This window comes from Pholis gunnellus, assembly GCF_910591455.1.
Source record: "Pholis gunnellus genome assembly, chromosome: 18".
In the NCBI taxonomy this organism is placed as follows: Eukaryota; Metazoa; Chordata; class Actinopteri; order Perciformes; family Pholidae; genus Pholis; species Pholis gunnellus.
Window position 1 is genome coordinate 21280961 of NC_136545.1, and position 72089 is coordinate 21353049.

Consider the following 72089-nt stretch of genomic DNA (forward strand, 5'->3'; position numbering starts at 1 on the left):
TGGTTCAGGTCTATAGTTAGGGCTGGTTCAGGTTTATAGTTAGGGCTGGCTCAATGTGAGTACAGAGATGTATTGAACTGGAGGCTGAGCTCTGAGTCCAGATTGAAGTAAACAGGAACTACAGAAGTAAAAAGTGTGATTCTTTGGTCGTTATTCATTAATGTTTAACACGGGACTGAATGTCGTCATCGTTTAGTTGTTGCTGCTTAAAAGAACAAAGAAACATTAACAATGAAAGTGTTAAACCGACAATATTAGAAGAAAAATAATTTCAATGTTTTATTTGTCTATGAAAGTTATTCTAAAGGAAACGGTAGAATTCAGATTTTGCCGGTAAAAACAATATTTATTGATCATCAGATGATTCAGAACATCAAATCATGAATCACCAAAACAAAACATTTGTATTCGTGAGTTACTTTGTTACCAAAACGTATTCTTTGAAATACAGGAAAGAAAACATTTACATCAAACGTTTCTAGCTGAAGAACTTCACTGCAAAATTAAACTATTATACAAAACTGCTGCTTGCATTGACGTTATCTGGAGCTCCTGAAGTGATCTTATGAAAATATATATTATTTATTTCTATCGTGAATGTATTCAACGTCCCACATTTTCACACAAAAGATAAAAACTTCGTCTTCACGACAGTTTCACTTCAGTAAAAGATGCTTTTTTCTTAGAATTGGATTCAGTTTGTACTCTAAAGATAGTGTGTTTATAATTAGAGTTCATAATTAGAGTTCATAATTAGAGTTCATAATTAGATTGTTAATAATTAGAGTTCATAATTAGAGTTCATAATTAGAGTTCATAATTAGAGTTCATAATTAGAGTTCATAATTAGAGTAATAATTAGAGTTCATAATTAGAGTTCATAATTAGAGTTCATAATTAGAGTTCATAATTAGAGTAATAATTAGTGTTAATAATATGAATTCTCTATGAGGTCAAATGATTCCATCGTCCCATAAACCAGAGTGAACCTGTCACAGTGTTGGATCCGAGTATTTAGTATTTCAGTTATTAATTAGTGTTAATAATTAGTATTCAGTTATTAATTAGTGTCACCACATCATTTTACCAAATCACATAAAAAAAGAAAAAGAAGCTCAAAATGAGCCGAAGGGACAGAAAATATCACGGTAAAATGATCGTACACAGAAAAATATAAAAAGAAAAGAAATTAGAATAATCACAGTGAAAAGAACAGAAACGCATTGATTACTGCTGATTGACTAAAACGGCTGCAGAGTGATCGTTAACAACCGACTGATGAAGACTCGTGTTCCTGCTTCACTTCATCATCTGTGTGACGACGACGGAGTAAAAGACGTTTTCTATCCACGAGAAATGAATCAATGTCAGTATTCTGCATGCAAGTGTTGCATATTATATATATTACAGTCTGAGTACGTGAGGATTTCAAACATCACTGTGCTGAAGTGCCGGACGTCCGAGTTTTGCGTCGACACCTAAACGCAACACGAGGATCAGAGAACGTGAAAAATGTCAAAACACCGATTTATATGAACAGGAAGCTCCTCAAAAGATGTTATTGATAAACAGTTATATATATATATATATATGTGTTATATATGTTAGTTTGTGGATGTAAACTCGTCTCATCACACAGATTTGTAAATTTAGTTTTAAATTTGTGGATCATAAAAACTACTGAGACTCTTTTCTCTCCGTTCTCCCTGAGCTTTCACTGACCTTCTTCATCCAGCAGGACACCTTCCTGTTCCTCCTATCACTTCCTGTCGTATCACATTTTACCATCGGAGGACGAACAGTTTGTAACAAGAGAAGAAGAAGAAGAAGAAGAAGAAGAAGAAGAAGATATTTGAGGCACAAGAAGGGTGAACTAGTAACTGAGTCTGAACATGTCGGTCGACACCAGCGGACAGGTTGTGGTAGATCAGCGTCCGTCTGCTGGTTTAAAGCTGATGCGCGGTCAGTTTACTGGAAGTGGTCGGTCCTGGATTAAAAGCAGCTCCTTCAGACCCTGATGAGGAAGTCGAGGCCGAGCGAGGCCGGGATGTGCATCGTCTCCAGGCGGAGAGCGGACGGCGTGTACGGGAACAGGACGGGGAACATGTGCTTGGTGTCCATCAGAAGCTGAGGAGGGTCGCTCGTCTGCTGAGGACGGTTCTGGACACACAGGCACACACGGAGGTTAGACAGGTGGAACGATGTCACTAAAGGCCTGTTCACACCTCGTGTGGACAATAGTACAGCTGTGGAACCTTCAGTAGAACACGAGGAGGTTTAACTGACGACTTCATGAAGAAAGAAAACACTGAGAGACGTTTGAACCTTTTCCTGTTTAATAATAAGATGAACTGATGACTTAATCTGATAAAGACATGAAACGAGAGCGAGTCCAGCGGATGTTATATCATATATATAGATATATAATTATATAGATATATAATTATATATCTATAGATATATATATATATATATATATATATATATATCTATAGATATATATATATATATATATCTATAGATATATATATATATATATATATATATATATATATATATATCTATAGATATATATAGATATATATAATTATATATATAGATATATAATTATATATCTATAGATATATAATCACTTTGGAACAATGAAGGCCGTTTGGGTCTCACCTGGATGCTCCTGATGAAGGACACACTGACTCTCTCTTCAAACTCGTTCAGAGGAGTGTAGAGGTTCAGGATCTTTACAATCTGCAACACACAGGACAGCAGTGATCAATACCGCTGTGTGTGTGTGTGTGTGTGTGTGTGTGTGTGTGGGGTCAGCTGACCTGCTGCGTGCTGAGGGCGGTGCAGAGCGAGCAGATGGCCTCGGCGTCCTGAGTCGTCTTCTTCTTCACCTGCAGCAGCTGCGCGGCCTGGATGAGCGGCTCCAGAGTGGCTGCAGCTTTGCTCTGGAACAAGTTGTTCCCTCTCAGCCACTCCTCCATCTGACTGGTGTTGTACCTGAACACACAAACAGCCCGCGAGTCAAAGCCAGCAGCACGACGGGACCTAGAGGACGGAGGTGGGAGGTAGGTGACCTAGGAACTAGGCGACGGTGAAGGCACCTAGGCGACCTAGGAACTAGGCGACAGCGATGGGACCTAGGCGACCTATGAACTAGGCGATGGTGATCGGGCGTAGGTGAAGGCACAAACAAACACAGAGCGTCCTCTGCACCGGGTTTCACTAAGGACCACAGGAAGTCAGCAGCTCGTACCTGAGCTGCATGCCGGTGCTCCAGGAGCACACGTCTTTGCGCAGCATCAGGTTGTTGAGGGTGATGTTGTTGATGCAGTGGAAGAGCTGTCGCACCACCTGACCCACGATCTCGGGGTCCAGACCGTGCTCCTGCATGGTGTCGTGAAACTGTCCCAGCTGCCTGATCAGGGCCTGCAGGGTGTAGCTGCTGGGGCCGCCGGCGTCCGTGTCCATGCTGGACGAACGGTTCCTGTAGCCCCCCATCGGTTTGACTCCCGCCAGGCTGGGGATGCTCTCGCTCTCCAACATGGCCGACACTGAACGCAAGCAAGCAGAGAGAGATCAGTCTATAGATGGTCTATATATACACACAGCAGGTACACAATACAACTACACACTATGTGATGTAGGCCTTTAATCCTCACCGATCATGGGCTGGATGAAGGCTTCTGCCACCTTGATGAGCTGCTGGTAGATCTGGATGGAGAGGTCGCTCAGCACCTGCCGGTACTCGGCCAGGTCGAAGTTCTTCAGACAGTGTTCGTTCTGTTTGCTCGTGTTCTGGGTCATAAACGCCTGAACAACAACAACAACAACACTTCTTACTCTGCTGCTCGCGTGCTGCTGAATACAATACTGACATCTAACAGAGAGTATTATGGTCTGTATGCGTCACCTCATCGCCGCTGTACTGCTTCAGACAGTGCAGCAGCCGGCTGGTGTTGGCCAGCCAGAAGGACGTCATCTCAAAGTCTTCGTTGTTCTTCTGCGGATGGAATGAACGTAGATGTCATTTAAAAAAGCAGAACATGGATCTCTAATCAACAGAGGACGAGGGAGGACGCTCACCTTCAGGACCTTCTTGATGGCGTTGATGGTGGAGGTGAGCAGAGACTCCACCTTCTGGTCGTCGTTGATGTAGTCGGCGTGACGGATGCACATGAAGAGAATATAAGCCGGGAGGCACGGAACCGTAGCCGACACCGTGTTAGGCCTCATGTCTGAAACACATTAACACATCAGTCAGTACTACTGCTGAGACCAGGTCTACTGAGACCAGGTCTGCTGAGACCAGGTCTGCTGAGACCAGGTCTACTGAGACCAGGTCTACTGAGTCCAGGTCTACTGAGGAGACTGACCTGAGACCAGGTCTACTGAGACCAGGTCTACTGAGTCCAGGTCTACTGAGGAGACTGACCTGAGACCAGGTCTACTGAGACCAGGTCTACTGAGGAGACTGACCTGAGACCAGGTCTACTGAGACCAGGTCTACTGAGGAGACTGACCTGAGATCAGGTCTACTGAGGAGACTGACCTGAGATCAGGTCTACTGAGACCAGGTCTACTGAGGAGACTGACCTGAGATCAGGTCTACTGAGGAGACTGACCTGAGATCAGGTCTACTGAGACCAGGTCTACTGAGGAGACTGACCTGAGATCAGGGCCTTAAACAGCAGGGCCTCGTCCTCCTTGTAGTACTCCAGCATCCCCTCAAAGTCCTTCTCTTTCCTCTGGACCGTGACCTGGCGCATCAGTTCTGGTCTGGATCTGCTGGTCTGAGCTGCAGCCTGAGACGCTACAGAGACAGACGGAGACACATTAGTCCCTGATCAGCTGATGGACTGTCCTCTGCAGGTGTGAACAGCTGCTGGTACCTTCTAACTCCTGGACTTTCTTCATGTAGATCCTGAGCTGCTTCTTCAGCTTCCTCTCGTTCTTCTCCAGCTTCTCCACCAGCTCCTTGAGGTCCTACAAACAACAACAACCCAGCAGATGAAAGCCAGACAGGAAGCGGTTGTGAATGGATCAGAACTGCTGTTTGTGTGTCTGGTCCTCACCAGGTTGTCGTTGGTGAGCCTGGTGATCTCCTGCTGGACGCTGTACTCCACCCGAGCCTCCGGAGACAGGGCCGCCGTGTAGGTCAGCATCTCCTGCTTCTTCTCGATGTCGTCTCTCAGCAGCTCGATCTGAGTGTGAAGAGCCTCCAGCTCGTCTTTGTGCTGCCGGGTCTGAGTCTGGAGCTGAGCCTCCAGCAGCCTGAGGAGGAGGATCACGCTGATCACACACAACATCTGAAGAACATCTCTTTATGGAACAGAGGAGTTCTGACCTTCACGTGTTTATCTCCAAACCAGAACAAACTCGTCTGATTCCTGGACTCACCCGACACATAAACACTCACTGGAGCACTAAACCAGATCAATCCGCCGCTGAAAATAGTCCCCAACAACAAAGCCCCAAAGTCCTGTTTGTTATTTAAATCTGTTTTACTGAGATCAGGTGAAGAGCAGCGACCAGCTAGTGCATCTACAAACACTATATATATATATATATATTATTAATTACATAATACTATATGATTCATATATTACATCATATTATTAACATAATTATATTAATATATTATTCTATAATATTAATGATATACTATATTATGATATTATTAATATCATAATATTGTATTATTTATATAACAATATAATGTTATTAATATCTATTAAAGGCTTCTTCATAAATAAAGACAGAGATAAAGTAATCAAGAACACTTACAGTCTACATTCACTTTCATACATGACGACATATGGAAATAAATTCATATATTGTGTTTTATATCGAGTATATGTTATATAAATTAAATATTATCATAAAGCTCTTTACTGATGTAACCGTTAAAGCTTCATTATGATTTAAAGTGAGCTGTATGTACTGTACTGTGATATTGTGTATTTGATGTACTGCATCACTTGTTCATCAGCTGTTCACACGTTCATAAAATGATGATGAACTCTGATGAGCACTTGGACCGACAGTCTCTGAGGAAAGAACTAGAAGAAGAAGAAGACAAACACAAAGTACAGAGCTGGTGTTAGAGGAAGAGGAGGAAGAGGAAGTAAACAAGCAGAAGAAGAAGAAGAAGAAGAAGAAGAAGAAGAAGAAGAAGAAGAAGAAGAAGAAGAAGAAGAAGAAGAAGAAGAAGAAGAAGAAGAAGAAGAAGAAGAAGAAGAAGAAGAAGAAGAAGAAGAAGAAGAAGAAGAAGAAGAAGAAGAAGAAGAAGAAGAAGAAGAAGAAGAAGAAGAAGAAGAAGAAGAAGAAGAAGAAGAAGAAGAAGAAGAAGAAGAAGAAGAAGAAGAAGAAGAAGAAGAAGAAGAAGAAGAAGAAGAAGAAGAAGAAGAAGAAGAAGAAGAAGAAGAAAGAGACCTGGCCACTTGTTTGAGGCCCTGGTAAGCCAAACCCAGCTCTCCATCTTCATTCAGATAACAGCAGATCTGCAGGGAGCTGGAGTCCAGAGGCAGAGGAAGAGGACGAGGAAGAGGAAGAGGAAGAGGAAGAGAAGCAGATTGTGAGGAAGACTGCAGAGGACAGAGACAGACACACTGAGCTGTTAGTCGACACACAGCTTTTCATGTCTACAGGTTTTTTCCCTCTTGTGGCCGATGAGCTGCTGCTTGATGCAGACTGAAGAGAAAGTTCTGACACTAACATCTGTGAAACATCTGTGAAACATCTGTGAAACATCTGTGAAACATCTGTGAAACATCTGTGAAACATCTGTGAAACATCTGCATCACACACGGAAAAGTGTACGACAACAACGAGGAGAACGTCCTCCGTCACAAGGAACACATTCAAAATGCTACTCAAGCTAACGTACAGAACACCCTGAACACACATATACATATATATATATATATATATATAAATACATATCAATATATATATCTTATTCATATATATTACATTTCTTAAGGAACTTGATTTTTGGCTGAATCCGTTTTAAAAACGAAACTTTCTGACGTTTAAGTCGAGTTTAAAGTTTTGTTGTGAGAGAATTCTGCTTCGTTAGTTTAGAGTAAAAGATGTTTGAAGGTTTTGAATCTTTATCTTTAAAGTTTGGTGCAACATGATTAAAAGTTAAACTGTGATTTAAATCAGGTTTAAGAGTCTCACAGAAAACTAAAGCTTCAACATTGTGGATGAAGAGTTGAGCTGAGAAACAAAGACTTCCTCTTCAGCTTTAGAGTCTTTAGCGTTGCTGCACTGCCACCTGCTGGACGGAGTCTCTCCTCTCAGTCACGGACTCATTCATGTTCCAGTGAGACACCTGCTGGTAAACTCAACATACCAGCCCACTAAATATACGTACTGTCTCTTTAAATGTTTGTTTCCAGGAGGAGATGATGTCACTTACTTTTTGGACTCACTCAGTCCGTGATAGGCTTTGAGAGCCTCCTCTTTATCCAGCGGCTCTTTGCTGCTGTTCACTTCAGGAGCTTTAGTGCTTTCCTGATGAAACAAAGGAAACAATGAACGTCATTGAACCTCGACCTGAAGAGGAATCCAGGAACAGCTGCATTGATAACCAGCGTGTGTGTTTACTGGGACAACATGTTGAAGACACACTGATCTGCTTCTTCTCTTCACATATATAACACAGTTAACGTGGACCCAAAGGTCCGCCTGTATGCAGATGATGCTGCTGTTTGCTGTTTACCTCCAAACCTTCTTCACAAAAACAAAACTACGAAGAGTAGAACACGTTTAACGTACTATTTGGTCGTTGTTCTCTCGAAGTTGAACGGCGCTGACGATCTGAGTCCTCAGAATAAGGACCTCCTCCTTGCGAGCGTCCAGCTCCTCATTGGCTGATTTGAGCTGACTCAGCAGCAGGTTGTAGCCGTCCTGCAGCTCATTGGACGAATCGTTTTTAGACGCACGCTCGGCGATGGTCTTCCTCATCTCGTTCAGGTCGTTCTTCAGCTTCTTGTTCTCCGACTCCAGTTCCTGTCTCTGCAGGAACACAGAGAGGAGATGATGTGAGGAGATGATGTGAGGAGATGATGTGAGGAGATGATGTGAGGAGATGATGTGAGGAGATGATGTGAGGAGATGATGTGAGGAGATGATGTGTGAGGAGATGATGTGTGAGGAGATGATGTGTGAGGAGATGATGTGAGGAGATGATGTGAGGAGATGATGTGAGGAGATGATGTGAGGAGATGATGTGTGAGGAGATGATGTGTGAGGAGATGATGTGAGGAGATGATGTGAGGAGATGATGTGAGGAGATGATGTGAGGAGATGATGTGTGAGGAGATGATGTGAGATGATGTGAGGAGATGATGTGTGGAGATGATGTGAGGAGATGATGTGAGATGATGTGAGGAGATGATGTGTGGAGATGATGTGAGGAGATGATGTGAGGAGATGATGTGAGGAGATGATGTGAGGAGATGATGTGAGGAGATGATGTGAGATGATGTGTGGAGATGATGTGTGGAGATGATGTGTGGAGATGATGTGAGGAGATGATGTGAGGAGATGATGTGAGGAGATGATGTGAGGAGATGATGTGTGAGGAGATGATGTGAGGAGATGATGTGAGGAGATGATGTGTGAGGAGATGAAGTGTGAGGAGATGATGTGAGGAGATGATGTGAGGAGATGATGTGTGAGGAGATGAAGTGTGAGGAGATGATGTGAGATGATGTGAGGAGATGATGTGAGGAGATGATGTGTGAGGAGATGATGTGTGAGGAGATGATGTGAGATGATGTGAGGAGATGATGTGAGGAGATGATGTGAGGAGATGATGTGTGAGGAGATGAAGTGTGAGGAGATGATGTGAGGAGATGATGTGTGAGGAGATGATGTGAGATGATGTGAGGAGATGATGTGAGGAGATGATGTGAGGAGATGATGTGAGGAGATGATGTGAGGAGATGATGTGAGGAGATGATGTGAGGAGATGATGTGAGGAGATGATGTGAGGAGATGATGTGGTTTTGTACCTTGAGGTTGTTGTAGGCCAGATCCGCCGTCTCCTGCTCGGAGACGGAACTCCTGGACTCAGAACCCTTTAATGAAGCAAACACAAACATTAAGGTGAGATCATCTCAGAGGATTCTCTTCTGCTGAGCAGGAACACATGAAACCAGACGGTCACCCTGCACTTGGCGAGCTCCTCCATCTTGTCCAGGTTGACCTGCAGCCTCTTCCTCTCCTGCTCCAGCTCTCTGACTCTCTTCTGCAGCTTCATGAACAGACTGATGTCCATCGCGGCCTTCTCCGCTCCCATCTCCTGCTCAGGTGAGGAGTCACAGAGAGGAGACAACGATGAGGTCGGTTCAAAATACTACTCAAGCTAACGTACAGGAAATCCTGTAAGAAATATATATATAAAAATATATATATATATTTTAGTGCTGAGCAAGTTAACGCGTTATTATCACGTTAACGCATTAATTAATTAACACCGACAATTATTTTATGGCTCGTTAACGCAGTTTTTTATTTATTATTAAGCGACATTTTAACACAAGAACCGTCAGCGAGCGGTGAACAGCTGTTTGTGTGGCGTCTCTTCCTGTTTCCTTCCCCTACAGTCCCCTGGGTCCTAAGTCCCTCCATGTACAGCTTCTCATCACCCTCTATGTACCAACGTACATTTATAACAAACACCACACATGTTACGCTAATCAGCGTAGCATAGCGTCTGACCAACATACCAACAAATAAATGATTCATTTAAATTATTATTTTAGAGTTTTAAAGTGTTTTGTATAAATATGTATAATAATAATAAATAATAAATTCATCTCTGACACACATGAAGATAAAGTTGTGAACACGCTGAATATCAATGATCAGAATCATTATAACTGTGTTATAACTGCTGCTGTGTGAAGAGAATCCTGCTGTTAACAAGAACCTGATGAGTTTAAAGTGTTTAAACCAAATGTTGTTGACCTTTAGTTCATAGAGCAGCACTTTAACATAGAAGAGCTCAACACACTACTTTAGATTCATTATGAACTTTAACATAACAATGAGATTAATCGCGATTAAAATTGTAATCGTTGCCCAGCACTAGTATATATATATATATATATCTATATCTATATCTATATATATATATAGATATAGATATTTATATATATATATATATATAAAACATAATAAATATCCCCGGCGGACCCCGCCTCCCGTTGGCGGACTCACCTCCACCAGCTGGATGGAGTCCTCGGTGTCTCCGACCTCCGAGGTGGAGATGGACGGGTAGTTCGAGTCCGACTCCAGGCTGCTCTGATTGGACGGGTTCCTCTGGTGGCCGGGCTGGAACTGGAGGACGATGGGAGGAAGAGATGTTACCTCATAATAATCATGTGATTCAAACCTCTCAGGTGAGAACACCTGGCCGTGATGAGGTCACCTTGCTCAGAGACAGCTCCTCCTTCAGGTTGTCGTATCTCTGCTCCAGTCTGGAGAACTCTTTGAGCTGATTCTGGTATCGCTGCCTCTCTGCGTCCAGCTCCTTCTGCAGAGACGTCTCCCTCTGAGACGCACCGCTAGTGTCCTCTGGACAGACAAGACATTTAATCATTCATCTGGACAGGATGACGACACTTGAAAAAGGATGAAGAGAATGAACTACAAGACACAGAGGAGGACCTTGGGTAGAATATAATGAGACAGACAGAGAGACAGAGAGACAGACAGGTGGTGTCTTCAGGTCTCACCTCCAGAGCTCTTAGATTGCTGAAGAATCCTCTGGTTCATCTCTTCTTTCTCACTCTTCAGCAGAGAGTTCTCTCTCTCCAGCTCCTCCACCCTCTGAGGACAAACACACATGAAGACACATGAAGACACATGAAGACAGGTGAAGACACATGAAGACACGTGAAGACACATGAAGACAGGTGAAGACAGGTGAAGACACATGAAGACAGGTGAAGACACATGAAGACACATGAAGACAGGTGAAGACAGGTGAAGACGACGTCGGTAACATTCGTCTCTCCGTTAGTAAAAAGGTTCAGACAGACAGACAGCGTCACACAACGATACCAACGAAGAAGAACAGCGTTCTCACCTTAACATTTAGTTTACACCTGAAGTCTAAAGAGTCACCTGTCCTCTCTCCTCACCTGTCCTCTCTCCTCACCTGTCCCCTGTCCTCTCTCCTCACCTGTCCCCTGTCCTCTCTCCTCACCTGTCCTCTCTCCTCACCTGTCCTCTCTCCTCACCTGTCCTCTCTCCTCACCTGTCCCCTGTCCTCTCTCCTCACCCGTCCTCTCTCCTCACCTGTCCTCTCTCCTCACCCGTCCTCTCTCCTCACCTGTCCTCTCTCCTCACCCGTCCTCTCTCCTCTCCTGTCCCCCGTCCTCACCTGTTGGAGCCCCATCTTCTCGTTGCCGTGCTCCTCCTCCATCCTCTTCCTCTGGGCCGACGCCTCCTGCAGCTCCTCCCTCAGCCTGTCCAGCTCCTCCTGCAGTGAGGAGACCTGAGCTCCTCCTACCTGCCGACTCTTCACCTGCTCCAGCTGTTTCTGCAGCTTGTTCACCTCCGAGCCCAAACCGCTGTTCACCTGCACGAGCTGCTCGTTCTGAGTCCGGAGGTCTTTGGACTGAAAGGAGACGCATCATCATCATCATCATCATCATCATCATCACCATCATCATCAGCATCAGCATCATCATCATCATCATCATCATCATCAGCATCAGCATCATCATCATCATCATCATCATCATCAGCATCAGCATCATCATCATCATCAGCATCAGCATCATCATCACCATCAGCATCAGCATCATTATTATTAGGTTTGTAATTATAATAATTAATTTTATTGTTATTAACATTATTATTAATACTATATTCTTCTTCTTATATTAATATGATCAATAATAATAATATTATTAAATATTAATTATATTATTATTATTATTATTATTATTGTCGTCATACTCGATCACCTGGTCGTCCATCTTCCTCTTATTGATACTATTAATATTAATATATTAATATGAATATATTAATATGAATATATTAATATATTAATATTAATATGTTAATATGTTAATATATTAATATATTAATATTAATATATCCATATTAATATATTAATATGAATATATTAATATATTCATATTAATATGAATATTGATATGAATATTGATATTACCATTAATATTGTTATGAATATTGATATTGATATGAATATGAATATTGTTATGAATATATGAATATTGATATTGATATGAATGTTGATATTTGGATCACCTGGTCGTCCATCTTCCTCTGCAGCTGGACGATCTTGTTCTCCATCCCCGTGTTGAGCTTCTTGAGGCGTTCGTTGGACCGAGCTTCGATCTTCAGCTCCTGAACGCGTCGTTTGGCTCGGACGCGTCTGAAGCCGCACTGGATGGTGACGGCGGCGTCGCGCGCTCGCCTGAACTTCCTCCTCTGCAGCCAGCCGCGCACCGTCTTCTGGATCACCATCGCCTTGTGGTGCAGCAGGAACTACAGGAGGGTTCAGAGACGCTGTGAGACACCGAGACGACACATTCCAGCTTCTAGTGGAGACGCTGTGCCTCCAATTTACACACACACACACACACACACACACACACACACACACACACACACACACACACACACACACACACACACACACACACACACACACACACACACACACACACACACACACACACACACACACACACACACACATCTCTGTTCACCTCTGAGAGGAAGGACACTATGTTACAGAGGACCACATGAGTACTCATGAGGACCCCATGAGGACCACATCAGGACCACATCAGGACCACATCAGGACCCCATGAGGACCACATGAGGACCACATCAGGACCTGTACCTCCTGGTAGATCCGGCGGGTGAACATCCCTCTGGTGAAGGCCTGCACGGTGACGACGGCCCGTCTCACCCTCAGATAGGCCCGTCTGTCTCTCACCATGCGGTACTGCTTCTGACAGATGAGGGCGGCTCGGGTCTGACGCAGGAAGTCAGCGAGTCTGAAGAAATAAAAGCATGAATAGATACTTTAAATACTGCTAAATACTACATTAAATACTACAATAAATACTGCTAAATACTACATTAAATACTACAATAAATACTGCTAAATACTACATTAAATACTACAATAAATACTGCTAAATACTACATTAAATACTACAATAAATACTGCTAAATACTACATTAAATACTACAATAAATACTGGTAAATACTACATTAAATACTACAATAAATACTGGTAAATACTACATTAAATACTACATTCATCAAACAGCTTTAGCTACATTTCAAACAAACAGAACATAAATGATCCGTTTCTACACATTAAAAACCCAAAATGTAAATGATGTAGTTAAAATGTAGTTAACTACATTTGATAAAGACCGAAGGAACCAGAAGGAACCAGAAGGAACCAGAAGGAACCAGAAGGGTTAAAATGTAGTTAACTACATTTTAACTACATTAAAGTACTACTGACATACTAATACATCCCATAATATTCTGCATTATGAGTGTACGTTTTGTTGCTCATACATGATACGATGACAGTTAAATATTTAAATGTTTCATTAAAGATTCGTCTGAATAACAGCAGAACGTTCATCAGACGATCTTTAGAGGAACTGAGAATAAAAAGCTTTGTGTTCAAACACATTCAGAGACTCCTCCGGTCGTTTACGTCCGTGCTCATCAAGAGGAAGAAGAAGAAGTTCCTCTGGAGGACCAGAGCTATAAAGACCGAAGGAACCAGAAGGAACCAGAAGGAACCAGAAGGAACCAGAAGGGTTCTGGTGGGACCACAGAGACCAGCATCAGACCTGCGGGCCAGGAATCCTCGGCCGTATCTCTGCAGAGTGACGGCCGACTTGCGGATCTTTCGGTATCGAACCCTCTGCAGCCAGCCGCGGACCGTCTTCTGGATCTTGATGCAGGCCGAGCGGAACCTGTCGGCCCGGAGCCTCTCCAGGTACGCCACCTGACCCGCCCGGAAGAAGATCTTCGTCTTCCCGAACTGGAACATGTCCGGCTCCTGAGACACGACGGGGGGGGATGATGTCACCAGTGATGTCACGATCAGAGGCGATGATGAGGATGTTACCTTCATCCCTCATATCATTAATTAACACGTTCCTGACCTTGATCAGAGTCTCCAGCAGGATCTTACAGACCAGCTTCTTGTCCGCTGACGTCATGTCGGACTTCTTCAGCAGAACTCGGTACCGGTTGAAGAAGTCCGGGTACGTCCACCTGGAGAACCACGAGAACCGGTTCTGTTATTACAATCTGTATTCAAACGATTCACAGAGAACCTTTACCTGATAGAACTCAAGGAGAGGAGGAGGAGGAGGAGGAGGAGGAGGAGGAGGAGGAGGAGGAGGAGGAGGAGGAGAAGAAGAAGAAGAAGAAGAAGAAGAAGAAGAAGAAGAAGAAGAAGAAGAAGAAGAAGAAGAAGAAGAAGAAATAATAACAACAACAACAAGAAGAAGAAGAAGAAGAAGAAGAAGAAGAAGAAGAAGAAGAAGAAGAAGAAGAAGAAGAAGAAGAAGAGGACTCACCTGGACGGGTACCCGGCTGCACTGATCCGGATCGTCTCCAGGACTCCACAAGCTCTGAGCTGCTGAACCGCTCGTATGGAATCAAACCTGCAGAGACAGAAAGTTCTTCACTTCATCTTCATCACTTCACTTCATCTTCATCACATTTTAAACATCGCTCTGACAGCGATCTCTTCCTCGTCTTCCTCGTCTTCCCATCATGCCATGGGGCGCCTGGCTCAGGAAGAGGTCACACCTGTTCCCTTAGATCCTGAATCACGTTTCTATTTGAGGAGCGGAGGAAAGGAGACGAGGACTCACGAGAAGGATTCCTTGAAGTCGTTGGGTTTGATGCAGCGGACGTAGTGAGGAGTCGTAGCGTTCAGGGTCTCCATGAGGAGCTGCAGAGAGCTGCGGAACTGGACCAAGACAAACATCATCAGTATCTGCTGTTAGTGGTGGAGTCCTGTAGAGACCAGTAGAGACCAGCACAGTCCAGCAGACCCTTAGAGACCCTTAGAGTCCAGCAGAGTGCTCACCTGGTGTCCCACGGTCTTCCTGTGCTCCTTGTTGGGGGCTTTGGGAGTCGACTTGGCGGCTCTGACGTTCACTCTGGAGGACTTCGGGGGGGCGACGTCGTTCTTGTCGTGAAACAGATCTGAGACGAGCTGAAACTGAAGGAACTCTGAACTCACAAACGATTCTGTGACAGAATCACATTTAAGGAGACGTTCACCAGCAGAGCGGTGCAGGAACCAGATCACATGACGTCGTCCGCTATGACCCGCCCTACTCTCCTCTGATTGGTTGTATCCTCCCAGGCCGTTGCTAAACGCTAACATTAGCCTAGCTATGATGCTAAATTGATGTCATAGCCAGGCTCTATAGTTCTGGTTCAGAGGTTCTGGTTCAGAGGTTCTGGTTCAGAGGTTCTGGTTCTTACCTGACTGGCCTTCAGGATGTTGATCTGCTCCTCGTACACGGTGTCTCTGTTCTTCTCCAGGAATCCTTCACACTGATATTCAACCTGTGGAGACGACGGAGCAGCGAGCTTAGAACAATAAGCAACGTTTCATATATTAATTAACACATTATAATTAACATATCATATATTAATTAACATATCATACATTAATTAACATATCATATATTAATTAACATATCATATATTAATTAACATATCATATATATTAATTAACATACCATATATATTAATTAACATATCATATATTAATTAACATATCATATATATTAATTAACATATCATATATTAATTAACATATGATATTAAACGGACAATACCGCCACGCTAGATATTGCGATGCTGTGCAGATTTATTCCCCTCTCTTATAAAACACGATGCTTTTATTCTGTAAGTCACTCAGACTTCCTGTTTGTTGCCCTGACAAACATGGAACCTGCAGACACGTTCTATAAAGGGCCTGGACCCGATCAAGAACCTGGACCCGATCAAGAACCTGGACCTGATCAAGAACCTGGACCCGATCAAGAACCTGGACCTGATCAAGAACCTGGACCCGATCAAGAACCTGGACCTGATCAAGAACCTGGACCCGATCAAGAACCTGGACCTGGTCCTTCTGCTCACCTTGTCAGCAAAGTGTATGATGATGAAGGAGACGTTGGACATACGAGGTTTCTGAAAGTGAGCGCTGCTCGAGTTCTGCTTGTAGAGCTTCTGGGCCCAGTTCTGGTCCGTCCCCTTCGGCACCTGAAACAGGAAGTGGATTATATAACAAGTAAACATCATCATCATCATCATCATCATCATCATCATCATCATCATCATCATCAATAAGAGTGCATGAATAAATCATCAGATTTCGTCTGAGAGGTCTAAGAGACAAACATCCAGAGAGCCGTGTTAGCTGCTAACGTGGCTAACAACATAACAACAATCTTGCAATTTTGTAAATCTCATTTTCGAAAATTTGCTCAATAAGGACATTAGAAAGGTTGAGACTGACTTTACACTCTTCGTCCAGCAGGTCCAGGATGCCGAGTCGAGCCTCGATCAGGTCGATGCAGGGCTGGTTATCATAGAAGTCGATCAGAGTCCAGGGGATCTGCTCCTTCATGTACTCCTCCTGCTCCAGCTTAAACACATGCTGAGGACACCAAGCAACGAGCAGCTCGTTAGACGTGAACACAGAAGAAGAAGAAGAATCACAAAGACAGAGGGAGGCTCACGGAGTTGAACTGCTGCTGAAGCTTCTCGTTGGCGTAGTTGATGCAGAACTGCTCAAAGCTGTTCACCTCGAACGTCTCAAAGCTGCAGACAGTCACACAAAAGGACTCATTGCTTTCCAAGTTATTCATCGACAGACACAACAATGCTCATTACATATGCATGAAAAGAAAAACATCTGAGAAGTTAAAATATAGAGATCCAATGATGACGGTGATTAAAAAGTGACTAAATGTAATGAACACAGCAATGTAGTGACTGTAAATGAGTAACGAGGAGTAATAAATATACTGTTTGTACACAGGAAGTATCAGTATATAAAGGTAGAGTGATGTCCTGTAGAACCAGCTGAGAGCTCTGATAGTTTGAGCGGACTCAGGGTCACAGTTCATCTCTAGCTTGTGTTCTTGACATAAAGACTGCCGGACTCACCCGTAGATGTCCAGGACCCCGATGAAGGAGTGCTGTTTGGAGGAGGTGTGCAGGGCCTTGTTGATGTGCTCCACGATCCAGTCGAACATGCGAGCGTAGATGTGTTTGGCGAGCGCGTCGCGGGCGTTCTCCGCCTGCTTGGTCGACATGTTCTTCACGAACGTCTCGGACGCCGTGACCAACTTCCTGTGACAGAGCCAGTGCTCCATCTGCTGCAGCTCCACCCCCAGCAGCCTGCAGAAGTGCTTCAGGTGGAGGTCGTCTCTCTGCAACGCACACACGCCATCACCCGTTAGGACCCTGACCAGCTGATCAGCAGCCTGAGCTGTGATCATGGAGACGTACCAGGACGTGACAGGACTCTCCGTCTCGATCCGAGCAGATCGCGATGTTTCCCAGATGAAGGATGGCGGCGACGACTTTGAAAATGCTGCTCTGACTGCCGTCCTTTATCCCTGAGAACCAGACAATTCAACACATGGAGACGTGTTAGAGACAGACACAGAGGACAACACCAGTGAATACACATGAAATACACGGGTTTGGGGGTTTAGTTACTCTGTAAATGTGACAGATAATGAACTAGATGTAAATGACCTGCAGAACGTTTTATTGTTGGTGCAGGAGGTGAAAATATTTCATTATTTCTATAAATGAACCTGGAGTCAGACTGAGACCTTGTTTAACATGAATGTACTCACGGTTTAATAAATACTATATACTATACAATATGAATTATTATTAATGTTTGGATCCGTCCTCACCCAGCAGTGTGAAGGCCTCCCTGGTCTTCTCCAAGTCTTCAGCATCGTTCACTCCCTCGATGAAGATGTTCTCTCCCATAGACGTGAAGGTGAAATCTTCTGCACTGGCTGAGTGACGAGAACGCATCAAAAACTCAAGTCAACAGGCAGATAACAGGCGAACTACAGGCGAACAACAGGTAAACAACAGGTGAACAACAGGTAAACAACAGGCGAACAACAGGTGAACAACAGGTAAACAACAGGCGAATAACAGGTAAACAACAGGTAAACAACAGGCGAACAACAGGCGAACTACAGGCGAACAACAGGCGAACAATAGGTGAACAACAGGTAAACAACAGGCGAATAACAGGTAAACAACAGGTAAACAACAGGTAAACAACAGGTAAATAACAGGCGAACAACAGGCGAACAACAGGCGAACAACAGGTGAATAACAGGTAAACAACAGGTAAACAACAGGTAAACAACAGGTAAATAACAGGCGAACAACAGGCGAACAACAGGTGAATAACGGGGGTTCAACAAGCGGACAGCAGGCGCACGTCGATGAAATAATAAAACGCATCACGAGTGAATCTCAAACCTGTGAAACAGTTTCCTCCTCAACAGAAAAACAACATCAGTCTTCTTCAACTTACTGATCTTCATACTCAGATGTACAGCAGCAGCTGTTCTCATTTGAATCCTCAACACAAACCTCTCAGCGCTCCTGTTTCTGAGGGACTTCCTGTTAAACTTGGAGCTCGTCTACATAAAGAACGGCAGAGACTCACTGAGGCCGAGGTCTTTGAACTCTGGGAAACTGGCGGAGGCACACAGCTGGTAGAAGATGTGATAGTTTCTCTCCTCTTCAGCCTGCAACACATTTGAAACACACAACAATAAAAGCAGCGACACACAGTGAAGCCGTCGCTCTGCGAGCCGGTTCAACAAACCTGAAACACCACGCGAGACTTCTCCAGCAGGTACGTCCTCATGTTGGCTCCGATGATGTGGTATTGTCTGCTGAAGCCGATCTGAATGTACTTCCCAAAGCGGCTGCTGTTGTCGTTTCGAGTGGTTTTAGCGTTTCCGATGGCCTGGTGAGCAGAGAGCAGACAGTCAGCATCAGGTGACACCTTGTAGCTCCACTGATTTCTTATGCGTCTTCAGTTTTAAACTTTCTAAAGCTGCTGCAGCTTCATGTTAACTGTCCAGACATGCGAGTGGTTTCTCTGACCCAAACACTGAAGCCCACTGACCTCCATGATGGGACTGGAGGCGAGCACTTTCTCCTCCACGTTGGTGTCGCTGGCTGAGCCGCCCACCGTGGCAAAGAACCGCATGGCGTACTTTGCAGAAACCGTCTTTCCTGCTCCGGATTCTCCGCTCACGATGATCGACTGATTCCTCTCGTCTCTGCAGAAACGTGCAGACACAAGAAGAGTCTCGTCAGTATTCAAATCTCTAAATATTAAGGACACAATAAAAGGCTCCTTGTGCTCTGACCTGGCCATCTGCTTGTAGGCCTCCTCAGCCACAGCGAATATGTGAGGGTCCATGTCGCCCATGTTCTGACCGCTGTAGGCCCGGATCACCTCCTCGCCATAGATGTGAAGCTGTGCGTACGGGTTGATGGCTACCAGCACGATCCCTGCACCAACAAACACACAACTCATTCATTAGTTCACTGTAGACATACATGGACACACACACACACACACACACACACACACACACACACACACACACACACACACACACACACACACACACACACACACACACACACACACACACACACACACACACACACACACACACACGTGTCCTTAGCTGAATGTGTATTATTTCTGTAGAGGTACATTAAGTCTTAAACTAAACTACAGCTCGTGTACTCATTAGTGTGTATAACATGCAATCAATAATGAATAAAAAAAGAATGAATGATATAGAAACATGGTTAGTGTTGTGATCAGTGAGGGATGTGCTGAGGGAGGCTGACTGACCGCAGTACGTGTAGATGTGGTTGGGCTCCAGGAAGCGGACCTTGAGGTTGTGCAGGACTGCAGGTTCATGAAGGTAACTGAGAGCCGTGAGGTCGTTCTCTCCCACCAGGATGTCGGGGTTACGGAGGAAAGGAAGAGGGTTACTCTGAGGACCCACGGGGTAGTCCAGAGGCTGGGCAGGAAGACACAATCAACACGCCATCAACACGCCATCACCACGCCATCACCACGCCATCAACACACAATCAACACGCCATCAACACGCAATCAACACGCCATCAACACGCCATCAACACGCCATCAACACGCCATCAACACACAATCAACACGCCATCAACACGCCACCAACACGCCACCAACACACAAACACAATCAACACGCCATCAACACGCCCTCAACACGCAATCAACACGCAATCAACACGCAATCAACACGCCATCAACACGCCATCAACACGCCATCGACACACCATCGACACGCAATCGACACGCCATCGACACGCCATCGACACGCCATCGACACGCCATCGACACACCATCAACACAATCAACACACCATCAACACGCCATCAACACGCCATCAACACGCCATCAACACGCCATCAACACGCAATCAACACGCAATCAACACACCATCAACACGCAATCAACACACAATCAACACGCCATCAACACGCTATCAACACACAATCAACACACAATCAACACAATCAACACGCAATCAACACACAATCAACACACAATCAACACGCCATCAACACGCCATCAACACGCCATCAACAGCAATGGGAGGTTCTGTACTTCCTCATTAAAGTCAGCTTTCATTCATTGTTCCACTGAGAGTGAATCTACGGTGTGTTGTTCTCTCTGAAAGTTAAATACCGTTTCATCCTCCAGTTTGAGGTGGAGCACTGGTTCTCCTTCTTTATAGTCTCTGATGATCTCTGCAGCTTTCCACACATCGTCAGGGTCGGGGATCCAGACCCGCGTGAACTGAAACACAACACAGCAGGGATTATACCAGACAAAGTACTGTGAAAAATACTCTGTTACTGCAGTAGAGGTCCTAGTACTACACTGTGTAAATACTCTGTTACTGCAGTAGAGGTCCTAGTACTACACTGTGTAAATACTCTGTTACTGCAGTAGAGGTCCTAGTACTACACTGTGTAAATACTCTGTCATGGAGACTCTGTTTCTCTGTTGTTGTGGTTTAATGTGGTTCACTGTGACTCATCAGACGTTTGGACTGCAGTCAGATTAGTCTCTGCAGAGGTAACCGGTCTGACTCAGATATGAGGAAGTTGTTCTTCAGGCTGGAACTTCCTTCTTCTAACGGACGGTTAACTCGTCTTCATCTTCATGATTCATGAGGAGAAAGTCTACCGACACGACGACATCAATGCAAATCTGCTGCTCTGACCAGAAGCTCATTTGAATAAAAACACAGTTTCCTGTCGGGAATCACCTGAGATCACATGACAGGAAACCCTGAAGCTAAACACCTGCTCTCACTCTTTATCTCACTCTTTATCTCACTCTTTATCTCACTCTTTATCTCACTCTCATTCATTCAGAAACAGAGAACCTTCAGTGGGCTGTTGAAAGAAATATTAAAGAGACAATATATTCCCTCTGTTCATTATATAGTATTCTCAAATAAATATAAATATATATATATATATATTTATACACACACACATGTAAATGAACTAATCATTGATGTTCAGACAGGAAGTGAAGTCGTCCATAAAGGAAGATCATTAAATCTTTAAAACACAGAAGTAATCAGACCAAACTTCTGCTCTGAGTCTAAACCAGTCTGGGATTTATATGTGATGTTTATGCATAGTTTATATGTTTATATAGTTTATATGTTTATATATAGTTTATATATAGTTAATACGTCTCATTATGAATCAGACAGTTCATTGTGACCTACTTTCACATGATGGACAGTTTGTTGTACGATGTAGAAGTTTATTAATGTGGAGATATGAAGACGTTCTGTGATTAACCGATGAATCAACAAAGTGACTGAGATCAAAGAGACGAGTCTGTAAACACAAACCAGCCAATCAGAGGAGACTTCAGTCTGCCGTCTGTTTATCTGGGACACCAGAGACCGACCAATAGCAGCGCAGCTTTGTCTGCATGGAGAACAACGCAGCAGGAGACAATGAGGACACACACACACACACACACACACACACACACACACACAGACACACACACACACACACACACACACACACACACACACACACACACACACACACACACACACACACACACACACACACACACACACACACACACAGAAGTTGTTTGATTTTCAGAATGCGATGAATGATGTCATTCAGCTGCATAACAGACTCACTAAAGCAGAACCAATCAGAGAGCAGCGTTTACTCACAACAACAACAACAACAACATCACAGCTGATCAGTGAACACAGCAGAGTCCTGATGGAGGTCTGTAGATCTGATCTAATGTTAATTAATAGATTTACTTGTTTTTGTCAAAACAGCTTCAATAACTAAATCAAATATTTGAAGAATGAATAAATATCCTGTGATTTCATGTGTTTGAGTAAATATTAATATTGAACTCAGACTGAACTCACAGGTTTCATCCTCTTTGTTTACGTCTCCATGCTTCCTCTGGTTACCTCGTGTTTAATGTCACTTTGCTATGAATTGTGGGTAATTAACTCAGGGAAAGTCTGCAGAAAATGCTGACTCATGGAAAGTTTTGATTCATAAAGTATCAAAATATCTGGGAGACTTAAACTCTGGATGATTGAACAGAAGGAGGAGGAGGAGGAGGAGGAGGAGGGTGAAGGAGGAAGAGGAGGAGGAGGGTGAAGGAGGAGGAGGAGGAAGAGGAGGAGGCTCTTCAGAGCAGCAGAAGTCGTTGGACAGGTTTCGTATAAAAGACGCTGAGATGAAGCAGTGAGACGGGTTGAAATCTGCCTCACTGCTCAGACTGAGCAGCTGGTATCAGGTTTCCTCACAGAGAGACATGTGAAGTCTCCGCCCACTGATGAGTCAGCACAGTGACATCACACACGGGGGGGGGGGCTGGTGCGTCCGACAGGAAGTCACAACATTACACCTGTTCACCTGAAGAACTGTGATCTGATGACATCAGCAGGTTTTACACAAAGAGAAGAAAACATGAAACATCAACATTCACTCTGATCTCCTCTGAGAGCGGAGTGAGACTCAGAGAGTGAGACAGAGAGTGAGACAGCATCAGAGAGTGAGACAGAGAGTGAGACAGCATCAGAGAGTGAGACAGAGAGTGAGACTCAGAGAGTGAGACAGCATCAGAGAGTGAGACAGCACCAGAGAGTGAGACAGAGAGTGAGACAGCACCAGAGAGTGAGACTCAGAGAGTGAGACAGCACCAGAGAGTGAGACAGAGAGTGAGACTCAGAGAGTGAGACAGCATCAGAGAGTGAGACAGCACCAGAGAGTGAGACTCAGAGAGTGAGACAGCATCAGAGAGTGAGACATGATCAGAGGTTTACAGCCTTTAAGAGTCCACTATTGGTCAACCAGACCACAGACCTTAGTCCTCATAAATGCGTCTCTCTCAACAATGTGCACATCAGTATGATTAAAGGTACTGAGCTGATCTACAAACAGATGTAGGGAGACATTAACCCCCCCCCCCCCCCCGTGGTGGTTCAGGATAATCCGGTTCTTCAAGACCCAGAAGCTTCATCATTCATCCTCAAACAACATCTCAGTTCAGTTCTCACAACAAACGAACACGAGATGAATCAGCTCTACTGACAGGAAGTTACATTATATCACTGATTTATGAAGCATCCCCAAACATGACTCAGCAGAGTCTCAGACCTGAACACAGACCAGATGGGTCTGCAGGATCTGGATTATGAAGTCTCACAGCGGGGGGGGGGGCTTTAAGTGGCTTAATGAGGACGTGGACTACAGAGTCCAGCAGGAGGATTACAGAGCCGTGTCTGGATCAGAGCTCTGATCACATTACTCCACAATATAAATATAAATATAAATATAAATGTAAAATAATATATAAAATGTATTAGAATGATCTGAAAGAAAAACAACTGTTTGATATCTGAGTGTTGTTGATTAAGACGAGCTGCAGCTAATAATTAATTAATCTAACTTTTATCTTCAGAAAGTCGACTTTGACACAATGTTGTGAAAATGGAGCCAAATAATTTATAAAACAATTTATAAAACACTGTAAAACTCACAATGTGTGATTAAATATAAAAATATAAGAGAAGGAAGAAGAGGAAGAAGTTTAGAGACGAAGGCGGTTTGAAGCATCAAGTTCAGCATTTTGGTCGACGCCATCTTGGTTTTTTTAAACCAAGATGTGACAAAGAGGGAGGAGCTAAGAACTACTCTGGTATAACTAAAGTTATAATTAACTTTCAGAAGAAGAGGAAGAAGAAGAAGAAGAAGAAGAAGAAGAAGAAGAAGAAGAAGAAGAAGAAGAAGAAGAAGAAGGAAACTTCACATCTAAGAATCTGTAACCAAATGTTCCAGATACTTAATTGATTAATAATCATAATAATAACTGATTGATATCATTTTAACGCTCTGTGACTGAATCTAATGACACATTAATAATCAGAGCAGAAACTGATTATATTTCATAAAGATCAAAGAGAACATAAAACATAAACAGCTCCTGAGCTGAAGATGCTTCACAGTTATATATGTTTGTAATGTTTGTTTTCAGAAATGGATTTAAAACTTCTCCAACAGATTCAAAGAAGAGATTCTTGTTGAGAAGGAATAATAATAAAAACATATTTCACTCGTTTTACACAACATGAGTTCATGTTTCACACATTAAACTCAAACTGTGACTTCATTCAGCTGAGACGTCGCGTCTCTGAGGGTCAAACTCCAAACACACACCGGAGCCTACGTTTCCCACAATGCACCCCCCCCACACACACACACACACACACACACACACACACTGTGACACAAGTTTAGCCTGATGACGTCACTGTGATGTCACAACCACCTGAACAACATGTTTTAAAAGCAGCTTTAAGTTTTAAATATGTGTTAATAAAGTTGTTAAATGTTGCTTTGTTGAGTTATTATGAACTGTAGTTTGATGAAGATGATGATGATGAAGGTGATTTTAATAAAACAGTCCGCTCTGATCAGAATCAGAGTTTATAAAGTTCAAACTACTTGAACATAATAAAGAATATTTAAATGTGACAACATGAAGTATTCTGACTTCATCCAGTAAATGAACTCAATAAATCACGTGTAGCATCATGAAGTGAGGCTCGTGCTGCAGAACTCCATTCATGAATAAGAACATTATTTAAATACTATCACTTATAGCGATGAGCTTCAGAAGAAGACTTGACACCATGACTCTCCACAGTCCTCCGCGTCACTCGGCTCATACGTAATAACCCTCTCACACGTCATTCTGACGATATTCACACATGTGTTCTCTGGTGGTGACGTCACAGAGCGGAGTGAACAGGTGCTCGCGGCGCTAAAGAGCCCACAAACAACATGGAGTCCGGTCCTGCTGAGCAGCAGGTTCACTGCAGCGAGTCTTCCTACAGGTGGACGCCTCGATGGAGCGGAGCAGCGGGGGGACAGCGCGCGCGCGCGGGCGGGCTCCACTGTGACGTCGTGTTCCACAGGTAGAGGGACTCACCTTTGTGAAAAGCTCGTTCACGGACATCGTCCCGGGCTCGTGAACCGACGACCGAACAAACTCACGCTCCCATCAACGAGACTCCTTCAGAGCCTTCAACCGGGAACGTTCTTCTTCGTCTGAAGCAGGAACGTTCTTCTTCGTCTGAAGCAGGTAGATCCAGGTAGACTCCAGGTAGACTCCGGGTGGACTCCAGTAGACTCCAGTAGACTCCAGGTAGACTCCAGGTAGACTCCAGGTAGACTCCGGGTGGACTCCAGTAGACTCCAGTAGACTCCAGTAGACTCCGGACTCTCGGACAGGTGTCCCGGGGTTTTGGGCAGGTGTCTCTGGCGGAGTTTCGGTCACTTTGTTCGGCGTCGCCTCGAACACGTCAGTGACGCCTCGCGTGTTTCCGGTGGCGGCAGGTGTTCCTCCGGTAATCACACGGCGGTTGTTTCGGTTGTTTTTTTGCACTTTAACGCGTTAAACACCCGGTAACGTTCCGGTAATGAAGTCTAACGAGCGGCTGCAGGACGGAGACTTCCGGAGAGAAGAGAGGCGATCTGATTGGCTGTTTGCTGTTCTCTACTGTACACACACACACACACACACACACACACACACTGGTTCTCAACGTGAGGGTCGCGACCCCACAAACGGCCCCTGATGGAGGCTCGCGGTCACATTCAGGATTCTTCTATTGATCAATAAAACATTTAAAATGTTTTAGATTTCACTCATTTATTCTGTTCTGGGAGGAATTAATGAAGTTATTCAGAATAATTACATTGAGTGAGAAGCTGCATCGTGATCTTTATGCAACTTTATTCACTATGTTGGTCAATGTTCCTTATATATATATATATATATATATATATATATATATATATATATATATATATATATATATATATATATATATATATATATATATATATATATATATATATACACAGCTTAGTTCATGTGTTCACCTTCTTGGTCAATAAAGCTGTTAAAGTCATTTGTCGACCACAAATATTAGTTTATAATTTAATTATTATTTATGAATTTATGAATGATTAATGATCCGATCGCCACAGCGTCACCTCTGCTGCTCTGACATCATCACTAGTCGACAGAATCTTTCTGTTGTTTGGTTCAAAACAATAAAGACAATAAATAAAGAACATAGATATAGAATAGAAACATCACAATAGTAATATATATTATTAAAATACTGTGACGACTGTATCATAAAATAGAGAGCTGCGTATTAAATATTAAATATATGACGACATGAAAACAGCAGAGAAGAAGAAGAAGAAGAAGAGTCACTCAGACAAAAGCTGAGATTTTAAAAGAAACATTTAAACATTTGAGTGAATGAAAACAAACTGTTTATAAGAATAAAACTTCTGCTGCTTCAATAAAGACATAATGTGTGTATATATATACAGTATATGTGTCTATAAATGATGTACTACTCACTGACATCGTGTATTACTACTGTGCTCTTTACTTTAGGAGTGAACACATTATTCTTCACTCATTCATAGATTTGTTGTCTCGTCTTCTTTCAGACTAAAGACAATAAAACATTCATGTGACCGTTTTGTTTCTTTACGTTACATAACGCCTCATTTACATATTTAAACATCACATTTCATACAACTTGTAAAACAATAAATAATCCTGTTAATGAAGTTTCATGTAGAGATCTATTCATGTGTTCACTCCATTCACCAGATTGTGATTCATTCACGTTATGAAGTGAAAGAACTGAATATCATTAATATGTGAACATGAACCTTTAACCAACGTTCACATCGATCATCTGGAAATGTATAAAAACAGCATATTTAATGAGAGAATGCCTCATTTGCATATCTACACATTGATTTTCATAAACCTTGTGATATAAAGTCATATTCTTGATGTCAGTGATCAGATTATTAATATTAATGCTGATAACGAGTTGACTACAGCGTCCTGGAGGACGAGCTTCTCGTGGTCGACCACGTCGATAACGTTGAACTTTAACAGAATAAAGAGCTTTACCTTGGAGTACGGGTAGTAATCACTCGTCATGCTGTCAGGTGATCAGTGGGTCTGTGGATCTATGGATCTGTGGATCTATAGACCTGTAGACAGTAGATCCTCAGCAGTCCCTCTGGGTAGAGACCAGCATGCTGTGAGTCATGTGACTGTCAGACCTGTCTGAGCACAACTCTTACAACAGGCAGGTCTCCTCCCCTCCCAGCCCTCCTCAGGTATGTCTACCTGCTCAGGTGTGTTTACCTGCTCAGGTGTGTTTACCTGCTGAGAGACCGAACAGATTTATATTCATATGTTATATCATTACTATTCTATTTATCCACTGTTATTATTACACTTCATTGATCTCACTAATAAAAGTAAACGTTGTGCTTTTGAGCTCGATGAATGAATTAAATGTATAACGATGACGTCATTCTGTCCTATAAACAGCTTCATCCTCAGGAGGAGCGACCGGGGATTCGAACCGTCGACCTCGTGGTTATTAAATGACAAACAAACACCTCTGTCCTCACCTCACGCACCTGTCCTGTAGTTTACAGGCCACGCCCCTCACCTGTCTGACGTCACATGACCTCACATGTACGTGCGAGCGGCTCATTGGCTGAGATGAAAAGTCACTAATCAGCTGTTTTACTGACGTTCTTCTTCTGACAGAAACAATAACATGAAACACTTTGATTATTGATCAGAACACGTCGAAGAGGTTTAAACTGTGATTAGATCAGCTGAGGTTAACTCTACACTAACCTGTTTCTGCTGTGATAAACTTCACTCCAGCTTGTTCTAGGATGCTTTTATTGTGAAACTCTTGAAACAGGAAGCTGTTCCTGTTTGAATCTCAGCTTCTTCTTCTGTTGCTTTATTCTCACTTGAACTCGTCAGTTTAACAACACGCTGTGATGTTTAAATTAAACTAGAACTCCTTTAAAGGTTCTTGATCAAACTAGAATCATATTTAATATATAAACGTGACTCACGTTGAGCTTCACGCTTCAGTAACACCCGTCACTCTGTTTCCTCTATAATTATAATTATTATAACTATAAACTAACATAACACACCCAGAACATAAAGAGCTTCTCTGGAGTCAGAGGAGGAAGAACTATTTACATACTTTACTAAAGAAAAGAAGTAAAAGTACACGAGCGATATGAGCAAAGTGCACTGTGAAGTAAAAGTACTCCTCAATCAGAGTATTATTGGATCAGAGCTCATTGAGTAAAATGTATATTTAAAAACATCTGGAAACATTTAATAAACCACATATTAGATCATTATTTCAGTTTAACTACTTTAAGTAAAGTTGAGCATCACAGGTTGTTTCTCTGACGCAGTAACATCACGTAGGTGGTGGAAATACTTCAGTAAAGTACCTCAAACTTTTACTTTAAAGTACTTTGGTTACTTCTCAACGTCTGTCAAGTCATGACTTCTGAAATGATTATTTCACAACTAAACACTTTATGCAACATGTTCCTCTTCCTCACCTTCAGCAAACACGCTGACTCATCAAGCTCCAGGACGACGGACTTTAAGGTACAAGTACTGAGTACTGTAGTTACTGTAGTACTGACTACTGAGTACTGAGTACTGAGTACTGAGTACTGTAGTACTGTAGTACTGCGTGCCTACGTATAACACCGTCATCAAGAGGAAGTACTTTGATCCATGAGAGCAACTCTATGGATGTTAATATCATTCATGTTCCCCTGAGGATGAATCATTGTTGATATCATTCATGTTCTCCTGAGGATGAATCATTGATGATATCATTCATGTTCTCCTGAGGATGAATCATTGATGAGATATCATTCATGTTCTCCTGAGGATGAATCATTGATGAGATATCATTCATGTTCTCCTGAGGATGAATCATTGATGAGATATTCATGCTCTCCTGAGGACTTTTAACTGGTATAGATATGTTAACTGGTCATGAAGAAGAAAGAGAACTTGTTGTATTTTAGTGTTTTAATATTTGCTTCATGAACTTTGATGTTTGAGTGAATGTTGAAATCATATCCTCGTGAGTCATGTGATCTATTTTTAGATCTCCTTGTGGATAAGATCACAGCGATGTGGTTCCATGTGGACTCTATGTGGGGCGGTGTCTGGAGGCAGACCTGGACCCCTCCCCTTGTCTGAAGGGATGGGGGCTGGTGGTCTGGGAGGCGGACCTGGACAGGATGTGGTCTCTCCTCTGGTCGTACAGCTGCTGCTGGATCAGACCCTGCTGGTGCTCCTTCTCCTCCTGAGACCTCTGCTCACACCGAAGCTGCTGCTGCTGCTTCATCTGAGCCTTCAGGTCGGCCCGGTGCGCCTCAGAGGTCTGCTTCAGACTGTGAGGACCAGCAGAGACCAGCAGAGACCAGTTCAGTCATGTGACCTCACAGAGGAGATAAAGATGGAGATGTTTGTCGACGTACCGTCTCTTCTCGTCCTCGTCCATCCGCCTCGTCTCCTCAGTCACCCTGTTCACCTCGTCTCGCTCTTTAGAGAGATCCACCTGTCTCTGTGTGTTCAGGTCCACTGGACACACACACACACACACACACACACAGTTTGTCATTGAATCTACTGGATGTGAATGTAGATATTGTAACAGCTGTTCAGACGTTTTCTTACGTTTGTGTTGGATCTGCAGGCTGCGAGCCTCCATCACCTCCTCCATCAGTCTGTTTCTGGCCTCTCTCTGCTGTCGGCTCTGCTGCTCTCTTTTAGTCCAGACCTCCTTCAGCATCTCCTCCATCAGCTGCTCCGTCTCCTCCTCCTCCCTCCTCTGCTTCTGCAGCTCCTCACACAGATGCTGCCGGTACCTCCGCTGCTCCTCACGCAGCTCGGCCTGAACGACAAGAGAGACGTTTAAAATACAATATAGATCACTGCTGATCACCGCCGATCACTACGGATCACCGCTGATCACCGCTGATCGGTACTGATCACTGCTGATCACTACTCAGCTGATCTATGATCACCACTGTTGGAGCAGCAGTCAGTCATCAGCTGAATGCTGTGTTGCAGCTCTCTGAGGCCCTCTACTGGTCACCATGAGTTACTACAGTAACTACAGGTACTACAGGTACTGACTCACATGGAAGTGAAGTTTTACTGGTTTTTATTGGAGTATTTCCAGTTTGTAGTTGTGAAACATAACAAAGTACATTCACTCAACAAGTACTTTGTAGTACATCTATAAAAAAACATCTTATTTTCATGTTTGTTTGGTAAAATATGAGAAGTAATCAGTAACTAAAGCTGTCAGATAAAAGTAGTGGTTAGTACTAAGTTAGAAAGTACCTCAACTAGTAGCCACAGTACTTGAGTACCTGTACTTTAGACACACACATTGTGTATTTATTTATATTTGTGAATTATTTATTCACATTTTTCTTTTTATATCATAAAATAAATTCGTATAAAAGTTCAAACTAAAGGTGGAATGTAACTAACTACTTTAACTCAGGTACTGTACATCACTTTTACAGTACTTGTACTTTACTCAAGTATTTAGATTTTATGCTACTTTGTCCTTCTGTAGTTTCTTTATAAGATTTTACAAACTAAAGATCTGATCATATTTATTAAATATAATTTAGAGTATTTTAGGTGGATTCCACCTTTAACTTTAAGGCTACTTTATTATTAAAGTATGTAGTATTAGTACACGTTAGTACACGTTTAAAAGTGGTTACTAATGACCTTTTTTATATTCATTACATGATTTATTATGATTCATAGTATCCTCCTTAGTGAGGACCTTCTATCATTATGTGTACTTTTACTCCTGATGCTGTATTTTCCCTTGTAACAGAGTATTTGTACAGTGTGGTATTACTACTTTTACTCCAGTACTATAATTGAAGCGTGTGCTCCTCTCTTTACCTTCCTCTGAGCCACTTCCTGTTTCTCGTCCACTTCCTGTCCCAGCAGCGTCTGCAGGATGTTGAGGTCCAGCTGCAGCTCGTCCTGCTGCTCTCTGGACAGACGCTTCATCTTCAGACGGAGACCCTGATCCAGATGCTTCCTCCGGGTCCGCTGGTCCTGAAGAGTCTGCTGCTGCTCACGCTGCTGCTGGAGGACCTGCATCTCCTGCTGCTGCAGCTGAGACCACCAGAGACCACCAGAGACCATTAAAGACCATTAGAGACCACCAGAGACCATCAGAGACCATTAAAGACCATTAGAGACCACCAGAGACCATCAGAGACCACCAGAGACCATCAAAGGCCATCAGAGACCACCAGAAACCATTAAAGACCATTAGAGACCACCAGAGACAATTATAGACCATTAGAGACCACCAGAGACCACCATAGATCATCAGAGACCATCAGAGACCATTATAGACCACCAGAGACAAGAGACAAGAGACCACCAGAGACCACCAGAGACCACCAGAGACCACCAGAGACTACCAGAGTCCATCAGAAACCACCAGAGATCAGAGATAAGAGACAAGAGACCAGAGACCACCAGAGACCACCAGAGACCACCAGAGACCACAAGAGACAAGAGACCAGTTCAGACCTCAGTTCGACAGGAAACACCTCAGAAGAGTCATGTGGCTCATATTCCCCCCCCCCCCCCCCACCCCACACACACACACACACACACACACACACACACACACACACACACACCACAAAGAAATGTATTTAAAGAGAAACAGAGCACTTCAGCTCATGATTTTCAAAATAAAATCATTCAGTTCTTGATAGGTTTCCATTAAAGATAATAATGAATGACCATCATACAGGTATAACATACAATAACATACAATAACATATAATAACATATAATAACATACAATAACATACAATAACATATAATAACATACAATAACATATAATAACATATAATAACATATAATAACATATAATAACATATAATAACATACAATAACATAATAATTTATCACACATCATGTCCAGACCATCATAAAGGTGTGAATGTGAGAATGGACCCACCATGAGCGTGGCCTCCTCCTCCCTCAGCTCTCGGTGCTTCTGTCTCTGAAGCTCCGCCTCCTCCATCTGACTCCTGATGACCTCCACCTGCTGCCGGTTCCTCTGCCGCCGGCTCTCCTCCCTCTGCGCCTCCTTCTCCTCTTTGGCTCTGCGGTCGGCCTCCCACAGCTCCTGGAACACCTCCTCCTCCTGCTGCTCCTGCTGCTGCCGCTGCTGCCGACTCCTCACCTGAGCGGCTCGCTCCGAACACACCTGCTGCTCTGTGCGTCGGCTCTGGACGCTCCGCAGCTCGTCACACTGGCTCCTGAGGGAGCAAGTACTAGTACAGTAAGAAGTACTATGTGTACCTCTGAGGTGTAGTACAGTAAGAAGTACTATGTGTACCTCTGAGATGTAGTACAGTAAGAAGTACTATGTGTACCTCTGAGATGTAGTACAGTAAGAAGTACTATGTGTACCTCTGAGGTGTAGTACAGTAAGAAGTACTATGTGTACCTCTGAGGTGTAGTACAGTAAGAAGTACTATGTGTACCTCTGAGGTGTAGTACAATAAGAAGTACTATGTGTACCTCTGAGGTGTAGTACAGTAAGAAGTACTATGTGTACCTCTGAGATGTAGTACAGTAAGAAGTACTATGTGTACCTCTGAGGTGTAGTACAGTAAGAAGTACTATGTGTACCTCTGAGGTGTATCGAAGGACAAGTAGAAAGTACTCAAGTAAAGTACAAGTACCTTGAATATATACTTGAGTAAATGTACTGACTAAACTCACTGGACCAACCGTTAATGGGCAGACTGAGAGGCTCTTAATGTGAAAGTGAGGCTCTTAATGTGAAAGTGTGCAGGAGGAAGTGCTCTAACAGCTGGGTTTACCTGAACAGCTGCTCCAGCTTGTCTGAGACCAGCTGCTGTCTGTCTGTCTCTCTCTTGTCTCTCAGGGTTTTGGCTCGTTCTCTCATCTTTGCTTGTTTCTCCACTGAAGTCTCCATCTTCTCCTCCACCTCCTGCAGGAGCTGCTGCTCCTCCGTCTCCAACAGGACACGCAGCCTGGGACAGGGGGAGACAGACAGGTGGAGAGACAGACAGGTGGAGACAGACAGGTGGAGACAGACAGGTGGAGACAGACAGGTACTCAGATCAGATCCACATCCACAGGTATGATCAGTCCACATGAGTCCAGAACTAGAGAATTGATGTAGTTGATAATAAGAGACATCATGAGACCAGAAGAGGAAAAGTCTGAACCTGTCTGTCCTCATGTTAACAGCGCCCCCCCACAGACCGACCTGTCTGTCCTCACGTTAACAGCGCCCCCCCACAGACCGACCTGTCTGTCCTCACGTTAACAGCGCCCCCCCACAGACCGACCTGTCTGTCCTCACGTTAACAGCGCCCCCCCACAGACCGACCTGTCTGTCCTCACGTTAACAGCGCCCCCCCACAGACCGACCTGTCTGTCCTCATGTTAACAGTGCCCCCCCACAGACCGACCTGTCTGTCCTCACGTTAACAGTGCCCCCCCACAGACCGACCTGTCTGTCCTCACGTTAACAGTGCCCCCCCACAGACCGACCTGTCTGTCCTCATGTTAACAGTGCCCCCCCACAGAACGACCTGTCTGTCCTCATGTTAACAGCGCCCCCCCACAGACCGACCTGTCTGTCCTCACGTTAACAGCGCCCCCCCACAGACCGACCTGTCTGTCCTCACGTTAACAGTGCCCCCCCACAGACCGACCTGTCTGTCCTCATGTTAACAGTGCCCCCCCACAGACCGACCTGTCTGTCCTCACGTTAACAGTGCCCCCCCACAGACCGACCTGTCTGTCCTCACGTTAACAGCGCCCCCCCACAGACCGACCTGTCTGTCCTCATGTTAACAGTGCCCCCCCACAGAACGACCTGTCTGTCCTCATGTTAACAGCGCCCCCCCCACAGACCGACCTGTCTGTCCTCACGTTAACAGCGCCCCCCCACAGACCGACCTGTCTGTCCTCACGTTAACAGTGCCCCCCCACAGACCGACCTGTCTGTCCTCACGTTAACAGCGCCCCCCCACAGACCGACCTGTCTGTCCTCACGTTAACAGCGCCCCCCCACAGACCGACCTGTCTGTCCTCACGTTAACAGTGCCCCCCCACAGAACGACCTGTCTGTCCTCATGTTAACAGCGCCCCCCCACAGACCGACCTGTCTGTCCTCACGTTAACAGTGCCCCCCCACAGAACGACCTGTCTGTCCTCATGTTAACAGCGCCCCCCCACAGAACGACCTGTCTGTCCTCACGTTAACAGCGCCCCCCCACAGACCGACCTGTCTGTCCTCATGTTAACAGCGCCCCCCCACAGAACGACCTGTCTGTCCTCACGTTAACAGTGCCCCCCCACAGACCGACCTGTCTGTCCTCATGTTAACAGCGCCCCCCACAGACCGACCTGTCTGTCCTCACGTTAACAGTGCCCCCCCACAGACCGACCTGTCTGTCCTCACGTTAACAGTGCCCCCCCACAGACCGACCTGTCTGTCCTCATGTTAACAGTGCCCCCCCACAGACCGACCTGTCTGTCCTCACGTTAACAGTGCCCCCCCACAGACCGACCTGTCTGTCCTCACGTTAACAGTGCCCCCCCACAGACCGACCTGTCTGTCCTCACGTTAACAGTGCCCCCCCACAGACCGACCTGTCTGTCCTCACGTTAACAGTGCCCCCCCACAGACCGACCTGTCTGTCCTCACGTTAACAGTGCCCCCCCACAGACCGACCTGTCTGTCCTCATGTTAACAGTGTCCCCCACAGACCGACCTGTCTGTCCTCATGTTAACAGTGTCCCCCACAGACCGACCTGTCTGTCCTCACGTTAACAGTGCCCCCCCACAGACCGACCTGTCTGTCCTCACGTTAACAGCGCCCCCCCACAGACCGACCTGTCTGTCCTCATGTTAACAGTGCCCCCCCACAGACCGACCTGTCTGTCCTCACGTTAACAGTGCCCCCCCACAGACCGACCTGTCTGTCCTCACGTTAACAGTGCCCCCCCACAGACCGACCTGTCTGTCCTCATGTTAACAGTGTCCCCCACAGACCGACCTGTCTGTCCTCACGTTAACAGTGTCCCCCACAGACCGACCTGTCTGTCCTCATGTTAACAGTGCCCCCCCACAGACCGACCTGTCTGTCCTCATGTTAACAGTGCCCCCCACAGACCGACCTGTCTGTCCTCATGTTAACAGTGCCCCCCACAGACCGACCTGTCTGTCCTCATGTTAACAGTGCCCCCCCACAGACCGACCTGTCTGTCCTCACGTTAACAGTGTCCCCCACAGACCGACCTGTCTGTCCTCATGTTAACAGTGCCCCCCCACAGACCGACCTGTCTGTCCTCATGTTAACAGTGCCCCCCACAGAACGACCTGTCTGTCCTCATGTTAACAGTGCCCCCCCACAGACCGACCTGTCTGTCCTCACGTTAACAGTGCCCCCCCACAGACCGACCTGTCTGTCCTCACGTTAACAGTGCCCCCCCACAGACCGACCTGTCTGTCCTCACGTTAACAGCGCCCCCCCACAGACCGACCTTTCTGTCCTCATGTTAACAGCGCCCCCCACAGACCGACCTGTCTGTCCTCACGTTAACAGCGCCCCCCCACAGACCGACCTGTCTGTCCTCACGTTAACAGCGCCCCCCCACAGACCGACCTGTCTGTCCTCACGTTAACAGCGCCCCCCCACAGACCGACCTGTCTGTCCTCACGTTAACAGTGCCCCCCCACAGACCGACCTGTCTGTCCTCACGTTAACAGCGCCCCCCCACAGACCGACCTGTCTGTCCTCACGTTAACAGTGCCCCCCCACAGACCGACCTGTCTGTCCTCACGTTAACAGCGCCCCCCCACAGACCGACCTGTCTGTCCTCACGTTAACAGCGCCCCCCCACAGACCGACCTGTCTGTCCTCACGTTAACAGCGCCCCCCCACAGACCGACCTGTCTGTCCTCACGTTAACAGTGCCCCCCCACAGACCGACCTGTCTGTCCTCATGTTAACAGTGCCCCCCCACAGACCGGCCTGTCTGTCCTCACGTTAACAGTGCCCCCCCACAGACCGACCTGTCTGTCCTCACGTTAACAGTGCCCCCCACAGACCGACCTGTCTGTCCTCACGTTAACAGCGCCCCCCCACAGACCGACCTGTCTGTCCTCACGTTAACAGCGCCCCCCCACAGACCGACCTGTCTGTCCTCACGTTAACAGCGCCCCCCCACAGACCGACCTGTCTGTCCTCACGTTAACAGCGCCCCCCCACAGACCGACCTGTCTGTCCTCACGTTAACAGCGCCCCCCCACAGACCGACCTGTCTGTCCTCACGTTAACAGTGCCCCCCCACAGACCGACCTGTCTGTCCTCACGTTAACAGCGCCCCCCCACAGACCGACCTGTCTGTCCTCATGTTAACAGTGCCCCCCCACAGACCGACCTGTCTGTCCTCACGTTAACAGTGCCCCCCCACAGACCGACCTGTCTGTCCTCACGTTAACAGTGCCCCCCCACAGACCGACCTGTCTGTCCTCATGTTAACAGTGCCCCCCCACAGACCGACCTGTCTGTCCTCACGTTAACAGTGCCCCCCCACAGACCGACCTGTCTGTCCTCATGTTAACAGTGCCCCCCCACAGACCGACCTGTCTGTCCTCATGTTAACAGTGTCCCCCACAGACCGACCTGTCTGTCCTCATGTTAACAGTGCCCCCCCACAGACCGACCTGTCTGTCCTCATGTTAACAGTGCCCCCCCACAGACCGACCTGTCTGTCCTCACGTTAACAGCGCCCCCCCACAGACCGACCTGTCTGTCCTCACGTTAACAGCGCCCCCCCACAGACCGACCTGTCTGTCCTCACGTTAACAGTGCCCCCCCACAGACCGACCTGTCTGTCCTCATGTTAACAGTGCCCCCCCACAGACCGACCTGTCTCTCCTCTCCTCCACGTGGACTTCCTGCTGGTTCAGAGCAGCGTGGACTCGTCTGTCGACGGTTCCTCTCAGGACACGACGGTCTGAACTCTTCAGCCATGAAGTCTTGATGTCACAGGACTGCTGGTCCTTAGTGAAGTCCAGGACCTGGTCTCTGATGGCGGTCTGCTTCTGTCTGTCCAGGATCAGCTGGTCTACAGGCCGCGAGGACGGGAACTTTGCTCTCTGTTTCACACAGAATTAAATAAAACATTTATTAATTACAGACTGACGTCAGCTTAGAGCCACATTCAACCTATTATGTGTTGATGTCTGGATTTATCAATATTTAAATGTGATAAACTCTTAATAAATGAACTGTTACACAAAAACACTATTTGACGTTTTCAGATCTTTAACTTTATTTTCCACGAGAGAAAGAATAAATATCAACAGACTTCAACATAAAACATAATAAAAGACACATATCATAGAACGTAAAACTAAATCAATCATCAGCTCACTCGAGATAATACTACTACTAAAGATAATAATAATAAAAGTCAAAATTAATAAATAAGTCAAAATTTAGTCCAAATATTATGAAAATAAGTTAGTTTTGAAAATATATCTGATTTAATTACGAGCATAAAGTCTCCAAATCCTGAATCATCATTTTGATTTTATTTGTTTTAATCCTACTTCAGATGTTGTTGTTGTTGTTGTTTGTTGTTGTTGTTGTTGTTGTTGTTGTGTTTCCATATCGATGTTCTCGTTGAATATGTGTTGTTTGTTTGTTTGGTGAATATTTGTGTGATTTATTAATATTATTATCATCAAACCGACCCGTTTAAAAAATATCCACATATGAAACTGATGTGTACTAAACAAGCTAGTTATGTAGCATTAGCTTAGCATGACAGCTAGCTAATGTAGCTAATGTAGCATTACCATTACATGACAGCTAATGTAGCTTTAGCATTACATGACAGCTAGCTAATGTAGCATTAGCATTACATGACAGCTAGCTAATGTAGCATTAGCATTACATAACAGCTAGCTAATGTAGCATTAGCATTACATGACAGCTAGCTAATGTAGCATTAGCATCACATGACAGTCAATGAGGGTCTCGTGTCTCACCACGGCCACAGAGTGAGGAGTCGGTCCCGTGAACTCCCGACATCTTGTTCTTCTTTGACTCAGCAGCATTCTAACAAACACGACTCCTCGATGAATGATCAGTTATGATGAATTATATCACAGTTATGATGAATTAAATCACAGTTATGATGAATATTCTTCAGTTTGAATGTTTCTCGGACACGAGCTGGTTTTAAAAACACACACAACGGGAGAGGCGTTCAGTTACCATGGTAACCACAAACACGAGGACGTCACGGAGGAGCTGTTGACGAGCACTACCCAGGAACCCGCAGACCCCAACCATGACCACGGGGGACACTTTACTAGGGGGGACAAGCCCTATTTACCCGAATCTGAATTTCCGTTTTAAACGTTTTCTTTGATAATGTTCTTCTACAAATATACTATATATATATATATATATATATATATATATATATATATATATATATATATATATATATATATATATATATAAACACGGAACTGTCCTGGATAATAAAATAACGATCATATAGGTTCTGAATATCAGTTTAACTTTAGACTTAGTTTATTATAAATCATGTTTTGTCCGTTATTTTTGGCTTCAGCTCAAAGTTAGCGAAACACACAACATAATGTAAAGCTCAGTGAAATGCACGCTGGGAGTTGTAGTTCTCTCCTAAGTATGTGAACACAGTTTAACTGTGTTGCTCTCATTGAACTTACCCATAAATATAATGTATGGAGTGAAATCCTCGAAGGAAAAGTTGATATGATTATTAATGAATTCATGAGACATTTTAACCCAGTTCATGAAAAGAAAACATCATTAGCAGGACTACAAATAACTAAACTAACTAGAAACAGAGTCCTCGTGATGAAATCAATGTTAAATCATCTTTTTTAATTAGAGAATAAACTCACATTCTGGATTCTTTCCTTCTGAAAAACAATTGTCAAGAAAGAAATAAGATGTGAAGACGAAAGGAAACAAAAGATGATGTCTTTAAAGTCCAACAATGATTTTATTGTTTGACCTGAGCTTTACTTGACTGATTCACGTCCAACATGTTTTTCAAAATTCGATTCATGTAAACCATTTCAAGATACAATCACAACAGCAGGTTCACTCAACGACTCTGTCAGACCACCAACCCACAAACAAGCAGTTCAAATATCGACGCAACTCACCAATGATGCTTCATAGTATTTCCCCCATCCATAGAAGTCCCACAAAAACACTCTTGTTACATTGACAAAGGTCCAGACGATCCAATCCAGTAAAATATTTAGTCCAAAACACATTATTACGTCCATAAATACCCACGGACTGCTGTTGCATCATTTCGAATTAGCCGGCAGATATGCTAACTAGCGATCATGTAAACATTGCCGGTCTCTGTATCTCTGCATTGTGACGTTTAGATGGACTCCTCATTTGACCTGTTAGGAGCTTCCATGTCCTGTCTACAGACTACAATAGCCAACGAGAGTCCGTATTCATCTCTTCTTTCATGTATTGAGATCAGAGTCAAATGCAATGATTTTCATCAGTTAAGCCTCATTTATTGAAGATGTCTTTTGTACGAGAGCTGATAACAATTACGTCTTTGATTATGGAGAGTAGGAACACGTCCATGCAGATGTTTTAAAATGAAACATCTGGTCTTGTTGACTCCACATGAAGTCAACCTTTAAGTTGTGTCTCTCTACAGAAATCATCAACAACAGGGTTGATCACATACTTCACGATACTTCATGAGACAGCAGTTATAATGGTGGTGTGTGTTTTCTGGTCTTGTCTGGTTTTCTGGTCTTGTCATTTCCTCCGGTGACACTCAAGTGGAGGTACGCATCGCTGCGTGCTTGGCTGACATCTCAAAGTGGATGACGACACATCACCTCAAGCTCAACCTGGACAAAACCGAGCTACTGTTCCTCTCGGTGAAGGGCTGCCCGCACCGAGACCGGTCCATCACCATTGATGATACCGTGGTGACGCCAACTCGGACTGCGAGGAACCTGGGTGTGACCCTGGACGACCAACTGTCGTTCTCAGCAAACATCTCATCGGTTACACGCTCCTGCAGATTCCTGCTCTACAACATCAGGAGGATTCTCCTCTTCCTCACTGAGGAGACGGTGCAGGTCCTCATCCAGGCTCTGGTCATCTCCCTCCTGGTCTACTGCAGCTCTCTACTTGTCGGAGCTCCGGCGTCGGCCATCAGACCTCTGGAGCTCGTCCAGAAAGCTGCAGCTCGTCTGGTGTTCAATCGCCCCAAGTTCTCCCACAACCTCCCTTCTCCGTGCTCTACACTGGCTCCCTGTAAGAGCTCTCATCCAGGTTCAGACTCTGGTGCTAGTCTACAGGTTCAGACTCTGGTGCTAGCCTACAGGTTCAGACTCTGGTGCTAGCCTACAGGTTCAGACTCTGGTGCTAGTCTACAGGTTCAGACTCTGGTGCTAGCCTACAGGTCCAGACTCTGGTGCTAGCCTACAGGTTCAGACTCTGGTGCTAGCCTACAGGTTCAGACTCTGGTGCTAGCCTACAGGTTCAGACTCTGGTGCTAGTCTACAGGTCCAGACTCTGGTGCTAGCCTACAGGTTCAGACTCTGGTGCTAGCCTACAGGTCCAGACTCTGGTGCTAGCCTACAGGTTCAGACTCTGGTGCTAGTCTACAGGTTCAGACTCTGGTGCTAGTCTACAGGTTCAGACTCTGGTGCTAGCCTACAGGTTCAGACTCTGGTGCTAGTCTACAGGTTCAGACTCTGGTGCTAGTCTACAGGTTCAGACTCTGGTGCTAGCCTACAGGTTCAGACTCTGGTGCTAGCCTACAGGTTCAGACTCTGGTGCTAGTCTACAGGTTCAGACTCTGGTGCTAGCCTACAGGTTCAGACTCTGGTGCTAGTCTACAGGTTCAGACTCTGGTGCTAGTCTACAGGTTCAGACTCTGGTGCTAGCCTACAGGTTCAGACTCTGGTGCTAGTCTACAGGTTCAGACTCTGGTGCTAGTCTACAGGTTCAGACTCTGGTGCTAGCCTACAGGTTCAGACTCTGGTGCTAGTCTACAGGTTCAGACTCTGGTGCTAGCCTACAGGTTCAGACTCTGGTGCTAGTCTACAGGTTCAGACTCTGGTGCTAGTCTACAGGTTCAGACTCTGGTGCTAGTCTACAGGTTCAGACTCTGGTGCTAGTCTACAGGTTCAGACTCTGGTGCTAGCCTACAGGTTCAGACTCTGGTGCTAGTCTACAGGTTCAGACTCTGGTGCTAGTCTACAGGTTCAGACTCTGGTGCTAGCCTACAGGTTCAGACTCTGGTGCTAGCCTACAGGTTCAAACTCTGGTGCTAGTCTACAGGTTCAGACTCTGGTGCTAGTCTACAGGGCAGTGAAAGGAACAGCTCCTTCCTGTCTCCAGACCATGGTCTAGCCCTCCACCCCCCCCGACCACTTGGCTCTGCTGCCTCGGGGCGATCGGTTCCCCGTCACTCAGAGGTCCCTGCGGCCGATGGACCCGGTCTCTGTTCTCTGTCCTGGCCCCACGATGGTGGAATGAACTCCCCACTGACGTCAGGACAGCAGAGTCGCTGCCCATCTTCCATCAGGCTGAAGACTCACCTCTTCATGAAGCTCTACCCTGAGCCTTCCTCTCAGCACTGGTTGTGTTCATGTTAGCTCGTTGCACTTATTGTATGTGTGTGTTTCTGTACGTCTGCTCTGGTTTCTGCTCTTAGATGTTTTAAAGGAGATGCACTGATGACTTCTGGTGACGAGTAGTTCTCTTGAACACTATGTTGAACACACTGATTGTAAGTCGCTTTGGATGAAAGCGTCTGCTAAATGACTGTAATGTGATGTAATGTTTTCAGCTCAGCATGAACTCAAACTGTTTCAGGAACAAAGAGAAACAAACTGATTTCATCAACAAGAGATTTTATTAAAGATTCACAGAGAGCTTCATCAGTCAGGAGTCATGTGGAACAAGAGAATCACTAAAGATACATGAAGGGATCAACATGTTTCCACGTGTGTCATCTGAACTATTCTCACTCATTATAAGCATGAAGACACCAGAGTTTATACAATATGATCATATATATTGTTCATAAATCATTGAAAGTACATTAGACTTCATGACTGGAAGTTGAAATCAGAATGTTTCTGCTGTTCAGTTCCGTAACGTCCTCTGTACGAAGTGATTCACATGAGAAGAAAACCTCACGTTGAACAGATTTATATGTTTATATGATGTTTATATGTGTTTATATGATGGTTATATGTGGTTATATGTGGTTATATGATGGTTATATGATGTTTATATGATGGTTATATGTGGTTATATGTGGTTATATGATGGTTATATGATGGTTATATGTGGTTATATGTGGTTATATGATGGTTATATGATGGTTATATGTTTATATGATGGTTATATGTGTTTATATGATGGTTATATGATGGTTATATGATGGTTATATGTGGTTATATGTGGTTATATGATGGTTATATGATGGTTATATGTTTATATGATGGTTATATGTGTTTATATGATGGTTATATGATGGTTATATGATGGTTATATGTGGTTATATGTGGTTATATGTGGTTATATGTGGTTATATGATGGTTATATGATGGTTATATGTTTATATGATGGTTATATGTGTTTATATGATGGTTATATGTGGTTATATGTGGTTATATGTGGTTATATGTGGTTATATGTGGTTATATGTGGTTATATGTTTATATGATGGTTATATGTGTTTATATGATGGTTATATGATGGTTATATGATGGTTATATGTGGTTATATGTGGTTATATGTGGTTATATGTGGTTATATGATGGTTATATGATGGTTATATGTTTATATGATGGTTATATGTGTTTATATGATGGTTATATGATGGTTATATGATGGTTATATGTGGTTATATGATGGTTATATGTGGTTATATGTGGTTATATGATGGTTATATGATGGTTATATGTTTATATGATGGTTATATGTGTTTATATGATGGTTATATGTGGTTATATGTGGTTATATGTGGTTATATGTGGTTATATGTGGTTATATGTGGTTATATGTTTATATGTGTTTCAGTGTTTCTGTCCCTCCACCAGTTCACTGCTGTCAACATCAGAACACGTCACAGCCTCGTGTTGACTGAAGATCACGTCAGAAAAACATCAAACTAACACAGAAAGTAAAGAAGTAACCGTTGATAATCAAACATGAAACTATGAGAACAGTCGATACAAACCACAGAGGCTGATGTTCACACAAAGATGATTACATTTGAAGTGATTAAATGAGCGTCACACTTATAGAACTAGAATGAAATATATCTTATGAACAGTGTAGACGTTGTTTTCTGCTCACATAGATTCTGTTCGTCTACTTCACTGATTCTTTACTGCTCTACTAGCTGCTGCTAGTTTACCACGTATGTATGGCAGCGCTGGTTTGGTTCCTTTGTCTTCGTCCATTCGACCTTTAATCTCCTTCAGCTTCTGGACCTTCTCTGTGTGTCCTCTCTTCTTCATCTTCTCCAGCAGGAAGTCCACGTGGTCATAAGTGGACAGTGGGTTGACGTTCAGGGCGATCTGGTCCAGTTTGACAACAAGCTGAAAGAACTCCTCCAACAGACGATCTTTTTCTCTCTGAAGTTCTTCCATTTCTCTTTTTAGGTTTTCCAAAAGGCTTCTGGACTTCTCACCGTCTGCTTTACCTTTCTCATACTTCTCTTTCATTTCTTCTACGATCAGTGTAACTCTCCTCATCTTGGTAACATAGATCCACTCCTCTTTCACATGATCTGATGCAGGACACTTCCTGCTACATGAAGTACAGCGGTCATCTGCCATGACCTCACAGCTTTCTGCAGACCAGGCCAGTGTGCATGGATAGTGACAGTTCTCCTCGCAGACCTTACAGGTGACAGCTCCTCCATAATTCATCCATAGCGCCCACCATCTACCCTCACTGACAGCTTCTTTAACTTTGTAGGGCTCCTCTACCACTAGAGTGAACTTCTCATTCTTCTTCATCGCTTCTTCTTGTTTCTTCAGAGCTTCCTGAGTCTGTTGGATTTTTCTCTCTTTCAGTTCAGTCACCCTGATTCTATCTTGCAGGTTTTGGACGCAGGCGGTTATTGTAATGTGTAAATTCATGACTTCAGGACTTGTTTTCAGGTACTGAGGTGCAGCTTTCTTCAGGAAATCAACAAATTCACCCATTTGGTCCATTGTTAAGTCCCATGCACTTTTTAAAGCGGACTCATCTTTTGTTGTTTTCTCTTTGGTCTGGTGGTTATTGAACATGAAGTGAAGAGGCTTGTTGTCTTTATCTCTGGCACATTTGATGTTTGCATCCTCGAGGGCTTGTAGAACATCTTCAGGTGTCACACCGTCTGAGCGTGTGATGAGGGTGACAATGTTCTTCTCCAGGTCTTTTCCAAACAGAGACACCGCTGAATTAAAGACGTACATCAGTCGCCCACTCAGTTGATTCTCGCTCGCTCTCATCACCAGACATGCTGCATTGATGTCATGAATTCCATTCTTTGAGCGGAACAAGTCCAGCAATCTTTGACTGACTATTTCATCGTGTTCAGTCCCTCCGGTGTCTCCGTATCCAGGAGTGTCGATGATGGTCAGAGAGTACGGCAGAGTTTGATCTTCAAATCCAAAGATCTCGTACACGATCACATCTGACGTCTGAGTCTCTGATTGGTCTTTCTTCTTGTCCTCTACGATCTTAAACCAGACATCGTCCTCCCACTTCACTCCCATGGTGAAGTTGACCAGAGCGTTGATCAGAGTAGATTTTCCGGCTCCTGTTTCACCAACGAGCAGGATGGTTTTGTTTTTCTTGTTTGGATTCTTTTCACCAAGAGTCATTCTTGTCAGAGATTCAATGTTCTCTTTCTTTGGACTCAGCTGGTAGACATTAGGAGATCCTTCACGGATCAGTTCACTTTGTAAGATGAAGTCCTTATATTTTGATGAGGCGTTAGTGATCCTGTAGAAAAAGAAGAACTTTATTTAAATTCAATTTGCACACTTAAATATTACATATGTAATTTACCCTTCCTCCTTGTACCTCAAATGCATTATTTGTTAAAAAGCAGAATCAAATACATTAAAACTAAACTACATTTTCTAATTACTTGTCTGAACTAAATGTTGCAGCGAGTCTTGTGAAAGCATTGAAATCAGTTCACATGGTTCTGAAGGTTAGGCTAGTCTGTTTGTACAAGACAAACAGGTCTCAGGGGAGAGCCCAGACTAAGAGCGGTTCAAAAGAACCCTGATGATAAGCAGCCCACGGACTTCAGCCACCTCGCCCGGACCAGGGAAACCGGGGCACCCTCCCGGAGCCAGACCCAGGAGGGGAGCTCGTCGGCGAGCGTCTGGTGGCCGGGCCTTCGCCCACGGGGCCCGGTCGGGCTCAGCCCGAAGAAACAACATGGAGCAGCCACCCTGTGGACCCACCACCCGCAGGGACAAGCATCGGGGTCGGGTGCAATGCAGACCGGGCGGCGGGTCAGGCCGGAGGCCTGGGCGAGCCGATCGCCGGCAGCATAGACGAGCTCTAGGGACGTGGAACGTCACCTCGCTAGCGGGGAAAGAGCCGGAGCTGGTGCAGGAGGTGGAGCGATACCAGCTAGATGTAGCTGGACTCACCTCCACACACAGCACTGGCTCTGGAACCAAGCTCCTGGAGAGGGGTTGGACTTTGTCCTTTTCTGGAGTTGCCCAAGGTGAGAGGCGCCGGGCGGGAGTGGGGATACTCACGAGCCCCCGGCTGAGCGCCGCTGTGTTGGAGTTCTCCCCGGAGAACGAGAGGGTCGCCTCCTTGTGCCTACGGGTTGCAGGGAGCAAGGCTCTGACTGTGGTTTGTGCTTATGCACCAAGCAGCAGTTCAGAGTATCCGGCCTTCTTGGAGTCGGTGGGAGGGATCCTGGAAAGGGCGCCGCCTGCCGACTCCATAGTTCTCCTGGGGGACTTCAACGCTCACGTGGGCAATGACGGAGAAACCTGGCGGGGGGTGATTGGGAGGAACGGCTTGCCCGATCTGAACCCGAGTGGTGTTTCGTTATTGGACTTCTGTGCTAGCCACGGTTTGGCCATAACGAACACCATGTTCGAACATAAGGTGGCTCATAAGTGTACCTGGTACCAGAACACCTTAGGCTGGAGATCAATGATCGACTTTGTCATCGTATCATCTGATCTGCGGCCGTATGTCTTGGACACTCGGGTGAAGAGAGGAGCAGAGCTGTCAACTGATCACCTGGTGGTGAGTTGGATCAGATGGCAGGGGAACCGGTTGGAAAGACCCGGCAAGCCCAAACATATAGTGAGGGTGAACTGGGAACGTCTGGCGGAGGACCCTGTCCAGGAGGTCTTTAACTCCCACCTCCGGAAGAACTTCTCACACATCCCGAGGGAGGCTGGGAACATGGAATCCGAATGGACCGTGTTCAAAGCCTCTATTGTGGACGAGGCCGCTAGGAGCTGTGGCCGGAAGGTCATCGGTGCCTGTCGTGGCGGCAACCTGAGAACCCGGTGGTGGACACCGGAGGTGAGGGAAGCCGTCAAGCTGAAGAAGGAGGCCTTCAGAGCCTGTCTGGCCCAGGGGTCTCCTGAAGCAGCTGAGAGGTACCGGCAGGCCAGAAGGACTGCAGCTGTGGTGGTCACAGGTGCTAAAACTCTGAGATGTTCCTCTCCGCCTGCTTGAAGGTGGATGATAAAGGACACTACTTCCTGACTTTGTACTGAGCCCGGAGGACTGTGAATGCACTTTGTTGTCCCTCGCAGGAACACCAGAACTCCAAAACCACAACGGACGTATTACTGTTCACCCCGCCTCGGCACAGTAGAGTTTAGAGTCATCAAACCGTAATGAACTGAAGAGTAGTGTTTGTGTGAGCTGGTGCTAATTATCCTGCAATAAATATCTAAACTGCATTTAAAGTCAATATTTCTGAGATTTCTTTCACCAAGTAGTACAGAGTACTGGCTGTAAACCTATTACTGTGCATTATAATGTGAATGTTATCCTAGTTCTTAGTCCACTAAACAATCCTTAAATCTCATCAGAGGAGAACCCATCAGAGGAGAACCCATCAGAGGAGAACCCATCAGAGGAGAACCCATCAGAGGAGAACCCATCAGAGGAGATCCCATCAGAGGAGAACCTATCAGAGGAGAACCCATCAGAGGAGAACCCATCAGAGGAGATCCCATCAGAGGAGAACCCATCAGAGGAGAACCCATCAGAGGAGAACCCATCAGAGGTCAGAGGAGAACCCATCAGAGGAGAACCCATCAGAGGAGAGCCCATCAGAGGAGAACCTATCAGAGGAGATCCCATCAGAGGAGAACCCATCAGAGGAGATCCCATCAGAGGAGAACCTATCAGAGGAGAACCCATCAGAGGAGAACCCATCAGAGGAGATCCCATCAGAGGAGAACCTATCAGAGGAGAACCCATCAGAGGAGAACCCATCAGAGGAGAACCCATCAGAGGTCGGAGGAGAACCCATCAGAGGAGAACCCATCAGAGGAGAACCCATCAGAGGAAAGCCTATCAGAGGAGAACCCATCAGAGGAGAACCCATCAGAGGAGAACCCATACCTGCCTCCTGCTGTGATATCTTGATGGACTGATATATATTCATATATTCATATATTCATATATTGTTTGTACACATGGTGTTGTTACTCACCTTGTTGCCATGGTGATGTCTGGTAGTGAGGCTGCACACAGTGAGGATGAAACAGATGTTGTGTCTGGATGAACAAACAGAAGAACATGAAGATGAACTTCCTGTTCATACAGGAGAACAGTAACACATGTGATGTCATTCAGTCTCCTACAGGTCTTCATGTTGATCTGCATCAATGAATACATGTTGTAGGAAACATCTCGCTCATGTTTCTCTGCATGATGCTGCTGAACGTAACGTATCCTCTGCACACACACGCAGCATACGCAACACATCTTATTCTCACAATATGTAATAACTAAAGACGCATATCTAATAACGTCTCATATTTGTACACATTATAAGTTTCCTTTATTACTGAGAACACAAACATCACCGTGAGGACACGCTGACTGTGTTTGTGTCACGTTGTTGGGACCATGTGATGAAACACAGAGATGTGACGGAGGCTGCTGGTTCATCAACAGGTCTGATCTCTGAGAGGTTTAGAGCAACACGTCATCACCACTGGAGCCCATCGGACGAGTAGCAGACACCAGGACCCCCTGTGGCTCCGCCCTGTTTCCACACAACTCTTTCACCCTCAACTCGTTTCCGGTCCGTGCGATTCAATTCACGAGTGAGGAGGCGAGGACACACTGCTGCTAGAGCAGGGGTGGCCAACCAGTCAGAGACCAAGAGCCACATTTTTTACTGTGTTACCGCAAAGAGCCACATCATACACATGGGCACACATGAACATCACCCTATCCCTTCCTCACACACACACATACCTTTGCTCAGCCAGATTTATTGTAAATGTCACACACCAACATGATAATGACAGAAATTGACTCCTAAGACCACAGGCCAGTCATTTTCAACAATGAACATTGTGTGCACTGTCTCACACAGACAAACTCTCAGTTCAACCAAGTCCACAAACAAAAATATAATAATTTACAATAGTGTTTTTCTTTTACTATGCATGTTACTTAGTGGGACTTCTGGCATTCCTTGCCTTGAACAATCCTCTTCAAATCTGGCTTGTATTCCGTTGTTGCCACTCGAAGCAATTCTTTCACATGTCAGTCAGAACAGATCGATGCTTTGATTTCACGTGTTTCACGGTAGAAAACACAGACTCGCAGACGTATGTTGACCCAAACATTGACAGTATCTTAAGCGCAGCCCGTTTGACATTGGGGTATTTTTTCATTGGCACACTTTTCCAGAACTCAATGGTCCCGTCCCTTAAAGCAGGTTTGAGTTGGTCCTCCTCACAAAGATCGATCATCTCTAACTCAGCCGCATCCTCATCTGTGACTAGCGGGGCTTTCAAACAGTCCGTCTCGGCGTTAAATGGGTCGACGAGGAACGTAATCTGTGGCCGCACATGCGCGTTTGACGAAAATACCGTATTTAACTCAAGCGAAGCGAACACGAACATTAAAAAAACACAAATACAAACTTCGATATGAACATAAGAGCCGCATGAAACCGGGCAAAGAGCCGCATGCGGCTCGGGAGCCGCGGGTTGGCCACCCCTGTTCTAGAGGAACCCTGCGTCTTCAGCCTGAGGTCCGCTGGACCAACACAGACTGTTTGTTCTGGTTCCTTAGAGGAGAACAGTGTGTCTGCAGAAGTGAAGAAGAGGATTCTCCAGAGCAAGAGGACACATTCTCTTTCTAATCAAAGCAGAAGACGTTCTCCGCCACCGAGAGAACTTCCCGCGCAGCGCGAGCTCACGATGCTCTGAGTTCAACCGAGGGAGCGGAAGCAGCGTCGCTACAATCTCACCAGTTTATCATCTTTAAGTGCTGCTGAAGTTACTGTATCGTTACAATGTGACGTCACTGAAGAGAACACAACCGGGTTCTGTGTGACGTGTTCACAGCCACACACACACACACACACACACACACACAAGTGCGGTCTCACTGCCACACCTGTGTGTGTGTGTGTGTGTGTGTGTGTGTGTGAAAGATACTATTTTCTCGGGAACCTTCGTTTTTCGCTGGAAAACTCCGCCCACTCTTACTACACAAAGCACACCGTGACGACATGTCACACACACACACACACACACACAGGTGTGGTCTCACTGCCACACCTGTGTGTGTGAGAAAGACACTATTTTCTCAGGAACCTTGGTTTCTGGTAAACTGCGCCCACTCTTGGCAGCAGAAAGCAGCAGAAACATAGGAGAGCTGGGAGTCCTTCCAACATCACACTCTGCAGATTCATGCAACACAGCAGCTACTGGAGGACAACATGAGCAACAGAACCTAGAGGAGGACAGCCCTGGAGGCTCTGGAGCACCAGGATGTGTCTGAACATGAAGACCATCTTCAGGTCAATTCAGATTATAATGGAGCTGATTGTGAACCATCAGATGAGGAAACTGATAAACCTGATCCTCCAAGAGACACAATCTGTCAAAATATTGTGAAATACAGTGTTGATCCTCACCCAACACACGTACACCCACAATATTACAAAGACAGAGGCAACATGTATTTACACACAGCACACCGTGACGACATGTCACACACACACACACACACACACACACTAACACACACACACACACACACACACTAACACACACTAACACACACACACACACTAACACACACACACACACACTAACACACACACACCTCGTTCATTGTGCTCGTCTCTAGTTAATTTGTAAATGTGTTTCTTAACACTATAAGTGAACTTGAGTAAAGTTTACTTTCAATATAAATGCTTCTGACTCATTCAGCCTGATTCTGAGTGAGCGGGTCAGTGTGACCTGAGCAGCAGAGGTGTCTCATCTCCATTTATCTACATCACCACATGACAACAATAAAGTTTCAAAATGTAAAAATAATTTAGAGAAAAATACATGTTATGGTAGACTAATGCAATTTACATCTAGGTTTTTCAAATGTACCTAAAAAATAGTTTGAACATGTATTTTGTTTTGAGTTACCCTCATTGAACTCTGGTCTATGGAGGGGTGAATTACTTCATTCCACTAAACACTGATTGAATTGTTAGTCATGGTGTTGGTGATGAGCTACAAACTATATTTATTAGGATTCTTTGGTTTCTGACAACTTTTGGATGATTAAACCTGCACGAACATCATGGCTGTACTGTAGGGTTAAGTTGATCAATAGTATACTATTACATACATGTATATAATATTACATATATGTATTTATTATTACATATATGTATTTATTATTACATATATGTATTTAATATTACATACATGTATTTAATATTACATACATGTATGTAATATTACATACATGTATATAATATTACATATATGTATATAATATTACATATATGTATTTAATATTACATATATGTATTTAACATTACATACATGTATTTAATATTACATATATGTATTTAATATTACATACATGTATTTAATATTACATATATGTATTTAATATTACATACATGTATGTAATATTACATATATGTATATAATATTACATATATGTATTTAACATTACATACATGTATTTAATATTACATATATGTATTTAATATTACATATATGTATTTAATATTACATATATGTAAAGTTTTACTTCCAATCTAAAGACTTTTCTTCACCTTCTTCTAACATTTAGTTGTGCATCAAATGAACACGTTTAGATTAATACGTCATCTTATTTATTTAGTCATTTAGTCGTTTCACATTCCTCCTCGTCACAATAAACGTCTTCATTTCATCTGTTTTCTTTCACAACAAGATTATATTTCATTGACTTTGTGATGAACGTGCTCATTAATATTCTTTAAACCACGAGAGTTACTTCATACAGTGAGAGTATTTCATCATTGGTGTGTCAGAGTGTTCTTACCTGAGCTGTTGGTCTCTGATGAAGAGGAGGAGGAAGAAGAGCAGAGGGTTTATATAACAGAGAGGCTGGACGCTCTGAGGTCACATGATTTCACTGGAACAGTCTCATTCTCTGAAGTCACGTGACTTTGAATAAAAGCTGATTCTCCAGAAAAAGTCTCCAGTGTGAACACGTCTAACCTCTGCAGATTAACTTCAATTCAATTCAATTTATTTTATTTTGTACGGCTGTTAGAAAAATGTTACTCGACATCAAGTGTAAAATCAAGTAGAAAATGGCTTCTTCTGCCCGAAGACGTCGCCATATGTAGCTACACGCCGATGTTACCGGTAGAGTCGTTGAGGTTCGATCGAGACGTCGCTTCTCTCTTTTCTGCATTTTATATTCATACTCTTGACTCTTGTGTCATGGTGTGTGTACATCCCACTGGAATCAGGAAACTTGTCAGAATACCCATATTTGATTGGCTGCATCAGGTGTATCTTGTCAGAATACCCAGCATACCCATATTTCTTTTTTTCACGCCAAAATCCCATTCAAGTCTATGGGGCGATTTTGCTCAGTTTTTGGGGATTTTCGTGAAAACCGCTGGGCGAATCTCTGAGAAGAGTCATAGCACACCATTCCCAATCGGGACGCACGTTTGGAAGTATTTTATGAGCCTCTGTTGGCAACGCTGTGTGAGGAGAAGCAAATAAAAATTGGGGGTGGAAGATGGAGAATAAGAACTAGAAAATGCATTTCCTGCTGAAAATGCGTTGGAAAGCTGAAATTAATTGCAAAAACATTGCTGAAAATACAGAAATGGGAGACGACCTGTCTGAAAAATGTTGAAGCCTGAAAGCATTTAAACTGCTGAAAACTAGTTCTAGTTGAAATGTTGAACTATGGCGTCTGTAGCTGAACGTATGAGGAAGAAGAAGGCACTAACACACACACACACACACACACACACACACACACACACACACACACACACTAACACACACACACACACACTAACGCACACACACACACACACACACACACACACACACACTAACACACACACTAACGCACTAACACACACACACACACACTCACGCACTAACACACACACACTAACACACACACACACACTAACACACACACAGACACTAACGCACACACACACACACACACACACACACACACACACAAGTGCGGTCTCACTGCCACACCTGTGTGTGTGTGTGTGTGTGTGTGTGTGTGTGAAAGGTACTATTTTCTCGGGAACCTTCGTTTTTCGCTGGAAAACTCCGCCCACTCTTACTACACAAAGCACACCGTGACGACATGTCACACACACACACACACACACACACACACAGGTGTGGTCTCACTGCCACACCTGTGTGTGTGAGAAAGACACTATTTTCTCAGGAACCTTGGTTTCTGGTAAACTGCGCCCACTCTTGGCAGCAGAAAGCAGCAGAAACATAGGAGGGCTGGGAGTCCTTCCAACATCACACTCTGCAGATTCATGCAACACAGCAGCTACTGGAGGACAACATGAGCAACAGAACCTAGAGGAGGACAGCCCTGGAGGCTCTGGAGCACCAGGATGTGTCTGAAGGCTTTGAAAGTTGAAGAAGTTTAACAGGATTTGAAGATTTTCTCCATAGAGATCTAAATCAAAAAAGATTGCAAAAAGCTGAATAATTCAAAAAGTTTAAAGATTACAAATATGAAAAGTCATATCACTCCTCTCCTGAAAGAGCTGAACATTTTAATATTTGAACGGTTTCTGTAACCTAAAAAATGTCAGCAGTAGTGATATTTGCTGTAGTAATAGTAGAAGTTGTAGTTGTAGTAGAAGTATTATAAGTAGTAGAAGTATTAGTAGCATTCCAACAATAATAGTCCCGCAGGATTACAGTCAGTGTGCTTTGGCACAGGCAGTTTAATGCCTGTGCCAAAGCACACTGACTGAGCCTTCATCCCATGGAGAACTATTCCTTTAATATTTGGAGTCCTGTAGCTGTATTGTCTATATTTTCACTTTTTGGTTGTTATTGATATAAAGCGTGTTGTGTTGTTGTTCTTCCAGGTTATCTTTGCTCCAGACGAATGGTTCGCTCCTGCTGCCAACCTGCTGAAGGAACAACTTCAGGTTTGACTTCAGCGGCACATATTAAAGCCACAGTGAGGCTCCTTCACCACAACACTAACGCAGGAGAACCATCTTCTCCTCCAAGATCATGAATGAAGACACGAGGTGGAAGAGCAGGTTGTTTTATTTCACGAGCACTTCAGTTCGATCAACTGAACTCTACACTCTAAACAATTTCACCGTAAAAAAACAGTAACTTACTGGCAGCAGGGACGCCAGCAATATACTGCTTTTTTACGGTGAAGCTGCCGTAATGTACTTTTATGGTATCTTACCGTATACTGGATTACGTTACGTGATAGAAGGATAACTGGGTTTTACAGTGATTTTACGGTATATGCCAGAATGTTACCGTTTATTTACAACAGGGTAATACAACCCAATACTGTTTGGATGTTCCGTAGTAGGTACCTATCCCTGGAGTGGTATGTGTTGTTCAGTGGTAGTACCTATCCCTGGAATGGGAGGCTGCTGTGGTTCAGTGGGATGTACCTAACCCTAAAATAGTACGCCAGTACTTTTCCAACGGCACACTGTTTGCTGAAGGCAACATGCAAGAGAAATCATAACACACCAGATCAGTTACAGCTTCCTTGAAAACATTCAAACCCACGAACTTTGGCTCAGGTTTACAAAAAGCAGCTTCAAATGAGGGAAATCTGTTAGAAAAGCATTAAAACCCTCAAACAGCGGCTGACGCACGGCGATGGCCATGTGCAAAAGGCTCCCAGTTGTCTCGGTGCAGCAGTGTCCCACAGTCTGGACTCTACCTGAACACATCAGGAGTGTTCATGGAGAACCACAGGCTACACCTGCTGGCCTCATCTATGCAGAGCTGAAGATGTGAGCGGCATTTCAAGGCTCTGACTACAGTCTGAAAACAGTTTGAGTTGTCACACGTCACACGTCTTCGTACCAGAATTCACCTAGAAACCAGGAAGTAGTTAGACCCCAGACCACATGAGCTGCCTGTGACTATGCCTGGGTTCATATGTCCTGTTGTTTTGGGTGGCGGGTTAAATCAGTCATTGGCTACTCACCCGTCCCTGGTGGCTACACAATTATTAAGCTTGAAAGAAAAAGTTATTTTATTTTGTCTTTGTCTCTCAGCTCCAAGCCCACAGTTGCTGCTGTAGAGAGTATTTGTGGCAGCAGGACGGTGAATGTGTGACTGATACCAAACAGAGATCATCAGCATCAGTGACGTTGTGCTGGTTAGTTCTGTGAATATTCATGTGATGACTGTGTGTTCGTCCAGAGAGAGCCGGATGGGAGACGAGGAGGAAGAGGACGACGGGTTAGTATCACGACTCAGTTTGGGGTTTACATTTCAGTTTGGACAGTTATGTTCAAAACTTTATGATGCTCAGTTTATATATTCTTTAAAATAAACATATATTTACATGAATCTCTCTTTAATAATGAACAAAAACCTTAAAATTATTCAAGTTTTATGAAAACAATGAAAAATGCCTAAAAATGCAAAGAAATGGGAGTATTACTGCATCGCCCCCTAGTGGTTGTATGGAATAATAATTTGAGGGTATGTTACAGGACACAATGTGAACATATGCTACAGATGTCGTGATGATAAGCCACATGGTTTTGAAGTTATATATATTGCTGTAGAAGGCCAACTCCTCATGAAATCCATTGGTCCATATATTCTTAATGCAATAAGATATCAAGAAACTTTTCATAACTGTTGATGATAGATATCCAATAATGATTCACAGCAAATGTTGTACCAATCAGACCCAGGGTCTAGGAGTAGTGATTTTCTTCTTTTTTTTTTTGACAAAATTCAAATTGGTGGAAAATTGTGGGAGGCGGAGCTTAGGGTCCCAAGAGGATTTTTTGTCGAACTCATTCAGTTGCTCATGTCTGTAAAATTGTAAGTCATTTGGACATACGGGCTGTCGGGTAGCTGAAAGTATGAGGAAGAAGAAGGCTTTGAAAGTTGAAGAAGTTTAACAGGATTTGAAGATTTTCTCCATAGTGATGGCTTCCATGGAGATAAGCCACGCCCCCTCTCCGGTGCGTCTAGCACGAATGAGACGAATAACCACAAATGATTCTCGTCACGTTACACTTGGGGTGAACCTTCGTCAAGTCCGACCCTACAAGGGTTTATGACCCAACTCTTCGGGTCTTACAAACATCTACTGTACATTCCTGAGGAACACAGAGACACGTTCAGTTGTGAATAACGACTGAAGGAAACTGAGTCTTGTTGCAAAATAACATGAACCTGAATTGATGTGTTAGCCCTTGTGTGAGCCGAGACATCTCCACCGGCTGAGAGGACATGCAGCCAACCTGAGGACCGAGACCCTGAAGAAGTGCCTTCCTTCACCTGCTTTCTAAAATACACAGAGATGATGGATAACCGTGAATCCTGCACCAGATCTCTCCCTGGCGGCTCTGTCCTGTGTCGTCCAGAGTGATGTGCAGCTCTGACCTGCGATGCACCGACGTGCTGAAGATTTATTCCAGCAACTATTGAGAGAAAGAGACCTTAAAACCTGTTACCACTCCGACGACCCGCCCGCGTCGGAGTGTCAGACCACCAACCCACAAACAAGCAGTTCAAATATCGACGCAACTCACCAATGATGCTTCATAGTATTTCCCCCATCCATAGAAGTCCCACAAAAACGCTCTTGTTACATTGACAAAGGTCCAGACGATCCAATCCAGTAAAATATTTAGTCCAAAACACATTATTACGTCCATAAATACCCACGGACTGCTGTTGCATCATTTCGAATTAGCTGGCAGATATGCTAACTAGCGATCATGTAAACATTGCCGGTCTCTGTATCTCTGCATTGTGACGTTTAGATGGACTCCTCATTTGACCTGTTAGGAGCTTCCATGTCCTGTCTACAGACTACAATAGCCAACGAGAGTCCGTATTCATCTCTTCTTTCATGTATTGAGATCAGAGTCAAATGCAATGATTTTCATCAGTTAAGCCTCATTTATTGAAGATGTCTTTTGTACGAGAGCTGATAACAATTACGTCTTTGATTATGGAGAGTAGGAACACGTCCATGCAGATGTTTTAAAATGAAACATCTGGTCTTGTTGACTCCACATGAAGTCAACCTTTAAAACAAGTAAATGATAAAAGTGTATATTAATAGAGAAACGGACGAGCACGAGAGCAGAGAGGAAAGAACTCAGCCTTGGGGGAACCGGTGCTGATGGTCGTGGAGGTAAATGTCTTACCTGCAGATTAATGCTGAGTGTTTCTCTGGTTGTATAACTTTCAGGAAACAAGAACTCATGAAACCTGTTGAACATGAACTAGATGAACATCAACACTCGGCTCGTTGTCATCACTCCCTGAGAAACGCAGCCGTGTAGCTCGTGACTGTGACCACTAGAGGGCAGTGAAGGCGCGAGACTTCACCCAATAACGAGTCAACACACATTAACAATAAACAGATCAACAATAGACAAACAGACATTCTCTACTTAGTATGTATTCTATTAGAATGACTCACATTTAAAGGACTTCATGTTGTTAATAAAATGACTTTAATGGTCCAGATATCATTTGACATTTATTTAAACAAGATTCAACGTGTTTAACAGAAGAAACAAAGACAAACAAAAGGTGATAGAATTACAGAGGAATATGATTTTAAAGGATAAATTAAATAGAGGAAAACACGAGTTATTAAATGAATAATTGTAATTGAAGAAGTGAAAAACAGAAACGTTTAAAGTTTGGATTTAAAAGAGTTAAAAAGCGGAAGTAGTTTTATTTTTCATCACTGTAATGGTCATGTTTTACGTAGTATATATATTTCTACTCAGTATTTTGTATTCATGCAGAAGTCATTTTGTTCTGAACTTTGTTGAGCTTCACGGTGTCTCTGTTGTGCAGAAGAAGACTTCTCTCTGTGCACAAAGAGAACTAGCTGTGTTGGAGGAGAACGTTCCAGCACCGAGGCCTTTGGGCCGCTGGTTTGCTGACCGTTTGAGTTCATTGTTGTTCAGATCAGTCTGAGAACAAAAGTCTGAGACTGAAATGTCTGTAACATCGGCCATCGGCCCACCGCTGCTCATTCTGTGTAAAGAAAGCTTGTTCATCTTGTTCTGGGTTCTTCCTCACTGACTGAACGCATTCTGTTGTGATGATTGAATCTTCTCTGAGCAGAGAATAAATACTTAAAAGACATCCTGGTTTTTGGTTTTATGTATTTCAGCATTAAAGGACTCACGTAAAGCGGGTTTAGGAATAATTTCCACAACAATCACGTCCTCATTGATCCTCTTTACTGATCACACATCACTTCCTGTGTGTCTTTCACTGTAAAACTAAATAAGTGGTAATAAGTGGTATGCTTTTATTTTGAAACAGCCACCGGAAGAGGAGCTAACAAACATTTGAATCTTTTGTGTTTTTCCGGTTGTGAAGATAGTGAATGAAATACTGTTTTAATATTACAAGTACTCTAACCGAGTACAACCCAGCGTCTACAGGACCTTTAGTAGAGACCAGAACCAGGACTAGTCTGATCCTTTAGCAGCAACACTACAACATGAAATACTATGTAAATGCTGTGCTGCATTGAAAATACCACTTCACATAAGTTTGGTTAAAGCAGTGTAGAAAGTGTTCAGCTCCGTTACTGGAGTCAGAGCACTAGCACCACACTGTGAACGTGTTTAAATGTAAATGAAGATCTCCTGACACTCGTCTCCCGACACAGATTCAAGTCATTTAAACGTTGATTCATTGTGAGAATGCAATGATCCTCCATAACTCATCTATCAGCTGATATCAACAGAATGACTCATTATGGGTTCAGAGTTAAATCCCAGCAGCTTGTAAATACCTGAACTGTCTTTGAGCAGGAACGTGTTCTTAGACGGATGATTCAGTTTGTTACTCAGCAAACATCTGTCCTCTCAGCTCCTCTTCAGGATCCTCACCTCACTAAAGACACTCTTGTAGTTCTGCTTCCATCTAGCGGCTACAAGCTGGATCTCACAGAATAGCACATTTCCTTCATGAGGCTCATTTAAATGTGAGTTCTAGTGTTTAAATCTGTATCTGCATTGAGTCTCTAGCTGCTAAAGAAACTCTTTATTGTAACAAATCAACGTGTTTGTTGAAGAACGTTTGGTAGAAAGAAGAACAACTGAAGACTCTTGAAGATACTTTAATGAAGCAGAGATTTCATGATTCACAGAAGATGGTTTCATGTGGAGATGACTCATGTTATCTCAGTTACAAGTTTAAATCATAAAGTCACGTTTCATTTGACTCATAAAACGGACATCAAACCAGACAAAGACGCACTGATGTACAATACACACCAAACACATGAACAACAGAATGAAAGAATAATGAACGTTTCTGCAGATTGTTGATGACTGCACTGTTTGATCAAACACACTTTAAACTGATCACCAGCACTACTCACACCTGGTGACTACAAGACATCATGTTCACACAATCCTTCAGAAATACAGACCATATAGTTTAATATCTGAGTTTTATAAACTAAAGATTAACGACACACAGCAGCAGCTGATCACATTGATATTTATAGTAAAGTAACACACAGATCTCTCTGACCTCCAGTAGTTTAACTTCTCATTACTGCAGTGATGTGCAGCTGAATCCAGATCACCTGACATGCTCTCATGACCACGCCCCTTTTAGGAGGAAACAGCATAAACAGGAAGTTGAAACAAGTCTTCAAACTTCTACTTTAAACAAACCGAGTACATTCTTAACGCTATGAGGCACATGCAATACGTGAATATAATATATAATGAACATCCTGTCAGTGTGTAATCACTGAATGATGTTGTGACTGTGACTACTTAGCTTAGCTTAGCTTAGCGTAGCTAGCTTGAGTTGGAGGCTGCTGCAGTACAGTCATACAGCATCGCAGCATCCAACTGTTGGTTATCTACAGACTCTTATCTTCACCACACCTGGTGATTCAATCAAAGGAAGTCTTGATGAGAGATATTTAGTCTCTGTGTTGGACGGAGGAGACTGAGGCTGTGAGGAGATCAACCTTCATCCATTAAAGTATCACGAACGCTCAGGTTCAGCAGAGTCACAATAATGATCAGACAGGAGAATAAAACAAACTTTTGTTTAACGAGAGATAAATGCAAATTAACTTCAAACTTACAAACACACTTTAAATGTCATTGGCATCTAAAGGATCATCTAAAGAACCAGTGTGTGCCGGTCTGATGCATCGTCAGTCCAGACCTCAGTGACTCTCGTCAGTTTACTTTATTTTGAATAATGCACGATACAAGTACTTAACTCCTCCCAGAAATCCTTCATCTTTCTGACTTCTTTTCATCTCTTCCAGCTTCTGGACCCTCCTGGTGTCCTTTTTCTTCTCCATCTCTTCAATCAGGAAGTCCAGATGGACGTAAGTGGACACTGAAACAACATTTAAGGCGATCTTCTCCAGTGTGATGACGTGCTCGTAGGCCTCATCCAACCAATGTGTTTTCTCTGCTTCTTGGTTTTCCATCTCTTTCTGAAGTCTTTTCAGAAGGCTCATCATCTCCTCAGTCTCTCCTTCATTCTTTTCATATTTGTCTTTTACATCTTGAAGAGTTTTCTGAACTTTCCTTGTCTTGGTCACAAACCTCCAGCCTTCTTTAACGTGGTCTGATGGAGGGCACTTGTTGGTACACACAGTGCAGCGGCCTTTACTCATGACCTCACACCATGAGGGATCGCGGGCCACTGTGCATCCAGGATAGTGACAGGTCTCCTCACAGACTTTGCAGCAGACAGCTCTTTCAAAATACGTGAGCCACCATCCACTTTCTATAGGTTCTTTAACTTTGTAGGGCTCATCAACTTCTACAGTGAACTCTTTATTCTTCTTCATCTCTTGTTCATGTTTCTTCAGACCTTCCTTAATCTGCTGGATTTCATTCTGTTTGAGTTTAATGTATTCAACTCTCTCTTGCAGGTTTTGGATGCAGGCTGCCAGTCTAATCCGTTCATTCAGAACTTTCACAGTTGTCTCCATCTTTTGAGGTGCAGCTTTTTGCAGAAAGTCTGTGAACTGAGTCATTCCTCTCGTAGTTTTTTTATATGAATATTCAAGGTCTTCTACGTCTTTTGTCCTGGGTTTGTTTTGGCAGTTATTAAACAGGAAGTGAACAGGCTCGTTCTCTTCATTTCTGGCACATTTGATGTTTGCAGCCTCGAGGGCTTTCAGAGCATTTTCAGTTGTCCCTACAGCTGAGTGTGTGATGAGGGCGACGATGTTCTTCTCCATGTCTTTTCCAAACAGAGACATCACTGAACTAAAGATGTACGACAGTCGGTCACTCAGTCGATTGTCACCTGCTTTCATCACCAGACCCACCACATCGATCTCATGAACTCCATCATCTGAGCGGAACAAGTCAAATAGTCTTTGACTGACTATTTTATCTTTTTCAATCCCTTTGGTGTCTCCGTATCCAGGAGTGTCGATGATGGTCAGAGAGTACGGCAGAGTTTGATCTTCAAATCCAAAGATCTCGTACACGATCACATCTGACGTCTGACTCTCTGATTGGTCTTTCTCCTCTTCTGATTGGTCTTTCTTCTCTTCCTCTACGATCTTAAACCAGACATCGTCCTCCCACTTCACTCCCATGGTGAAGTTGACCAGAGCGTTGATCAGAGTAGATTTTCCGCTTCCTGTTTCACCAACGAGCAGGATGGTTTTGTTTATCTTGTTTGGATTCTTTTCACCAAGAGTCATTCTTGTCAGAGTTCCAATGTTCTGTTTCTTTGGTCTCAGCTGGTAGACATTAGGAGATCCTTCATGGATCATCATACTTTTAGAGATGAAGTCCTTATATGTCGATGAGGCGTTAGTGATCCTGTAGAAAAAGAAGAACTTTATTTAAATTCAATTTGCACACTTAAATGTTACATATGTAATTTACCCTTCCTCCTTGTACCTCAGATGCATTATTTGTTAAAAAGCAGAATCAAATACATTAAAACTAAACTACATTTTCTAATTACTTGTCTGAACTAAATGTTGCAGCGAGTCTTGTGAAAGCATTGAAATCAGTTCACATGGTTCTGAAGTCTGTTTGTTGGCATGTTTTTATACACACAGTTCAAAGAGATTAACTTAATGCATTAAAACAATGAAAATGAATGAAACACTTCAAACACTGAAACCCAGACACCATTTGAAAAGGATCAGTACGAGTCAGAACGTTCTTCCTGAAGGGATGAGGTCACGATGAGGCTTTGCCTTCTGTCTCCTGTGTGTCTTTGTGGAGCTCCACACCTTCCTCACGCTACAGTCAGTCACTCCCTCCTCATCAGCTCCCCTCACCTGTTCTACTTTATAAACCTCTGCCTCTCAGCCACTCACTGCCAGGTCATCTTCATGTGTTCTCGCCCGTTTTGCTCGTCCTGGTCCTGGTTCCCTCGTCTTGTCTTGTGCTTGGACTCCCTGTTGTGTTCTGGTAACGATTCCTATTTACTGAGTTCAGGGGGTCAGTGAAGGTCTCATGACTGTTAAACCTGTCAATCATCCAGCTACCTATGGGGATGGGTGGCCCACGTGAGGCTACCTGAGAGTGAGGGGGGGTGCTTTGTTGTTTCCCTGCTAGCCTGTGTGAGTCTATGGCTGCGTCTCAATTCAGGGTCTGCATCCTTCGGAGGCTGCATTCGTAGAGCGGTTGCGTCACAGCTCGGTGACTAGGCTGTCCCAACTCGCATGTTTGTTGAAGACTCCTTCGAATGCAGCCGACGAATGCGGCCTTCAGACCCCAGATCTGGAGGACACATCTCATGGATCCTTCGCGGCCCAGCTTATCCCAAGATGCATTGCGTGCCAGTGAAGATTTTATTTGAACAAACATGGCGGCGACTGATGCGAGAGCTGGAGAAGCGGCAGCATTCACTCTTAAATGTAAGTGTTGGGTTTCAACTCACTCGAATGTCACCGATACTAATGTTGAAGCAGAATAAGAGATCGTATAACATCACACGTGTGTTAAAATGTTCCGTTAAGTTACGTGACGTTGGTAACTGACAAGCTAACTGACGTTAGCCGCTGCGCTATTACCGGCAGCCTGCATCCGACCGTAGTTAAGCCTAAAAGCAACTTTTAATAACTTCACTTTCAAACCTCAGAGATTGAATAATTACTGATGTTATGATTTTACAGATGATTCATACTTCATATCATGAACATAAACGGACCAACGTGAGCTCAGGTAGATAGGTAGTGAACCTGAAATATCACTTTAAGTCCGATAATGTTGAGATTAATTACACGAATACACTGACTTTGAGTATTTAGTTAACCAGGGACCAGGGAAACCGGGGCACCCTCCCGGAGCCAGACCCAGGAGGGGAGCTCGTCGGCGAGCGTCTGGTGGCTGGGCCTTCGCCCACGGGGCCCGGTCGGGCTCAGCCCGAAGAAACAACATGGAGCAGCCACCCTGTGGACCCACCACCCGCAGGGACAAGCATCGGGGTCGGGTGCAATGCAGACCGGGCGGCGGGTCAGGCCGGAGGCCTGGGCGAGCCGATCGCCGGCAGCATAGACGAGCTCTAGGGACGTGGAACGTCACCTCGCTAGCGGGGAAAGAGCCGGAGCTGGTGCAGGAGGTGGAGCGATACCAGCTAGATATAGCTGGACTCACCTCCACACACAGTACTGGCTCTGGAACCAAGCTCCTGGAGAAGGGTTGGACTTTGTCCTTTTCTGGAGTTGCCCAAGGTGAGAGGCGCCGGGCGGGAGTGGGGATACTCACGAGCCCCCGGCTGAGCGCCGCTGTGTTGGAGTTCTCCCCGGAGAACGAGAGGGTCGCCTCCTTGTGCCTACGGGTTGCAGGGAGCAAGGCTCTGACTGTGGTCTGTGCTTATGCACCAAACAGCAGTTCAGAGTATCCGGCCTTCTTGGAGTCGGTGGGAGGGGTCCTGGAAAGGGCGCCGCCTGCCGACTCCACAGTTCTCCTGGGGGACTTCAACGCTCACGTGGGCAATGACGGAGAAACCTGGCGGGGGGTGATTGGGAGGAACGGCTTGCCCGATCTGAACCCGAGTGGTGTCTCGTTATTGGACTTCTGTGCTAGCCACGGTTTTGCCATAAAGAACACCATGTTTAAACATAAGGTGGTTCATAAGTGTACCTGGTACCAGAACACCTTAGGCCGGAGATCAATGATCGACTTTGTAATCGTATCATCCGATCTGCGGCCGTATGTCTTGGACACTCGGGTGAAGAGAGGAGCAGAGCTGTCAACTGATCACCTGGTGGTGAGTTGGATCAGATGGAAGGGGAACCGGTTGGAAAGACCCGGCAAGCCCAAACGTATAGTGAGGGTGAACTGGGAACGTCTGGCGGAGGACCCTGTCCGGGAGGTCTTTAACTCCCACCTCCGGAAGAACTTCTCACACATTCCGAGGGAGGTTGGGGACATGGAATCCGAATGGACCATGTTCAAAGCCTCTATTGTGGACGCGGCCGCTAGGAGCTGTGGCCGGAAGGTCATCGGTGCCTGTCGTGGCGGCAACCCGAGAACCCGGTGGTGGACACCAGAGGTGAGGGAAGCCGTCAAGCTGAAGAAGGAGGCCTTCAGGGCCTCTCTGGCCCAGGGGTCTCCTGAAGCAGCTGAGAGGTACCGGCAGGCCAGAAGGACTGCAGCTGCGGTGGTCGCGGGTGCTAAAACTCGGGCATGGGAGGAGTTCGGGGAGGCCATGGAGAAGGACTTTCGGTTGGCCTCAAGGATGTTCTGGCAAACCATCCGACGGCTCAGGAAGGGAAAGCAGGGCCTACCCCAGGCTGTTCTCAGCGGGGGGGGGAACTGTTGACCCGGACGGGGGACATCGTCGGGCGGTGGAAAGAGCACTTTGAGGAACTCCTAAACCCGACCAACATGTCCTCTGCAGAGGAGGCAGCGCCTGAAGACCTGGGGGGCTCACCCATATCCCTGGCAGAGGTCGCTAAGGTAGTCAAAAAGCTCCTTGGTGGCAAGGCGCCGGGGGTGGATGAGATCCGCCCTGAGATGCTGAAGGCGCTGGACACTGTTGGGCTGTCTTGGCTGACACGCCTCTTCAGTGTCGCATGGGGGTCGGGATCAGTGCCCATGGACTGGCAGACCGGGGTGGTGGTTCCCTTCCTCAAAAAGGGGGACCGGAGAGTGTGCTCGAATTGTCGGGGTATCACACTACTCTGCCTCCGGGGAAAGCTTATGTCAGAGTGCTGGAAAGGAGGCTCCGACCGTTTGTCGAACCTCGGATTCAAGAGGAGCAGTGGACCAGCTCTTCACCCTCGCAAGACTACTGGACGGGTTCTGGGAGTTTGCCCAACCAGTCTACATGTGCTTTGTGGACTTGGAGAAGGCTTTCGACCGGGTCCCTCGGGGGTTCTTGTGGGGGGTGCTGCAGGAGTATGGGGTGCCGGACCCGTTACAACGGGCGATCCGGTCTCTGTACGACTGCAGTAGGAGCTGTGTCCGCATTCTCGGCAATAAGTCAGACACGTTCCCGGTGGGTGTTGGCCTGTTCGTGACTTTCATGGACAGGATTTCTAGGTGCAGCCGGGCGGCGGAGAACGTCAGGTTCGGGGGTCTCGGGATCGCCTCTCTGCTGTTTGCAGATGATGTGGTCCTGTTGGCCTCCTCGGATCGTGACCTCCAGCGTTCACTGGGGCGGTTTGCAGCTGAGTGTGAAGCGGCGGGGATGAGAGTTAGCACCTCCAAATCTGAGGCCATGGTGCTCTGCCGGAAACCGGTGGATCGCTCCCTCCAGGTGGGGACGGAGTGCCGACCTCAAGCGAAGGAGTTCAAGTATCTCGGGGTCTTGTTCACGAGTGAGGGTACGATGGAGCGGGAGGTCGACAGGCTGCAGCAGTAGAGCAGGCGCTGCACCGGACCGTCCTGGTGAAGAGAGAGCTGAGCCGGTCGCTCTACGTTCCGACCCTCACCTGTGGTCACGAACTCTGGGTCGTGACCGAAAGGACAAGGTCGCGGCTACAAGCGGCCGTAATGAGTTTCCTCCGTAGGGTGGCCGGGCTCAGCCTTAGAGAGAGGGGGAGGAGCTCAGCCTCAGAGAGAGGGGGAGGAGCTCAGCCTCAGAGAGAGGGGGAGGAGCTCGGACATCAGGAGGGAACTTGGAGTCGAGCCGCTGCTCCTTCGCATCGAAAGGAGTCAGCTGAGGTGGTTCAGCATCTGATTAGGATGCCTCCTGGACGCCTCCCACTGGAGGTTTTCCGGGAACGTCCAACTGGGAGGAGACCCCGGGGAAGACCCAGAACACGCTGGAGGGATTATATCTCCCAGCTGGTCCTGGGAACGCCTCGGGATCCCCCAGTATGAGCTGGAAAATGTTGCGGGCGAAAGTCTGCTGGGCCTGCTGCCACCGCGACCCGACCCCGGATAAGCGGAGGAAGATGGATGAATGGATATAAAAAATACAAAGTATGTGCACATGTGTTACTGCAAGTTAATAAACACGTTTGTTGACATTTGTTTTGCTGCTGTTAATGTTAACTGTCCTCTGCCTTAGGATCCAGACTCTGTTCTCTACTAGAAAGATTCATTGAGAAATAAATAAATATAATGTATATTATCAAGTAGGTTTGAGATCCCAGAAGAGCTGCCCTAAAGTTAAAAGAATAAAGGACTAAGAAGATCAGGCCAAAGAACAGACATATCAAATAAAACGTATGATACAGGGCAATACATAGAGTGACTTAGCAGAGAACGAGACTCTGCCAGCAGGCCCCACTGAGTCCTGAGAGGGGATTTGACGCAGGACACCGTCCAGCACTCAGCCAGACAGCTGGACATAGTTCGAGAGAAGCATCGGAGAACTCCGTCTCTGTTCACGGCAGAGAGAACGCCGTTCGTGAGCAAGGATTGGCTGACGGAGATTTTCCTCTCCGCCTGCTTGAAGGTGGATGATAAAGGACACTACTTCCTGACTTTGTACTGAGCCCGGAGGACTGTGAATGCACTTTGTTGTCCCTCGCAGGAACACCAGAACTCCAAAACCACAACGGACGTATTACTGTTCACCCCGCCTCGGCACAGTAGAGTTTAGAGTCATCAAACCGTAATGAACTGAAGAGTAGTGTTTGTGTGAGCTGGTGCTAATTATCCTGCAATAAATATCTAAACTGCATTTAAAGTCAATATTTCTGAGATTTCTTTCACCAAGTAGTACAGAGTACTGGCTGTAAACCTATTACTGTGCATTATAATGTGAATGTTATCCTAGTTCTTAGTCCACTAAACAATCCTTAAATCTCATCAGAGGAGAACCTATCAGAGGAGAACCCATCAGAGGAGAACCCATCAGAGGAGAACCCATCAGAAGAGAACCCATCAGAGGAGAACCCATCAGAGGAGAACCCATCAGAGGTCAGAGGAGAACCCATCAGAGGAGAACCCATCAGAGGAGAACCCATCAGAGGAGAACCCATCAGAGGTCAGAGGAGAACCCATCAGAGGAGAACCCATCAGAGGAGAACCCATCAGAGGAGAACCCATCAGAGGAGAACCCATCAGAGGAGAACCCATCAGAGGAGAACCCATACCTGCCTCCTGCTGTGATATCTTGATGGACTGATATATATTCATATATTCATATATTCATATATTCATATATTGTTTGTACACATGGTGTTGTTACTCACCTTGTTGCCATGGTGATGTCTGGTAGTGAGGCTGCACACAGTGAGGATGAAACAGATGTTGTGTCTGGATGAACAAACAGAAGAACATGAAGATGAACTTCCTGTTCATACAGGAGAACAGTAACACATGTGATGTCATTCAGTCTCCTACAGGTCTTCATGTTGATCTGCATCAATGAATACATGTTGTAGGAAACATCTCGCTCATGTTTCTCTGCATGATGCTGCTGAACGTAACGTATCCTCTGCACACACACGCAGCATACGCAACACATCTTATTCTCACAATATGTAATAACTAAAGACGCATATCTAATAACATCTCATATTTGTACACATTATAAGTTTCCTTTATTACTGAGAACACAAACATCACCGTGAGGACACGCTGACTGTGTTTGTGTCACGTTGTTGGGACCATGTGATGAAACACAGAGATGTGACGGAGGCTGCTGGTTCATCAACAGGTCTGATCTCTGAGAGGTTTAGAGCAACACGTCATCACCACTGGAGCCCATCGGACGAGTAGCAGACACCAGGACCCCCTGTGGCTCCGCCCTGTTTCCACACAACTCTTTCACCCTCAACTCGTTTCCGGTCCGTGCGATTCAATTCACGAGTGAGGAGGCGAGGACACACTGCTGCTAGAGACTGCGGTCAAGTGGTCCGTCATCTGCGGAACTTCGGTCACGTCAGCCGGCGTTTGAAATGTAATGCTCGTCTATTCGTGGTGTTACGGTACGGGTGCTTGGATAGCCCAAAAAGCCCAGAAATAGATCAAAATTTCATCAATAATTTGTCTAATTTGATATAACAAGTCAAAAACAACGTCATTTTGTACATTAAGTGAAATACAACAATAAAATGATCTGAAATACACTGCTGTATAATCTTTAATTGAAAAAGGGTTCGAAAATTATAATATTACCTAATAATAATCTTTGATCTGTAAAAAAAAAAAATTCCTTCATTGGATAGCTAAAGTTCTGTTCATGATGACCCAATATATCTCCATGTCAAATGTAATGTAATCTTACTGGATAGTTTTTGAGAGAAGTGCATGTAAAGTTAGCTCAAATGACATTCAGATAGTCATAATTTCCCCATATTTGCCATTTTATTAAAAATAATCCTTAATAGGTTATGTCAATATGTCACTGGATTCTTGTTTATGAAGACTCTCACTGTACCCAAGTATATTTTCAAGAGATATTACTGTACAGTTTTTGAGAAAAGTACATGTAAAGTTAGCTCAAATGACATTCATTTCCCCATATTTGAACTGTTAAATAAACAATTCCTGAAAAGGTTGTAGTAAATTTTAAATGGATTCTTGCTCATGATCACTCCGACTATGTCCTTTAAAATGTAATGTAATTTTATTGCATGTCTAATGTTTCAATTGTCTATATTGAAAATCTAGACATTGACATTAGTAAGCCTTGTTCTTTTGTGTCATTTTGGACATATGTAGCTCTACCTCCCTCTACCTACTTCCTTAGTGAGATGGTGATCAAAGGCATTGTAATAAACAGTAAGAGTATCAACTAAGTAAAAAGTGCAAAATCCCTCATGGGGTGGAGGTGTTGTCCATCAGGGATGATAGCTCAGCCATCATCCTCCTGTCTCCCACCACCTCCACTGTATCCAGTGGACACCCCAGCACACTGCTGGTCTTCTGGCCGACTGCATATGCAAACCGCAGAGAAGCAACAAATTGTAAAACAAAAGAAAAACGTTAAACCTTTTATCTTAGTCTGAGTCTTGCCTAGTTATTTATTATATTACATGGATACGCAAAGAACAAAAGAGGCATTCATTATACTCTCATAAAGCATTCAAATTATTTTTTTGTTGGGGATTGAAAATTAAAATTAAAAGAAGTCATATCCGGACCTTTACAGAACCCTGCACTTTAAGGGTCAGAGCAGACTCTATCTGCTGAGAATATTTTGAGGTCTTTTTGGAGTGCAGGGAGCTCTCCTGAGGACCTTCTTTGACTCTGTGGTGGCATCAGCCATCTTTTATGAAGTGGTCTGCTGGGGCAGCAGCATCTCGACAGCTGACAGGAACAGACTAAACAAACTTATCAAGAAGACCAGCAGTGTGCTGAGCTATCATCCCTAATGGACAACACCTCCACCCCATGAGGGATTTTGCACTTTTTACTTAGTTGATACTCTTACTGTTTATTACAATGCCTTTGATCACCATCTCACTAAGGAAGTAGGTAGAGGGAGGTAGAGCTACATATGTCCAAAATGACACAAAAGAACAAGGCTTACTAATGTCAATGTCTAGATTTTCAATATAGACAATTGAAACATTAGACATGCAATAAAATTACATTACATTTTAAAGGACATAGTCGGAGTGATCATGAGCAAGAATCCATTTAAAATTTACTACAACCTTTTCAGGAATTGTTTATTTAACAGTTCAAATATGGGGAAATGAATGTCATTTGAGCTAACTTTACATGTACTTTTCTCAAAAACTGTACAGTAATATCTCTTGAAAATATACTTGGGTACAGTGAGAGTCTTCATAAACAAGAATCCAGTGAAATATTGACATAACCTATTAAGGATTAGTTTTAAGAAAATGTCAAATATAGGGAAATTATGAATATCAAAATGTCATTTCAGCTAACTTTACATGTACTTTTCTCAAAAACTGTACAGTAATATCTCTTGAAAATATACTTGGGTACAGTGAGAGTCTTCATAAACAAGAGTCTTGACAAATTATTGATGAATTTTGATCTATTTCTGGGCTTTTTGGGCTATCCAAGCACCCGTACCGTAACACCACGAATAGACGAGCATTTCATTTCAAACGCCGGCTGACGTGACCGAAGTTCCGCAGATGACGGACCACTTGACCGCAGTTGCTAGAGGAACCCTGCGTCTTCAGTCTGAGGTCCGCTGGACCAACACAGACTGTTTGTTCTGGTTCCCTAGAGGAGAACAGTGTGTCTGCAGAAGTGAAGAAGAGGATTCTCCAGAGCAAGAGGACACATTCTCTTTCTAATCAAAGCAGAAGACGTTCTCCGCCACCGAGAGAACTTCCCGCGCAGCGCGAGCTCACGATGCTCTGAGTTCAACCGAGGGAGCGGAAGCAGCGTCGCTACAATCTCACCAGTTTATCATCTTTAAGTGCTGCTGAAGTTACTGTATCGTTACAATGTGACGTCACTGAAGAGAACACAACCGGGTTCTGTGTGACGTGTTCACACACACACACACACACACACACACACACACACTAACACACACACACTAACACACACACACACACGCACTAACACACACTAACACACACACACGCACACACACACACGCACACACACACACACGCACTAACACACACACACACACTAACACACACACACTAACACACACACACGCACTAACACACACACTAACACACACACACACTAACACACACACACGCACACACACACTAACACACGCACTAACACACACACACACACACTAACACACACACACTAACACACACACACACACGCACTAACACACACTAACACACACACACGCACACACACACACGCACACACACACACACGCACTAACACACACACACACACTAACACACACACACTAACACACACACACGCACTAACACACACACTAACACACACACACACTAACACACACACACGCACACACACACTAACACACGCACTAACACACACACACACACACTAACACACTAACACACACACACTAACACACACGCACACACACACACACTAACACACACACACGCACTAACACACACTAACACACACACACACTAACACACACACACGCACTAACACACACACACTAACACACACACACACTAACACACACACACGCACTAACACACACACACTAACACACACACACACACTAAC

At 44.6% G+C, this 72089-nt stretch overlaps 4 protein-coding genes across 6 annotated transcripts; all 4 read right to left on the reverse strand.

Moving 5' to 3' along the window:
• Positions 1-796: 796 nt before the first annotated feature.
• On the reverse strand, positions 797-27826 carry myo5b (myosin VB). 2 transcript variants are annotated; one of them, XM_079178538.1, is made up of 39 exons: positions 27722-27826; positions 20879-20989; positions 19998-20169; positions 19498-19642; positions 19251-19407; positions 18945-19088; positions 18783-18864; positions 18004-18111; positions 17585-17694; positions 17240-17505; positions 16810-16891; positions 16587-16727; positions 16208-16330; positions 15542-15625; positions 15138-15272; positions 14920-15017; positions 14620-14706; positions 14200-14311; positions 13882-14093; positions 12902-13058; positions 12301-12540; positions 11405-11641; positions 10755-10848; positions 10448-10593; positions 10237-10356; positions 9182-9316; positions 9027-9092; positions 7786-8025; positions 7427-7521; positions 5076-5274; positions 4893-4986; positions 4670-4813; positions 4087-4238; positions 3914-4003; positions 3663-3813; positions 3257-3554; positions 2826-3000; positions 2665-2745; positions 797-2160 (listed from the first exon to the last, which is right to left on the reverse strand). In XM_079178538.1, the coding sequence occupies exons 1-39, from the start codon at positions 27749-27751 to the stop codon at positions 2008-2010; spliced, it is 5466 nt and encodes a 1821-aa protein (XP_079034664.1). In that variant the 5' UTR covers positions 27752-27826; the 3' UTR covers positions 797-2007. The 2 variants fall into 2 exon arrangements, with proteins under 2 accessions (XP_079034664.1, XP_079034665.1); XM_079178539.1 differs by lacking the exon at positions 27722-27826 and adding an exon at positions 25700-26168.
• Positions 27827-29816: 1990 nt separating this feature from the next.
• cfap53 (cilia and flagella associated protein 53) lies at positions 29817-38850 on the reverse strand (the record flags this gene model as incomplete). Its single annotated transcript, XM_079179253.1, has 8 exons — positions 29817-30060; positions 30148-30250; positions 30347-30563; positions 31604-31822; positions 32689-32992; positions 33563-33736; positions 37655-37884; positions 38782-38850. 8 exons carry the CDS (start codon positions 38848-38850, stop codon positions 29817-29819), a joined length of 1560 nt encoding a protein of 519 aa, XP_079035379.1.
• Positions 38851-42682: 3832 nt separating this feature from the next.
• On the reverse strand, positions 42683-52387 carry LOC306710748 (uncharacterized protein). 2 transcript variants are annotated; one of them, XM_079179429.1, is made up of 3 exons: positions 52364-52387; positions 48510-48573; positions 42683-45796 (listed from the first exon to the last, which is right to left on the reverse strand). In XM_079179429.1, the coding sequence occupies exons 2-3, from the start codon at positions 48518-48520 to the stop codon at positions 44176-44178; spliced, it is 1632 nt and encodes a 543-aa protein (XP_079035555.1). In that variant the 5' UTR covers positions 48521-48573; positions 52364-52387; the 3' UTR covers positions 42683-44175. The 2 variants fall into 2 exon arrangements, with proteins under 2 accessions (XP_079035555.1, XP_079035554.1); XM_079179428.1 differs by lacking the exon at positions 52364-52387 and adding an exon at positions 48886-48985.
• Positions 52388-60766: 8379 nt separating this feature from the next.
• On the reverse strand, positions 60767-68733 carry LOC306710612 (uncharacterized protein; the record flags this gene model as incomplete). The annotated part of the gene is made up of 3 exons (XM_079179254.1): positions 68544-68733; positions 68168-68231; positions 60767-62378 (listed from the first exon to the last, which is right to left on the reverse strand). The coding sequence occupies exons 1-3, from the start codon at positions 68626-68628 to the stop codon at positions 60767-60769; spliced, it is 1761 nt and encodes a 586-aa protein (XP_079035380.1). The 5' UTR covers positions 68629-68733.
• Between the last annotated feature and the right edge of the window lie 3356 nt (positions 68734-72089).

What these genes read in the sequence shown, in the direction of transcription:
- myo5b (XM_079178538.1), bottom strand. Translation starts at nt 27,751, where the DNA reads ATGACGAGTGATTACTACCCGTACTCCAAG. An exon ending in TGCTGGAGACTCTGATCAAG is followed by an intron (nt 14,094 to 14,199) that starts GTCAGGAACGTG and finishes GTCGTGTCTCAG; the next exon opens with GAGCCGGACATGTTCCAGTT. An exon ending in GTTTAAGGCCCTGATCTCAG is followed by an intron (nt 4,239 to 4,669) that starts GTCAGTCTCCTC and finishes AATGTGTTTCAG; the next exon opens with ACATGAGGCCTAACACGGTG.
- LOC306710748 (XM_079179428.1), bottom strand. Translation starts at nt 48,970, where the DNA reads ATGAACCAGCAGCCTCCGTCACATCTCTGTGTTTCATCACATGGTCCC. An exon ending in ACAGTCAGCGTGTCCTCACG is followed by an intron (nt 48,574 to 48,885) that starts GTGATGTTTGTG and finishes TTGTTCATCCAG; the next exon opens with ACACAACATCTGTTTCATCC. An exon ending in GACATCACCATGGCAACAAG is followed by an intron (nt 45,797 to 48,509) that starts GTGAGTAACAAC and finishes CTTTTTCTACAG; the next exon opens with GATCACTAACGCCTCATCAA.